The sequence below is a fragment of the Erythranthe guttata genome, chromosome 12 (genome assembly GCF_056151865.1).
Source record: "Erythranthe guttata isolate IM_541 chromosome 12, IM_541, whole genome shotgun sequence".
NCBI classification, from domain to species: domain Eukaryota; kingdom Viridiplantae; phylum Streptophyta; class Magnoliopsida; order Lamiales; family Phrymaceae; genus Erythranthe; species Erythranthe guttata.
The window spans coordinates 13,127,239-13,199,327 of NC_142544.1; the positions used below are offsets into that span (position 1 = coordinate 13,127,239).

Below are 72,089 nucleotides of genomic sequence, written 5' to 3' on the forward strand. Positions count from 1 at the left end.
GTTACGACTTCAAACGTGATTTTGACCATGCTTTAAGTTGAATTTTGCAAATCTCAAAACATGGAATTTGTAGTTCTTTGAGTCAGTTTTCTAATCCAACTTGAATCAGCAAGAGTCGATATTGGATAAGAAAGATATATATGAATCAATGAAGACAACCCAAGACTTTGATGTTTTGAGTTATCTAAAATTCAAAATGCGACTCATTCATGCATAACTTTATCACCTGACATCTCATCTAGTTGATTCAAGTTGAATTAAAAAGAGATATCTCAAAGGAATACACTTTCCGTTTTTCGAATTTTTCCAAAATCTGACTAGAAAAATGTCAAAATCACATTTGAAGTAAAAAAACAGTATTAGTAAAATTGAAACGACATTAAACATTTTTATTTTTGAGAACTGAATAAAGTATTATTGTGCTTTTGTGTTCAGCTTGTCAATGTCACAAGGGTATTGCACTAATTTTGTCAACTCCTACTAAATTTTACAACAAAAATAAAATTTATTTTGTTTTCGTTGTCATCAGAAACAGAGGTTTTATGAAAAAATTAAACATAAGACCATAATGAACAAGGCAAGAGAATCCGATAAACATGAATGAATTGGGTCCTTAAATAACGAATTAATTTCCTTAATATTTAGAAACAAAAAAAACGACGCTAATCAAGATTATTAGATATCGAAGTTTGTCTCACCATGTAAAGCAGAAGCTAAGCTTGAGAGGTGCTTGTAGTCATGTAGAAGAAGTCTCTCATTCATATGACAGCAATACGCTTTAAGAGGAAGCAAGTTGTCATGACCGGCCGCCATTTTCGCCAATTCTTTAACCTTTGCAGCGAAATCAATCTCGGGCAAACAAACACCTTTCAATCTTTTGACGGCAACGAAAGCTTTGCCGGGAAGCTGAGCCTTGAAAGTAGTTCCGAAAGTACCCCTGCCTAGAACGTGCGCATTCGAATACAACAACGTCTCTAATCCGCACTCTTCGTATTCGGATCCTTTGAGGAATATTAATTTACTACTGCTCATGTCTGTTGATTTGTTCCATGCCATTTTTTTTTTTTTTTTGATTTGTAACTGTTGAGATAGTAAGGTTTTTTCTTTGTATTTTTTCCTTCAACTTATAGAGACTTGGAAAAAACTCTTCAAACTCTTCAATAGCAAGGATGAAAGGGTCAATATGTGAATAAAGTAAAACAAATATTATAGTTCAAATGTTAGTGTAAATTAACAAACGAAAAAATAATCCTGATGTATTATTGAATTAGGATATTAATTAATTAATTAATTAATTATTTTAATAGGAGCTAGTGGCTATTTAATTAAAGAACAATTATTTCATTAATGTATGATAGTCTAATATATATATAATTACATTTCCTCTTACATTGTAAAGGTGAACGAAAGCATTTAGATTCTGAGGAAACTTTCTCTTGATTCTGCGGGTGTCATTGTAGGATTTTCTTCATTCATGAAGGACTTTATTGTAATATATTTGATTAATACAAGAATTTACAAGCTTTCAAAATATGAAATAATTATGATATCGAAAACAAATTTGAGTTTTAGTTCGTAGTGTAATATCACAAATTTAATTTAGGGGTCAATATAATTTTAGAAACATGATTGATTTAGGACGTTTGACTAAACTTATAAGATGTTAAAAAGAACTTTGAACATGTTTTAAGAGCTTATAAATACTTTCAGGGTGTTTTGTAAATTTTTTTAAAAAATCTAAAAAATTAAAAAAATAAGCTGATGACTCACAAATAAGTTTTGTTTAATAAATACCGCTATTCTACATTTTTTTATTTAAGATCTTATAATAAATAGAATAGCTTATAAGCTCATTATCCAAAAATTTTAAAAATTAATTTCAAAAATAAGACGTAACAACTTATTATATCTTAAAAAATAAAACAGCTTAGCAGACTTAAAAATATATCAGTGTTTAAAATAAGTTTATCCAAACAGAAACTCAAGGTTATTGCAACTAATTCAAAGGATATATATATATATATATATATATATATATATATATATATATATATATATATATATATTCTTGTCTTAGATATGTTATCATTTTCATTAGGCAATTGTGAATTATAATTTGAGGAGAATAAATATAATTTTGTAATTAACCATATGCTAATCACCTTAGTTTGACTTTGATCTAGTGTTGTATTACTTAATTTAGTCAAACCTATCCCTCAATCAAAAGGACGTGGCAAGGTGATTGCATACGTGCAGGTTATAATGGCAGCTCATCTTCTTTATTTTGCAAAATTGGCACCACATTATAATGATTAATGAGTTAATTGCTATTGTACCACTCGTCCACCCCCACCCCCCCTAACCCACCCCAACCCATAAAAGAAGAAAAAAAAAGAAAAAAAAAAGAAAAAAAGAAGAAAAGGAATATTATTACAAAAATTCCTGTACATGTGGGATCGAGGTTGTAAGAATCTTCCGAAACAAAAAATTTCCACAGCTTACCAAAAATATAAATATTCTTCCAGACAGATAATGCAATTGGCCATGATTCCCAAAGTCAAATTTTTTATTTATTTTTTTAATCAACACGTATCTAGAGAAAACTTAGGCCTGGGTTTGTTTATTCGAAAAAGGAATATACTAAATATAATCAATTACCAGTTTCATTATTTTACTATTTGATGATGTTGATGTTATGAATCTGTAGCCAGCCATTGTCACATCTGAAGGGGCCTCCGCTATAGAAGTTGAATATATATAGTGTGGAGTAATAATAGTTAGGGGTTACAAACATTAATAAAGGAACAAACATATATACCACTCCTCCATGTAAAGTTATGTAGTTGTAAAATCGTGAGTTTCAATCTTATAGTCGACCCATTACCCTATATTGGAACTTGGAAGAAATAATGAATTATTGAAGACAAGAGAAATGAAAATATCCAAGTACAAACAAATAAATATATATATATATATATATATATATATATATATATATATATATATATTGTAAAATGACATGTTTGTTTAGTTTGGTGATTGTGGAATAATGCAGTAGAATACAATGTAAATAACAAGAGAAAGAGAGAATGCAAAGAACAATAATCCGAAGAGAGAAAATTGTGGGATTTGTGGGGAGGGAGTGTTTCTCATTTATATAGGTGGTAACCTCTGAGAAGTTACAAGGGAGTTACATGTGAAAGTTACGTAAAAGTTACATCGTCACTAACACTATATAATAGATATGAGAAGTTAATAAACTAGTGGGAAGTTGAAAACCATCAAGTGGTTGTTATGTGGGTGTGTGTATTTCGAAATGAGAACGAACAAATTTTGGACAGAAGTTTGACAATAAAAATGTAGTCGAGGCAAGAACTCGGTTCTTTCTCCTTAAGACAAATTTGCCCCGTGCAGTGCTCTCGGTTTACGGCAATCGTCTCCCAAGATACAACGACTATTTCAGTTCCAACAAAGTAGCACACCAATTATTGGAACACGACGAACGAAACGACGTTTAGGACTTTATAAGACAAGAAGAAAAAGACTTGGTAATGCAACAATATACAATAAGATGCTATGATGAGAAGTGAATTCAATTAATGCATTGAATTTCATGTGAAAAATGAAAATAATCAAATGGTGGATTTTGGAATCTATTTATACATTTTCAAAGGTTATGACCACAAGTTACAACCCTTAGGAAAATAATTTCATGAAAAGGTATGATACCTTTTCTCATTAACTACACATCTATTCAATTTAATAGTTGCTTAAACACCTCCATCTTTTTCAATGGTGGCATTTCACTATAATATTTTCCACACTTAAATATTTTAAATGATCCATTAATTTATCATTCATCAAAAAATAATTTTGAGAATTTAAATTAAACCACTTAAATATTCAACAAAATTTGAGTCAAATACTCAAAATTTCCAACATTCCCTCACATGAATGAAATTAATGCATGCAGACACATTCAAAATCCAAGCGATTTGTTATTGCATCGGGAGAGGTAGCTTATGGCTTTGAACCTTCCTTAGTAAAGTGCTGTCGAATTTACTTGTTGCTTAGTGAACGCGCGGTGTCTTGAACTAATCAACTTTTATGTAAACCAAGACAACAACACTTACACAGTAACACCTCTAACGTCTTTTGTTCTCACGTTGTGTCCGTTTCGGCCTTGTACCCATTCTTGGATTCATAAGTGTTTCATTGAAGCGGCCGTATACTTCACACTTATATAGGTGATCTCCCATAAGGAATACCCTGCCGTATTCCACCTTAAAAGGTCATAGGAATCATTAAAAGTCACTAGACTTAACCTCACCACATTCGACAGGTAGCACTTGGATTTAAGGGAATGGTAGGAATTATTTCCAAGTGCTCGATTTGAATTTCCATAACTTAGTTGTCCCATTGAACGAAGATCTTGGGATCTCCAATCTACAAGGTTGGGTTACCATCATGGATTTTCGTTTGAGTTGTGGGTTTATAGACCCATTCCCATCACTAACTAGCACATTTGATCTATATTGATTCCTTCGTCAAGGATCAATCAAATTATCTCTTGACTTCGTAAAGTTAACGTTTGTAATTTCACTAGAGATCAATTGCTAAATGGTGTTACGTCTACGATCGAAACTTTACCATTTTACATATTATTTTGTGCTCTTTTGTATAGTCAATTGATTGCTATAATTATTTTCAAGCACCAACTAAGTCCATCACATAATGTCCTCTAGAAAATTATGTAGTTATCCAACATTTTTCTTTAACTTCCAAGTTATAACTCAAACTCCGTAGTGAATTGAGTTATACCACTTTATTTTGAAGAATACCAAGATTTATGGACTTAGTATCTTAGTAGCACATATCCAATTCATAAGAATTTACTTTTTAAGTACAATTGGATATCCTCTATAATGTAATTTACATTTACATATAGGATTACCTGTTTACTTGACTTTCTTAACGAGTCAATCAACATGTAGTTCATTAAACTACAATCTCTTCAAGAATATTCTAGTTGAACCATTGTTCACCATTATTCTTTATAGTCTTATATTGATGACTTCAATATGACAACATTGTCTCAACATAACGAGACTTCAATAATTCATCAAATTCTTAGTGATTTTAATCTCTATAAGATTGCATCAATAGGACCATATTTTCCACATTGAAATATTTTACTAATATTTCATTAGTTTTCATGATAATACGATGATTACACCGCATGATTAACATGTCATTTACTCATAATTAACATGTACTCTTGTGTGCATTTATCACACACGTACTTTTCAAACTCGCCAAGTTTAAAAATATTTGATAAGAAATTCTTATCAAATGTGATGCAATTGCTTTAGAACTTATTTAAGTTCATACGATACGAGTTTCACTAATTTTGTCTTTGTCTCAAATACAATTAACCCCCAAGTGGACAATACTTCATTAGTTGCCCGAGGTTCATTTTCTAACTCATAAATTAGAAAATTAAAATCAAACTGTTGATTTCTTAGCTCTCTTTTATTGAACGTTTGGTTATTTATCAATTTATAAATTACCACTTGATCTCATAGAGAGATATATATTTTTAGCTAACCGTTTACACTTAATAAAGTGCTTTAAATGTAGCTCATTGTCAATGTGGGATGGTGACTTTTCACTTCCATATACATTAATTTCTTATTCACCCCAAGCCGAGTTTGAGAAATTAAACACACTAGATTTATCTAGTCAGAGTGCAGATTTTTATTCCATAACTTATCAAATGGAATCCACTTAATTTTTTTGACAAACTTGGGTCAAAATCCAATTTTCCAAACATATTTAATTTATTTGCATCAAGAATGGCTATCCTGTGCACTATCGTACTTCGCATATTCAATAAATATGAATTTCATCATTCTTAGGCTCTTTGAACTTGTTCAACTTTGGTACATTTACCTTAGTCAAAACACCCCCACATTTTTATGGTCCAAAACATTTATGTGGTAAAGTAATGAGAAAGTGGTGAGCCATAATCCCCCCCACAAATTATAGCTTATTCTAGAATTATCAACATGGCTTTCTTACTCATTAACAGTTCGAGTATTTCATTTCTCAATACTTTCAACTGTGGTTGATAAGGACTAGCGATTTGATAAGTACAAAACTTGTCAAAAAAGACTCCATATCATCCACGTCAATCACTTTGAATAACAATTTTCATTCATATACCATGATCATTCTCATTTAAATGCTTCCAAGGTCTCGTCTTTGTTACTTAACAAAGATACATAATAAAATTTTGGTATAAATACCACAAAAGTAACAAATACTTTTCTCATAAATTGTACAATCTTATAAATCACTAATGTGATTTAACTTTATACACACTGTGTTTGTTTTGTCTTAATAGAACACACTATAAGAAACTTGCCAAGATACTCAAATCAAGATAGTTCTTATCAAATTGTGACAGTTTGTACACAATTCAAATTTAGAATTTAGAAACTCCTACCGTTCACAATACAAAAATATTGATCCAACAGTGCAACTGTCCAAAATAATCTCTCATATAGAGATCGTTTCATATTTTCCTTAAGAAAACAACCTTTTTTGTTTACAAATGAATCAGATGTTCAACATCATTCATTCATAATGTATACTTATGTCTTATGAATACAATATCCAAAAGTCAAGACGATCACATAGATCGATCAACTTCGATGTTCTTTTAGATAACAACTACTCAAATATTCCTTTAGAAATTGAGCTTCTTGAGGTTTCGATTGTATATCAATTTCAAATATTACATGCCTCTAATGGCACACACATACAAAATTATCATTTTAAAGAAAAAAGTGCATCCACTTGATTTTCAAGAATAACATCACAAATAGCATAAACTATTTATGATATAACATAACATTTGAAACTAATCATGAGCTTATAAACATACATATATGCGCGTAATCCGAATTACATAATTCCAAATATTCACATGCATCATATAATTTATGCATACAAAATACTTATATGTACATAAGCATTTCGAAATTAACATGGATTAAATAATCCATTCGTACATTCAATAAACTATTATCCGATTAAACATCATTATTCATGCTGAAAATCATTTATATCCATAGCATAAATATTCATATAATTTAATCACGTACTACAGCATAATTTCCAATAAATAAAAATTATGCTCCAATATACATATATTATATACTTCTAATTCTATGCACTCATTGACATAGACATCATATAAATAATATAACATATCATAAAAAAATATTATATGTTATTTCAAGTGTGCGACAATACTAACATCTCATAATATTATGCACTAAATTAATATAAATTATGCATACGAATTCAGCAAAATCTCATGCATATATCAAGATTAATACACTTATCTCTAGAAATCAAACATTTAATAGCACTCTTAGTAACTATACATGCTTCGAGCATTCAAAGTTTATCATGAATGCTCTCATAAATAAAGTTATCATGCCAATTATAACACATAGTGCAATATTATTACGCCATAACTCTATCATGCAAAATAACCATGTTTCTATCTCATACAATACGATATTATTTATCGTATAATATTATCACTTAATTGCATGTGATATAGTTTTTTAAATGAAAAGGCGTACACGAAATAATTATAAACGTGTCATTTCAAACTTGTGGGACAAATTTGAAATTTTCGCATAAGGAATGCATCGGTAGTTTTGGCAGCACGGAAAAACTCAATCATATATTTAGCATCCGATGTCCGATTTTATTGATTCAATATGATCCGAATAGACAACGAAATTTCCTACAACTTTTGTCTTTCACAATTTTCTAGATTCGGATTGGATCATGATCAAATTAAGCCTCCAAGTCAAATTATGTGTGATGTGTAAAATTGCACCTACAATGGAACCATGAAAATATTAAATAATATTCATGAATCAAGAATAATATAATACCTCATCATATTTAGGCTATGATTCCATCATTATTCTTAGATTCAATCTTCGTTCACACAAAAATTCGTGCATTGAGTTGCATCGCTCACGAACGGTTGCATTATTCATGAAAAGGTGAGTTGGCAGTTCTTGCACCCTTTCGTATTTTCATCATAACTCCTCCGTATGATCTCCAATTGGATTGATTAAACATGTTTTTGGAAAGCCAACTTGATTTTCCGCAACTTTTGTGAAATGGCACTTTTACAGATTCTGACTGTATCACCTCCGAAAATGGGCTGAAATGTAGACTTTATGTTATGTCCGAAGATACAACGACTATTTCAGTTCCAACAAAGTAGCACACCAATTATTGGAACACAACGAACAAAACGACGTTTATGACTTTATAAGACACGAAGAAAAAGACTTGATAATGCAACAATATGCAATGAGATGCTATGATGAGAAGTGAATTCAATTAATGTATTGAATTTCATGTGAAAAATGAAAATAATCAAATGGTGGATTTTGGAATCTATTTATAGATTTTCAAAGGTTATGACCACAAGTCACAATTCTTAGGAAAATAATTTCATGAAAAGGTATCACATCTTTTCTCATTAACTACACACCTATTCAACTTAATAGGTGCTTATACACCTCCATCTTTTTCAATGGTGGCATTTCACTATATTATTTTCCACACTTAAATATTTTAAATGATCCATTAATTTATCATTCATCAAAAAATAATTTTGAGAATGAAATTAAACCACTTAAATATTCAACAAAATTTGAGTCAAATACTCAAAATTTCCAACAGTGGTTGTGTTAGGAAACCACACACTCCATACTATTTACAACACTCCCCCTTGGGTTTCTATCAAACCACTATTGTGCTTTTTGTGTTACCTCGTTAAAACATTCCGAGTCATAAACTCATTGGGAAAAAACAACCTCGGTTAGGGAAAAAAAGTACAATGCACAATCTTTTCAATCAATATATGTTGCCTCATTAAAACCTTGTCGAGTCACGAAAATTATGTGGGAAAAATAAACCTCGCGTGAAGAAAAAAGAGTAAAACAGGGTACCCGGATATCTTCTGGATACGAAGTACCTACAGGGTACTCCCCCTCAAGTTAACTCCCGCTGATGTCTACAAGGGAGCGAGTTCGTATAATCTACGCAAGTCAATAGCATTAACATGGTTTTTCAAAGTAATTTTAGGCGAAGACTTAGTAAATCAGTTTGCGTAATTATCTTGAATCATGATCTGCTGGATCATTATTGTTTGAGCTCTTATTGTTGTTGATTGCAGAAACCCTCATAACTATGTTCTCGGATTTGTCACAATTAATGAAGTCCATCTTCATTTGCTCAATACATGTTGCATTATAGTCAAATACAATCTCGTAGGATCTTCTGTGTTAACTAATTCACAGGAATCTCGAACATGCTTAACCATGGCTTCAGGCCATGTGCATTCACGCACTACCTCGTGAAGTAAAAACTTCTGCATGATTCGACTTAGTGACCACTAATTTACATTTTACAGATCTCCAAGACATAATGATATTTTGAATTCAAAACAATAGATTTTGGGAACAAGCTTTGTGTGGGTATGACTTCTGGTCAATGCCAATATAAATCACAAGTTTTGCATCATTTAATGATGCATATATCCTATGTGAGGTGAGCTAAGTTTACCTAACAAACTTACCGGAAAGCGCAATCATATCGAGAACATGGAGTTAAGTACAATAATGCGCATATTGCATTTAGATATGGCACTTCTGATGCGAACACTTTCTCGTCCTCCTCCATGGGACTGAATGAATCACTGGTCCTATTCCACTGTGGAACTCCCGTAGGTATTACTCGATAATTTCTCTTTATCCATAACATCTTCTGGATGTAATTCGATTGATGGACAAAAATCTAATTGACATGATAAATTTTAAGTCGGTAGGGACAACAAATTAGTCTTCTTTAGATCTTTGATCTTGAACTCAAAATTTCAACAATTGAGTTTTTCTTACATGACTTCTTCAGTTGTCCAAATCAAGTTCATGTTGTTAATATAAATTTTAGTAATATGAACAATCAAAACCAATTATTGTTCACCTATTCTCTTCCGAGCAATTTTTCACTTAGGCGATTATCCTATATTCTTCCGGAATATTTCAATTCATAATTAAAATGAACTTCTCAGCCTAACTGAGTTTATGTTTCGTGGTCTGGAACTAATTTCTTCGGGAAATCGAAGTCTTTCTGGGACTTTCATATAAATACTTGTATCGAGATCCCCGTAAGATACTTGTGACCACATCTTTAATAACATTCATCATGAGAGAGTATACCTCTTTAAAATCAATCTCAGGTTGTTGAGGAAATCCTTCAACAATGAGATGAGTCTTCGAGCTCCCAATCTCATTTGCTTATAAATTATTGTACTATGAGATGAGTCTTCTGGCTCCCAATCTCGTTCAACCTATGAGATGAGTCTCCTGGATCCCAATCTCGTTTAAGCTATGAGATGAATCTTCTGGTTCCCAATCTTATTTAATTCCTTGAGCTATGAGATGAGTTTCACGGCTCCCAATCTCGTTTGATCTATGAGATGAATCTTCTGGTTCCCAATCTCATTTCATTCCTTGAGCTATGAGATGAGTCTCATGGCTCCCAATCTTGTTTGAGCTATGAGATGAATCTTTCGGGTCCCAATCTCATTTCATTCCTTGAGCTATGAGATGAGTCTCCTGACTCCCAATCTCGTTTGAGCTATGAGATGAATCTTCTGGTTCCCAATCTCATTTCATTCCTCAAGCTTATGAGATGAGTCTCTTGGCTCCCAATCTCGTTTGAGCTATGAGATGAATCTTCTGTTTCCCAATCTCATTTCATTCCTTGAGCTATGCGACGAGTCTTCCAGCTCCCAACCTCATTTTTCTCTTTGTGAGTACTCACTTATATCCATTTGTGAAATTCAAGGAGGTGTAGAAACTACTGGTCTTTATACTCTTCATTTTATCAAGGAATCAAATTCAGCTTGGATTGTTTTTTCTCATTTCGGCCATCATCCCTTTTTTTACACTTATCAATTGATCGAGGTTTTATATCATCCCTTGATAAAAAGTTCAGTAGCTACTGTGTAGGGAAGTTTATCATCGATGATCATGTAATCTCAATATCACATCTCATTCATGCATGAATACTTAACCGCAATTTTCCTATTCTCAGGAATGGATATTAATGTCCAGGCGTGCCCCGACTTCGTTTGCAGGACGAAACCATAGTCTGGAATTATTTGATAAGATGGAGCAGGTGGGATCCCATTTGTACTAGTGCTAACCGGATTCAATTGTTGGGCATTCATCCACTCTCGGGGGTGAGAATCCGTTGGTCCCATTGCGCTCCCCCTCTCTTAGGAAGGGAGGCAAGACTAGTTGGCATGGATTGATGGTCTATCCGTGATTGTCCTTCTACGACATCTATCCTCGCAGGCTTATTTGAGATCTCATCACTTTTTCAAATCAGAGAATGAGTTTGACATTATTCATCACATACAACGTCACGTTGTTCTTCGTGAACATTAGTGTTGACTTTCTTTGCATATTTATTAGGCATCCCACACGACTTCAAACGTTCTTCGGGAATGCCAGTATGGACGTTACTTGCAGATCTATGTAGTCATCCCACACGACCTCAAGTCATTCTACATGAACGTTTGTGTGTATGATCTAATAATCTACACATCAATTCTCTGATGTAGGGGGTCTTGATGAGACACGGTGGGGTCGTCCCACACGACTTCACGCCGTTCTCCTGGAACGTTAGTGTGGATGTTCTCTTCTCCCCCTAATGGCGGGAAGACAGTCTCATCAAAGTGATAGCTCGCAATTTGAGCGGTAAAGAGATCGCCTGTCTTAGGCTCTAAATTTTAAAGATGGTGTCCTTGGATTACCTCCAAGAAAGGGATTGAATCATTACATGTATGTGCATATGCTGACATATAATAAAATTACTTGATTTCAAGCAATCGACAACTTATGCTTCTGGCATTCAAATTGTGGTTCTATATAACCATGTTGAAAATTCCTCTAATTTTCTCAATGTACGCTTCTGGTCGTACACGTTAGAGATGATGCACATATATTCGATTTCTTTTCTTCAATGGTTTCAACATAATAACCATTAGCTCAAATATCTTTAAAGTTTAATAACGATTTACTGGAACGTGGAGAAAAAAAAATGAGCTACTTCAATGGGCAAAGTTGTGCCATAAGATAACATAATGTGGACATTACCATAACCATCTATCAAAACTACATGTGTCTCATTTAGTTATCAATGAGGTCTTGCTACAAATAGACATGAAATTAATAAAGTACGACTTATCTCTCAGGATAGTATGTGCTGTTGCACTATCTGCCATACATTTATCCCCATTTGTTATGTCTACAGAGTTATATAAATCTTATCACATATATTCAGTACTTCAGGTACTAAATAAATTCATCAAGCAAACACCACTGAATAACATAATAATTAACTTAGAACATATAGTCACATAAATATATGATCCAAAGCATAAACTAAACATAATCAAAATACGAATATGGTTCATAACATGAGCATATGAAATAAGATGATTGAAATTAAATAAACTAATAAACCAGAGTAATAAAATAAACATAATGCATGAAATCAACAGTTCAATCATATCTTAACATGGATTATTTGGTCAGATGTGCCTAAGTATGGAAGTTGGGCGACGAGCTACACATTGAAAACATTTGTCTCTACCAACTCAGTCTATGATGATTATTATTTGCATCTCCAGACCCAACGTTCCTCGCAGTACAGGTGCGCGACCAATGCTCAGATCCAACATATATAAAACATATATCTAGATTCTAATTTTGAGATCTATTCGGATTTTAAAGTTCATATACAAATCGTTTATGAATTCACTTGCTCCTTGCTTCAAGCAAGTGTATTGTTTTTTGGTAGTCAAAACGACTAGTCCGGGTATCCCATTCTTTACGAGGACCATCATTCGACGAATAGTCCAGACGAATTAAAGGACTTCATCTAATTATCTCGTAATCAGAAACATAGTCTCAGCCTTCTGGGCTTTACCTAATAAATTATCCTCGAAAACAATCATTCTCAATTGCTCACTAAGCGTATGGATCTTAACATCCATTCTCCAACTAATATAACTTTCACCAGATACATTAAGTTGGATCCTTAACATCTATTCTCCAACTAATATAACTTTCACGAGATACATTAAGTTAGGTGAACTTGAGTTTGCTCATGTGTTTTATCTCAAATCAAATACAATAAGGAGTATTATTGTTTTACGGGAATGTAACATTTATAAAACAGTTTCATTAACATTTTCACTTATTAGAACTTCTGGTCTAACAATTCATGTAATGCATGTTTGTACATATTTATGTATTCATTATTCACGACTTGCAATAGATAAAGAATATAATAAAACCAAATATTGCTTGCCATACTTATGTCATAAAATTACATATGACACATAAACAATGCGTCAATCGAGAATTCTCAATTAAAGATAGACCAAAGTCTTCATGCTATCAAGACAATGTAAATTTGCCAAACATCAAAGACATATAGCATGCTCAATAATATTGGTATAAAAGATAACCAAAACCGTATAACTTGCCATGATATAAATCATAATTAGCATGTATATATAACTCATACAAATTCCACAAACTAATTTGAAATTACTGAGATAGTTAGTTACAAATTACCTAAACCGATTCATAATCCGAAATTCATACAATCACATTAGGCATAAGTGGTAATACGTTAAGAGCATGAAACAAAACAATATATACCAGATTTCATCACTTTGAATCTCAAACATTGACATCATCATATATAGCAAAATACAGATGATCATATAGCATGATTGAGACGGCAAAATTCATGACAATATTTCATACTTGAACATGAAATACTTTTGCCTAATAATAATATATCATTTCACATGCTCAGAGCAAGTATTATATGAAATAAGAAGACATTTTGATCACACTATAGAATAAAGATTACCAATCAGATCATATGTTCAAATTATCCACGGTATAAATGAAGTAGTGACTTGAACATAAAGTTTATTCATATATTTCATGCCATTAAATAGTTCTATCATGCATCTCTTACGAAATCAAAATTTCAGGAAGATTAAAGTTTATTTGAAACGCTTAAATCCAAATATTACGAAGGATATTATACATTCTTCCGAGATTACCGTTTCACATACAAACCCGGATCACAAGTTCTCCAAGTAACCTTGTCCGACGAACAATTACCTTTCCACGAGCACCTTGAATTCTTCGAGTATCCTAACAATTGTTTTTCCACCATAACGGCGAGCATTTCGTGCTGGTAACGTGTTGTAAAATGACATGTTTGATCTAGTTGTTTAGTTTGGTGATTGTGAAATAATGCCGTAGAATACAATGTAAATAACAAGATAAAGAGAGAACGAAAGAATGCAAAGAACAACAATCCGTAGAGAGAAAATTGTGGGATTCATGGGGAGGGAGTATTTCTCGTTTAGGTTCCTTCGATCCTACACCCGGTGAAAAACACCGGGTAGGTCTTCTGCTGCCACGTGTTCTTTTTTTTTATTTTTCTGAAACCCCTAAAGGTAAACCCTAGCGGGGAATTTATTATAAAATACAAAAAAAGAGACACGTGGCAGCAGAAGACCCACCCGGTGTTTTTCACCGGGTGTAGGGTCGAACAAATCTTCTCGTTTATATAGGTGGTAATCACCGAGAAGTTACAAAGGAGTTACAGGTGGAAGTTACCTAGAAGTTACATCGCCACTAACAATATAAAGTAGATATGGGAAGTTAATAAACTAGTTGAAAGTTAAAAACCATCAAGTGGTTATGTTAGGAAACCACACATTCCATATTATTTACAACAATGTACACGAAATTAGTTAATATTGCAAAATGAATATAAGAAACCAAAAATGAAAAGGTCCTTGGATTTTTAACCGCGGTTTCGAAGTAAGAATAGTATCTTTTTTTATATTTTTTTAATTTCTGTTTTGTGGTATACAGGCTTAGGGGTGGCATTTTGATCCGACCCAATGGATCCTTGTATCGAGCCGTCAACAGTAAAATATGCATTAAATGGGAGGCAACCCATTATTTATTTCTCGTCATTTATTTTCTTAGTTTTTTGTCATTTTTGCATTTTTTGTTTCGACTTGAATTCCACATATTTCTTGACATTCTGCAGGTGGCCTAGGAGTATCTAGGGGTTTAAAGGTTTGTTGCAACGCTACATGATATCGTGATTCCCTACGTAAGTAACCTAGGTAAGTTTATTGTTTTTTGTCGTTTTTGTTTTTGGATTGTAGTTTTATTTTATTTAATCGGAACAAGTAAAGATCTAAGATTGAGGGTGTGATAATAAGTGTTCATTTTGCACACTTTTTCATTATCTAATCATCGAGTTTTGGTCTTCGTTCTTTCGAATTTTCGACTTTCTTCGTATATATTATGTTTTTCTTGCTTTATTTCAGTTTTAGGTAAAGAGAAACTATTTTTACCGATTCGAAAAGATTTTGAAAGCAAAGTCGAAAATCAAGCCAAACATGTGCAAAAGTGCATTATAGTGAAATGTGTCATTGTTTGGTATTTGTCTTGCTTCACAATATCTCAATATGATCAAGATCAAGCTCAGCAATCAACGAGAACATATGAACAACATCATCATCATCTTAATTTTCATTCCATTTAGCTCTAACATAACCAACCGACGTGTTGAACTGCAAATCACTAGATCAAATTTTCACGAACAAATCATTCACCAAACCTCATGACAATCTTTAACAGCCGACGACATGCTGAAACATATGAAACATAACCATAAACCAGCAATTGTTTAGTAAAACATAGTCACATGGCCAGCAATAATGTATGTTGGCTGCAGTGTACTATAATTTTATTTTTAAATTGACATTACTACACAATGCTATGTTCTAATACTTAACAATCAGCCTCACATACAACGTAACCAACATCCAATATAATGTCTAGATCTTTGTTTCAACGGTTTCTACAAACAATACTAAATAACTACTAATATGATCTAATTACACGCATTTAAATTCGTATAAACATATTGTCCCTTTTTCATGTGCATATATTCAGAATCCCATTTAAGCAATTACATCAAAACAAAGCATCCCAATTGAACAAACATAATAAATTTCACTCTAACTGTTAAGTGTATATTTATACACTTAATTGTACCTTTTGATTGGAACTTTTGGTGTGTTTTAACGATAATTGGTGCTTAAAATGGTTATTATTTGTATTTTAGGTGCAAATTGAAGAATTGGCAACTTATGGGGTGAAAACTGCAAATTCGGAGAAAAAGTGGGCCAAAAGTGAAAATATCGAAACTCTGAAGAATTGAAGACCGGACGGCCGTCCGGATTTTAAAGCTTATTCTCGCACGGCCGTCCGGAAGAACGTATTGGCGCAGTGAAGGAATTTTAATTACACAAGGAAACCCGCCCTATTATATTTTTGCACCCTATTTAAAGGCCAAAAGCACACAATTCTAGGATTTTGTTGAAACCCTGTGTGGTAATTCGAACCTCTTTTTCGACTTTTATGCAAGTTTAATTCTTCGATTATTTCTTCTATCTTGATCTTATTTAGCGCATGAACGTAGCTAATTTATGTTGCTATTGGTTATTGTTAGAATTGATTGACAGATTGTTTTAATAATTAGAACAGGGATAGAAGAGCCTTCGAGTAGTTTTTCACCGAATGCGTGTGTTGATTGCATGAATTATCGTAGACATACAGATAATACCTTAGGTAGCCGTTTTCGAGACTTGTTATTTAATGCTTTATTTATACTAGGTTTGCATAGACATATAGTGAATCTTTTATGAATAATAGGCTTATAATACAGCGACAGTTGGTTATGAGTAATTTCGTGTCTTGGGTTAATAATCGGGAATCGCAACTTGCATGATAGAAGATTAATTGGGTGAAGAATTATCGCATAGGGGGAAGATAAAATCCTAGATCCGTTTTATATTGATATTTTCTCGTGCTAAATTGTTTTCTTAATTAGTTTAATTTATTTAGTTAATTAATTTGACAACCCTGCATAGGCTGGATAAAAATCATAATTGTTAGGATTTGGTACCTAGGATTAAATAATTTGCGTATTCCCTATGGGATCGACATCCGACTCTCACGAGTCTAGTTTACTACTTGTTTGCGATACGTACACTTACGTGTTGGTATTTAGCACCCAACAAGTTTTTGGCGCCGTTGCCGCGGAATACGGCTAAATTATTTATTTATCCTAATATTAAATTTGAGCAATTTTTCTTACTTCAGCCATTTTATTTATTTTAATTATTTTAATTTTTTTTTAGGTACTTTTTATGCGAAGAGGACACGATACGAGCTTGTTACCTCTCGATCCCGAAATTGAGCGAACGTTTAGGCAAGCCAGGAGAAATCAAAGGTTAGCTCAAAATGCTCCCGCAACAATGGAAGAAGAGATTAACCGTGGGGAAGGTGACCAAAGGCACCCACCGAATGTAGCGAGAGAAATCGTCAACGAGCAAAACCAACGCCAGCTAATTAATCCACCACCTCGTCAACGAGCACTGCATGAGTATACCGTTCCAACGCTCAATGGGTTTCAATCAAGCATCCAGCAGCCCCCCATTGAAGCCAACAATTTCGAAATTCGAGCGGGACTCCTCACTATGCTCCAAAACAATGGGTTATTCAGCGGATTGGCTCATGAAGATCCACATCTCCACTTAGTCAACTTCCTCGAAACATGTGACTCGCACAAGATGAATGGAGTATCACCCGAAGCACTGCAACTCCGCCTGTTCAAGCATTCTTTACAAGGCGCAGCCCGAGAATGGTTACAAACTCGCGTACCGCACTCCATCTCGTCTTGGGCCCAGCTAGCACAACTTTTCATGAACACATACAACTCCCCAACAAAAACTGAGAGAATCCGGAGAGAAATTCAAAACTTCATACAAGAAGCCGGTGAAGCATTATTCGAGACGTGGGAGCGGTTCAAACAGTTAGTAAGGAGGTGCCCGAATCACGGACTTCAAGAGTGGCGCCAACTGCAAATATTTTACGATGGGCTACAAGACAACTCAAGAACCGTGCTCGACTCTGCAGCTGGAGGTATGTTCATGAGTTTAACTTACGACGAAGCATACGAACTCTTGGAGCGAATTGCTAGAAATAAATACATGCGGGCATCGGACCGGTCGAATAGCGGAGCAGTCAAGACGGGAGGAATTGTGGAGTTAGACGGGGTCACTACAATCACGGCCCAGTTAGAGAAGCTATCAAAGCAAGTAGCGGCTTTGCAGACTCAGCAAGTCCATGCAGTCCAAGTTCCCGACCAGCGCGCAGAAGAAACGGAGTCTCTGAATTATGTGCATGACACCAACCGACAACAGAGGAACCCGTACTCCAACACGTATAATCCGGGATGGAAAGATCACCCTAACTTCGGGTGGGGAGGAAATCAGCAAGGACAAAGGCAAGCACCACCTCAAGGTCAACCGCCTAATTATTCACGACCAGCTCCCGGATTCCAAAATCCGCCTCAAGCTCAACCTCAAGGTGGAGATCTCGAAAATATATTGGCAAAATTTATGACAACCACCCAAGCCTCTATCCGAAATTTGGAAACACAAATGGGTCAATTTGCAACCCAACTAACCGCGAGGCCATCGGGAGCACTGCCGTCAAGTACGGAAGATCCTCGGAAGAACAACGTCGAGCAGTGCAACGCTGTGAGTTTAAGGAATGGGAGACAATTGGAGGAAGCCCCACGAAAAGAGAAGCAAAACACGGTGATCGAGAAGCCGAACGTGATTGGGGAAAAAGAAGCAACTCACGAAGAACCACTATCATCCCCAGTGAAATCACGAGCCCCTCCAATTCCATATCCTCAGAAGCTTATAAAGAAGAAGCTCGATGCCGATTATCAAAGATTTTTGGACAAGCTGAAGAAAATCCACATAAATATCCCGTTTATTGAAGCCCTTCAAAAGATGCCAAAGTGGGTGAAGTTCCTCAAGGATCTCGTGACAAAGAGGAAGAAATTGCAAGGGAACGAGATGATCCAACTCACGGAACAATGTAGTGCAATTCTTACACGGCCCCTTCCACAAAAACTCGGCGATCCAGGTAAGTTCACTATCCCTTGTACTATAGGAGGTAAAAATTTTAGATCGCTTATTGATTTAGGTGCTAGCATTAATCTTATGCCTTATTACACTTTTAAAAATCTTGGGTTAGGTGAGATTGAACCTACGGCTATAACTCTTCAATTAGCCGATAGGTCTTTGGTTTACCCAAAAGGTATTTTAGAGAATGTGCTAGTAAAGGTGAACAAATTTATCTTCCCGGTTGATTTTGTTGTACTCGATATAGATGAAGATAGGGAGATACCTCTTATTTTAGGGAGACCGTTTTTAGCCACTTCAAAAACTCTAATTGATTGTGCTAGTGGTGATCTTACAATGACAGTGCATGATGAAACGATCAAATTTAATGTTTTTTGTGCTAATAAAAATTCATGTGATAATAATGAGTGTTTTACTATTGATCTTCTGGATTTTACAAATCATGAAAAATTTGATGTTTCTATTTTGGACCATGGGAAAGCATCGTTGAGTGCAGGAGATGACAACGGAAAAGGGAATTGGAAGGAGCACGTCTATTGTGCAAATTCAATTTCAACACCTCCGAGAGATAGTCAAAAGAGTTGGGGTGCTAACGGTGATGAACGTGCAAGGAGGATGTGGCCACCTAAAAAATCAAACGAGCATCATCGGGGAGAGGAATTCAATTGCCAAGTGACTTCGGTCACGTTAGCTTGAACAAGGAAGCAGACAAAGTCCGGCTAAAGACTGTAAACTTAGCGCTTCTCGGGAGGCAACCCGAGCTTTCGTTTTTCTTATTTTATGTTATTTTAATTTTTAGTTTTGTTTTTATTTTATTCCTTTAAAAAAAAAATAAAAAAAAAAGTTTCAGGGGCACTAATAAGAAATTTTTATTTTTCAGGGACCTAATTGAAATTATTCACACGGCCGTGAAAGAAAAAGGCAGGAATCTCACACGGCCGTGTGAGATTTCGGTGATGCTACTGCCCAAAATCGCAAAAGGGCACGGCCGTGCGGATTTTACACATAAATCTCGCACGGCCGTGCGAAATTTGAAGAGGCTACTGCCCAATTATGAGAAAGGGCACGGCCGTGCGGATTTTTCACCTAAATTTCGCACGGCCGTGCGAATCACAAAAAAAAAAAAAAAAAAAAAAAAAAAAAAAGCAATTTCCATAATTTCAAATCCTCTCTCCCCCCACTTCGAACCCTAGCCTTCTTTTTTTTTCGAAATTTTCCCTTTTCTTTGACAAATTTCACCGAAAATTTACCAACTACACACATATAATACGTAATCAATGTGGTTTGTTGTTGATTTGCGCAAGGAGGATTCAAGAACGGTGCAATTTTCTCTAAAAACCCATTCCACCAAGAACGCCCACAAGGTGTTCGACGATTTTCCCGCACCGGTTCTTGAGCCGGTACCCGAGCCATTGGAGGATGACGAGAAGGATGATGCTCATGCGCAAGGTGGAGTTGGTGAGCAACCCAACGATGGTCCCGACGCTTAAACAGGTGTTTTCTATCCTTAAACTCCGGGCGAATCACATTGAGGGCAATGTGAATTTTAAGTTTGGGGGTGGTTAATTACTTGTTTTCGTTTATGTGCGCTTTATTTGTGTTTTAATTTTTTGTAGTTTTCTTGTTTCTTTTGCGTTTTATTATTTCCGTTTTATTATTTGCTTAAAAAAAAAAAAAGAAAAAAAAAAAAAAGAAATTTTTTTTGGTTCGACACATCGGTGAATTAAGATGATGAGAGATGGTCAATGTTTGATGATGAGATTACTTGCTTTATGTGATAAGGATTAGATATACGTTTAGCTTTCGATTCAACGGAACGTAGAAGTGAATTATTGCTAGGAATCACACCTTGTGCATTGCTTTGGTTGAATGTTTTGTATTTTAAATTTGGAATTTATTTGTGCTAAATCATGCTTTGTTCGGTTTTAAATCTCACCTTAGGACATTTATGATACGAAGTATTGACTAGTGAGTGATTTGGGATATGATTTGGGCCTTCTTTGAACCGTTTGAGCCTTTCAAGCCTACCCGTTTTGTCGAATTTATCCTTAGAACCTTGATTTGAGCCTTGGAGAAAAGGTGTTCTTTCTTTTAGCCAATATGTAGAAGGTAGAAGAGTGGAGATTCTTGAATAATTACCCCGTGAAGTTCGGTCGAAAATTCTTATAAGGTCTTCTAATTCTTCGATTAAAAAAAAAAAAAAAAGAAAAAAAAAATATATAAAAAAAAAAATAGAGAAAAGAAGAAGAATAGATTAGAAGGGAGAAATAAGGACTAGTGGTTGAATTGTGTTGAAAACTCGATCCATTGCCTAAAAGGCAAAAGTATTGAGGTGTGAATTTTGGAGAATCGAGTTTATTAAAGACCCTAGAGGTGAATTCATTGTTTCAAACGCCTATCTTTCAAATTTTGGCGTAATCACCTCACTTCAAGAAAAATTAGCCACACATACCCATATTACCTACCTCGGACCAAAGAGCCTAACAATTGAAAGCCACACAGTCCCAATGATCCCAATAGCTTATTGTTCAATATTAGTTGAGTAAAATAATTTGGTGAGTATTTGGAGTCAAATATATGCATGTAAGTACAAATTATTTATATCTTTAACTTGCAAATATTTGATACTTGAAGCAAGTGTATGATTTGTGGTTTTTGGTAATAGTGAGTGACTAAGTGCCGTTGAATGTTAAGCTTTAGAATACCTAGGAATTATCATCATAATTGCAAGTTCTGAAAACACGAAGTTGACCAATCGATCTATGTAATGAGATGTATAGTCGTGTTTTGTGCTTTTAATTTGATTTTACTTGAGGACAAGCAAAAGTTCAAGTTTGGGGGTGTGTTAAGTGTATATTTATACACTTAATTGTACCTTTTGATTGGAACTTTTGGTGTGTTTTAACGATAATTGGTGCTTAAAATGGCTATTATTTGTATTTTAGGTGCAAATTGAAGAATTGGCAACTTATGGGGTGAAAACTGCAAATTCGGAGAAAAAGTGGGCCAAAGGTGAAAATATCGAAACTCTGAAGAATTGAAGACCGGACGCCCGTCCGGATTTTAAAGCTTATTCTCGCACGACCGTCCGGAAGAACGTATTGGCGCAGTGAAGGAATTTTAATTACACAAGGAAACCCGCCCTATTATATTTTTGCACCCTATTTAAAGGCCAAAAGCACACAATTAGATCTATCTTTTATCTTTATCTTTTATTTTAATCTTTTTACAAGCAATCGAGGAGCAAGAGAACGAAGACGAAGACTTGACGAATCTTCATCCTAGTTTTCCTTTTTACTTTTATTTTATGATTTTTATGAATTTTCGTATTTTTATTATGCTTTTCGTTACGAACATGAGTAGCTAAGTTTTTATTCTAGGATTTTGTTGGAACCCTGTGTGGTAATTCAAACCTCTTTTTCGACTTTTATGCAAGTTTAATTCTTCGATTATTTCTTCTATCTTGATCTTATTTAGCGCATGAACGTAGCTAATTTATGTTGCTATTGGTTATTGTTAGAATTGATTGACAGATCGTTTTAATAATTAGAACAGGGATAGAAGAGCCTTCGAGTAGTTTTTCACCGAATGCGTGTGTTGATTGCATGTATTATCGTAGACATACAGATAATACCTTAGGTAGCCGTTTTCGAGACTTGTTATTTAATGCTTTATTTATACTAGGTTTGCATAGACATATAGTGAATCTTTTATGAATAATAGGCTTATAATACAGCGACAATTGGTTATGAGTAATTTCGTGTCTTGGGTTAATAATCGGGAATCGCAACTTGCACGATAGAAGATTAATTGGGTGAAGAATTATCGCATAGGGGGAAGATAAAATCCTAGATCCGTTTTATATTGATATTTTCTCGTGCTTAATTGTTTTCTTAATTAGTTTAATTTATTTAGTTAATTAATTTGACAACCCTGCATAGGCTGGATAAAAATCATAATTGTTAGGATTTGGTACTTAGGATTAATTAATTTGCGTATTCCCTGTGGGATCGACATCCGACTCTCACGAGTCTACTTTACTACTTGTTTGCGATACGTACACTTGCGTGTTGGTATTTAGCACCCATCACTAACCAAAACAAAAACCTTCTACTGCTTCAAGAACGAGGATTTTCTTGAGGGGCAATTTTTTTTTTGGGGTTGTTTTAATATCGAGTTTTTAAAATGGGGCTGTTTTTGGAGTAGTAATTAAATTGGGGTTGGCCGCCACCGGGAACGGCGGCACCAGCCGGAGACGCCACTGCCAACGGCGGCACCGGCTGGAGACGCCGCCACCGATGGCGTCTTCTACCGGAAAATTAATATTTTATTAATTTAATAATTTAATATTTTAACATTATAATATTTTAATATTTTAATATATTTTAATATTTTAATATTTTATTATTTTATTATTTTATTAATTTAATATTTAATATATAGACGGTCCAGATTGCACTGGATAATTTCAATCCGACGGCCCAGATCAAGACTGCCATCTCGGGGACCGTGCTTGACCAGGAGACGCCGTTGACAACGGCGTCTTTAGGAGACGCCACCGACAACGGCGTCTCCAGTCTCTCTCCTCCTTTCTTTTCTTCCTCCAGCCCATCCTCCTCCATCTCCCCTCCTTTCCTCTTCCTGCAAAATTTCATAAACAAAATACCAAATTTAGTTTTCAAATTAAAAATAAAATATATAATATACCGGCTGCCACCGACGCCGCCAGGCCGCCGCCGCTGCCCGCCGCCGCTGCTGCCCGCCGCCGCTGCCTCCCTCGCCGTCGCCTTCCCCGCCGTCGTCTCCGCCGCCGCCGGTGCTCTGCCAGTGCTCGGTGGTGCTCTTCACCCAACGAAGGTAATTTTAATATTATTGTAAATAATTAAAAAAAAAATTTATTATTATGTTCATATTTTATAATTAATTATTGTAAAATACATGTGATTAGTATTTTTAGGATGCATGTGGGTAGTTAGTTAGTTAGTTAGTAATTTATTTATTTTATATTAGGTATTAGTACTATATGTATTTTATAAGCATGGGCAAATTTTTTTTTTGGTGTTGTTTTGTAAAACAGTAGCTAAAATGGTGTTGTTTTGTAAAACATCGGGCTATTAAATTAATGTGACTAATTAATTTTTTGGTGTGCTCAGTTAAATTATTATTTTTTAACTAATATGCCTCATTATTAATTAATGTGGATTGATGAGTTAATTATCTCCTTAATCTTTTTAAGATTGATGGCGGCTAAAACTAATGTCAAAGTGTACGTGTACTTTGGAGGTCACATAATTCCCGATGATTGGGTAGTGCAATATAGTATTACCCACAAAACAGCATTTCGAATTAAACGTGACTTGTCCTTTGCACAATTTATGTCAAAGTTGTATCAACGTCTAGATGTCGATGTTAATCAGTTTGGGCTAACCCCAATTTAATTACTCCTCCAAAAGCAGCCCCATTTTAAAAACTCGATATTAAAACAACCCCAAAAAAAAAATTGCCCCTTTTCTTGACAAGTGAAATCTTCCTGTCCTTTTCCGTTATACGATTGTATATAAAATCGGTATTGCTTATCTTGATTTACATTGTTATAAATTGCGCGGTTTATTTTGGGATAAGATATATATAAATTGCTAACAGATTGATACGTGATCGCTAATTATACGTGACGTGATATTTCTAAATTGGCGTAACTTTTAAAAGGTAAACTCACGTTATGTTAGTTTTAAGGGCACGATTGGGATTAGGGAAAAAAAATACTATATCTAAATATATAACAAAACGAGGGATTTAGTTCAGAAAAAAAAAAAAAGTAAATGGTGTACCCTACATCTAACTCAGTTCAGGGAGGGACATCTAGCATATAAGTAAAACTTATGATTTTGAACATAGTACTTAACTGAATAGAAAAATGTATAGTTTTAGCAAGGGTTTTTTGCAAAAACTACCCCGTGAAATCTCTAATTGCCGAAAACTCCCCTATGTTAAAAAATTAGCAAGGTCCCCCCCTACGAAAGTTAGTCAAAGCCAAAAAGGCCCCTGACAGGTTATCGTGCGCTACACTCGCCGTATGTGCGTATGGGGGTGTGTTTTTCAACCTGAAATGACCTAAATATCCTTCATATTAGAAGTCTTAAAAATTACAGACTTACCATAGAATTTTAAGCACCAAATTGAATTTTTCAAAATTTTCAATTCAGTCCTTATTTTCAAGAAGGCCATCTTTCTAGACCCAGTGTCTGAATTTTTTCCAGTAAAAAACATCAATCGAATCCAGATTCTCAAGCTCAGTTTTGTTGCAAATCCAGAAAAATTAAAAGGTAAGAAGACAAGGGGAAGAGGATAGAGCTTAAGCCCCCTTCTCCATGTAAAAAAATGGAAGAAAAAATTTTGATTTTGACCTTCAACTTCACCATTCTTGGTAACCCAAAACTTGAAATTCACCATTCTCGATAACCCAAAGTTCAATGGAGAAGAATGTGTTTCAAGTGGTGGTGGTGCGGCGGCGGATGAGGTGGCGCGGTAGCGGATGTGGTTTGAAAAGTTGGGTGGGTTGGATTGAGGGCTTGGGTGATGGGAAGAAGATATAGTCCATTTTCTTTTTCCTTTTTTATTTTATTTTATTTTTTTTATATTAATTTTATATTTTCTTTTATTGTTTTATTAAAATTAAAATATTATTATAAACTAACTAGGGATATTAGAGTCATTTCACGTAAGTCAACAACTAATTTTAAAATAGGGTAAATTCCACTTTACCCCTTGTACTTTGGCTGGATATCACTTTACCCCCTTGTACTCTCAATTGCATCGATTTGCCCCCTTTTACTTTGGTTCGATATCACTTTACTCCTTCTACTCTCAATTCATCGATTTGTCCCTTTGTACCTTGGCTCGATATCAGTTTACTCCATTCTACTCTCAATTGCATCGATTTGCCCCCCTGCACTTGAAAATTTATCTCAATGTGGCCCTCGCCGTTAGTTTTCAGACTTTTGACCTTAACACCGTTTGATCAAAGTTTGAAAATTACAAAAAAGAAAACCACCCTCCCAGTTTAAATAATTATTAATAAAATAAAATAAAAAAATGTGGCTGACGTCGTGGACTATTCTTTCTCGCTGTCTTGAATTTTTTTTTTTTTTTGTTTAATTTTTCTAATAATTATTTAAACTGGAGGGGTGACATTTTAGTAATTTTCATACTTAAATCAAACGGTGTTAAGGTCAAAAGTCTGAAAACTAACGGTGATGGCCACATTGAGACAATTTTTCAAGTAAGGGGGCAAATCGATGCAATTGAGAGTAAAAGGGGGTAAAGTGATATCGAGCCAAAGTACAAGGGGGCAAATCGATGAATTGAGAGTAGAAAGGGGCAAAGTGATATAGAACCAAACAGTGTTCTAAAAATCGGCCGAGGCGGTCGATTAATCGGTCGCCGAGGCGGAGGCGGTCCAAAACCTTTACGATTTTAGTGTAAAGGTTTGAAAAATCGGTTTTTTGCCTGTGAGGCGGTTTGAGGCGGTCCGAGGCGGTCAAACCTTTAAGGCGGGTCAAACTTCGGTGGCAAAAATCGGCAAAAAATCGGTCAAAAATCGGTTTTTTTTTTTTTTTTTTTTTTTTTTTTTTTTTTAATAAATCAAAATAAAAGTTGGGATTTTAATAAAAAAAAATGAGTTTATGCTTTATTTTGTTTATGTTAATTATTATTGTTAAAGAAATAATGATGTATGCCAAGAATGTATGTAAATTCAAAAAAAATTACCTTTTTATTTATATTTTATAAGGATATTTATGTATTATGATCTTATTATTATTAAACTTTTATTATGTTATTAGAATATATACATGATCGAGATATAACTATGTTTAAATATTTTTTATCTATGTTTTGAGTATTTATAAATAATATCTACAAATATATTATATTAAATTTTAAAAACCGATTTATTTCCGATTTATCACCGATTAATCACCGCCGCACCGATTAATCGTGAGTCGGTGCCTCACCGACTCGGACCCGATTACCGATTTTTACAACCTTGGAACCAAAGTACAAGGGGTAAATCGATGCAATTGAGAGTACAAAGGGATAAAGTGATATCCAGCCAAAGTACAAGGGGTAAAGTGGAATTTACCCTTTAAAATAAGGGGCTCTATGTTTTTTAAAATAAAATATAGGGGGGGTTTTATTAATTTTTTTAACACAAAAACTTTTTCAACAATTAGAAATAATACGGGGGTCTTTGCTATTAGCTCCATTTTATCGACATGGCTATATAAGTGATCAAACGCAAATTTTGAAAAGAAAAACTATGATACAATTTGAATTTATCTCTCTATTTGAAAATCAAATTATGTATTGGATAATTGTGTTTCATCTTATATTGAAAAATCATAAGAACTGTTGTAGAATAACATAATATACCAACTAGCAATCAACTCTCAAATATAAATATAAATATAATAAATAGGCATAGGAAAGCTTCTGTCAAAGACGTTTTTTCTGTATGAAAATTGAATTGAATTCTCATTACATAATGACCCTATTTATACACAAAATAGTACAAGTCTTGTCATCAAAGACAAAGGATATCTACAAGCAAAATGAAGACACGTAGCAAACTTAGTGCACAAGTAATAGTAATGGATAAATATTACAATACTCCCCCTTGGACTAAGTATTATTGGTAGCGGTTGCAAAGTGGACGAGTGAAAATATATGCCTCGTTAAAAACCTCAAGTCGGAAAACCCAGTGGGACAAAACCGAACATAAGGGAAAAAAAGTGCATAACTCAAATCCAAGCCGCGTGCATAAGCTGCCTCGTTAAAAACCTTTACTGGAAAACCCAACGGGACAAAACCAGTCAAAAGGGAAAAAGAGTGCAGCGCACTATTGCTCCCCCTGAAATGAGCAATATAGGTTCCGGAATTGGGCGTCAATCTTGCTTCATATTGGCTCTTCTCATTCCAATGCCGTACACCAATTTCTCAAATGTAGAAGTCGGTAAGGACTTTGTAAACAAATCAGCAAGATTGTCGCATGAGCGAACTTGTCGAACATCGATCTCTCCATTCTTCTGAAGCTCATGTGTATGGAAGAACTTTGGTGATATGTTTTGGTCCTATCACCCTTAATATATCCGCCTCTTGTTTGTGCTATACATGCAGCATTATCTTCATAAATGATAGTGGGCGAGGTTGTAACTGGATGTAATTGGCAGGAGTTTTGTATATGCGAAATAACCGATCATAGCCAAACACATTCTCTCCCTGCCTCATAAAGGGCTATTATTTCTGAATGATTTGAGGAGGTGGCCACCAATGTCTGTTTGGTAGATCGCCAAGATATACCTGCACCATTATAACAAAACAAATATCCAGTTTGTGAGCGAGCTTTGTGGGGATCAGATTTATATCCCGCGTCGGCATAACCAACTAACCCTTGGTTAGTTGCATTCTTTGAATAAAATAATCCCAAATCTGCAGTACCACAGAGATATCTAAAAATATGTTTAACACCATTCCAGTGTCTCCGGGTAGGCTCAGAACTGTATCGCGCAAGCACATTTACCGCAAAAGCGATATCAGGTCGAGTGCATTGTGCTAGATACATTAACGCTCCGATAGCATTTAGATACGGCACTTCTGGGCCAAGTATCTCTTCATTAAATTCTTTAGGTCGGAACGGATCCATTTGAGGATCTAAATTGCGCACAACCATAGGGGTGCTCAATGAATTATAATTTTCCATATTAAACTTTCTGAGCACTCGTTTAGTATATGCAGATTGGTGTATAAGTATGCCGTTAATATTATGCTCAAGCTCAATACCAAGACAGAGTTTGGTTTTTCTAAGGTCCTTGACCTCAAACTCTTTCTTTAAATATTCAGCAGCATTGGCTAACTCTTCAGGAGTGCCAATGAGGTTCATGTCATCTACATAAACCGCAATAATAGCAAATCCGGTTTCTGATCTTTTAATAAAAACGCATGGGCAAATAGGATCATTTTTATAACCTTCCCTTATAAGGTATTCACTCAATCTATGATATCACATGCGACCCAATTGCTTTAGACCATACAATGATCTCTGTAATTTGATTGAGTGCAGCTCACGAGGAGCGCCATAGTTTGTCCTTTTAAATCCATCGGGAATTTTCATATAAATATCAGAATCTAGTGAACCATATAGATAGGCCGTTACAACGTCCATTAGACGCTAGTCCAGTCCCTCTTGGACGACCGTATTGATAAGAAAAACGAAAAGTGATCGTATCCATCACTGGTGAATACGTCTCATCGTAATCAATCCCAGGCCGCTGGGAGAAACCTTGAGCTACAAGGCGGGCTTTATATCTTATAATTTCATTGTTCTCGTTCCTCTTACGGACAAATACCCATTTATACCCAACAGGCTTTACATTATCCGGAGTTTGAACGATTTGCCCGAATACTTTTCGTTTTTCTAGGGAAGCCAATTCAGATTTTATTGCTTCCTCCCATTTAGGCCAATCATTTCTTTGGCGGCATTCCATTATGGAACGCGGTTCACTATCATAATCATCGTACATAATTTCTTGTGCAACCGAGAATGCAAAAATAATATCAATGATTATCTCATTTCTATCCCATATTTCATTGCAATAACTTATGGGATTCTCGGTATTCCCGGGATTTGATATCGCTTTTTCGATATCAGGCTCAACAGATTCATCTGGAGCATTCTCACTAGGAATCTCCTCATTTGAGGGTTCATTGATTTTCCCCTTTCTTTTTCTAGGAACAACGTCCTTTGATCCAATAGGTCTACCCCGTTTTTGTCGTGGGGATCATCATTCATCCTAGCTGGAACATTCACAGCTGGAATATAAGACTTCGTAACTTTACTGGCATCATTAAATGCATCAGGAAGTCTATTGGCAATATTTTGTAAATGAATGATTCTATGGATCTCATTTTCATATTCAGAGGTACGTGGGTCGAGATGAGATAAGCGTTGCTCACACCATGTGAGATTCTCGATTGGTTTTTGTTTATCATTATCACGGATATTCTGAATATCCTTACCAATCGGTATAAATAATGTGTCATCAAATTGACAATCCGCAAATCTAGCGGTAAATAAATCACCCGTCATTGGTTCCAAGAACCTAATAATCGACGGTGAATCAAACCCAACGTATATGCCAAGTCGGCGTTGGGGACCCATTTTAGTCCTCTGAGGAGGAGGAATTGGCACTTGCACAGCGCAACCAAATGTGCGAAGGTGCGAAATATCGGGCTCAAAGCCTAATGCCAATTGCATTGGAGAATGCATATGATAAACAGTGGGGCGTAATTTAATCAGTGCTGACGCATGCAATACTGCATGGCCCCATGCTGCACTAGTGAGTTTAGATCTCATCAGCAGTGTACGAGCAATTATTTGGACGCGTTTAATCAGAGATTCTGCCAGTCCATTTTGAGTGTGAACGTATGCTACTGGGTGCTCGACATTTATTCCCAATGCTGCACAATACTCATCAAAAGTTTTTGATGTAAATTCTCCGGCACTATCCATCCTTATATTTTTGATGGGATAATCAGAAAAATGTGCTCGGAGTTTAATAAATTGTGCTAGCAAACGCGCAAATGCAACATTTCGCGTAGATAATAAGCATACGTGGGACCATCTACAAGATGCGTCCACCAAAACCATAAAATATCTAAATGGCCCACTTGCAGGGTGTATTGGTCCACAAATATCACCATGAATACGTTGTAAAAACGATGGTGATTCATAACCGACCTTTTCAATGGAAGGTTTTATAATGAGCTTTCCTTGTGAACATGATTCAAAGAAATATTCATTGGACATCAGTATTTTTGTATCTTTTAATGGATGTCCTTTAGTATGTTGTACAATCCTACGCATCATAGTCATTCCTGGGTGACCCAGTCGATCATGCCATAACCCATGTATATCGGGATTAACAAGTTTCCATGGCATACTGGCGTAGGATTCGAAAGCTCTAATTTGGACACAATACAGTCCAGAAGCTGTCGCTTCGAACTTCTCATGAACAATTCTTTTGTCCATGACATATGATGTGACGTATAGACACTCCACGGTATTTTCAACCAGTGTCTCTAAATGATACCCATTGCGTCTCACATCTTTAAAACTCAGTAGATTCTTGTTTGATCTACCGGATATCAATGCATTTTCAATATGCAAAGTGGTACCATTAGGCAACACAATTGTTGCGTTCCCGGAGCCATCTATTATTTCCGCGGAACCTGCAATGGTTTTAACTTGTGCCTTGCACAAAGTCACACTCGAGAAATATATTTTATTATTGAATATTGATTGTGTAGTTGCACTATCGAGTAGGCAATAGTCATATTTGTCCATATTTTTCATGTACGTGTATCAAAATCAGCTCGACCTCGGGTATTTATCCTTCAAGGGAGATATGTACATGTGGGTTTATTCAAAACAACTCAATCTTGGGAATCACACCTTCCAAGAGAGATTTATATACAGTGTGGGTACAAAATAACCCAAAACCCTTTAAATTTGGACTTGTGATCAATAGCCTCTAAGTTGGCTCTTGACGGGTTTTACCTCGTCTAATGACTCTACGAACTTCAGGCTCGGAGTTGTTTTCAGATATTTGGCCTTTAAATCGGCTTTGACGGATATTATCACGTCTTAACTCAACGAGCTTCAGGCTCGGAGATATATTCAGATATTTGGCCTTTAAATCGGCTTTTGACGGATATTATCACGTCTTAACTCAACGAGCTTCAGACTCGGAGATATATTCAGATATTTGGCCTTTAAATTGGCTTTTGACGGATATTATCACGTCTTTACTCAACGAGCTTCAGGCTCGGAGATATATTCAGATATTTGGCCTTTAAATCGGCTTTTGACGGATATTATCACGTCTTGACTCAACGAGCTTTTCGGCTCGGAGTTATAGTATGACCTCTATACGGTCTCTGTTAAGCTCTACGGGTACTATGCCCGGAGTTAAAACGATAGCCTCTAAATCGGCTTTAAACGGAGATTATTATTTCTCCAACTCCACGAGCATCAGGCTCGGAGTTTATATTTTGACCTCTAAGTCGGCCCACAGATCTGTTGATATATAGCACGTGCTTATAACACTGCTTGGGATCCACAAGCTTTCAAATATAAATGTTAGCAGCAATTCAACAAATATATAAGCATATATGTATATACACGAATCCATCATATCCTTTGAGAAATGATAGCGTATAAAATACCGAAGTATTCGCTAATCATTATCGTTTGTCTTTTCGACAATAGATCGAGAATCTGGATTTTCGTAAAATAAAATAGAAAAAAGAATACGAAAATAGCAAATCCTTATCGAGCAAAATCTCGTGCTGATAACGTGTTGTAGAATAACATAATATACCAACTAGCAATCAACTCTCAAATATAAATACGCATATAATAAATAGGCATATGAAAGCTTCTGTCAAAGACGTTTTTTCTGTATGAAAATTGAATTGAATTCTCATTAAGAACACACTATTGTTTGTCTTTTACTAAGATGATATTTAAAAATATATGTTTGAAGAGGCCTAAATGGCTCGAACACTATTGAGGTGGCGGTGGTGTTCGGGCGACTTTACAATACGAGGAGGGCGCGTGAGGTACGATCCCGAAGTAGGTCAAGTGGGTAAGTGTGAACGAGTTTGGAAAGGGCAGAAATGCATCTGTAGCTCGTGATGTGTCACAATCGTACGCCAACTATATAGGTGCATTGGGTAAACCTACACTCTTGTATAATAACTTGCAAACCATACGATTGAACCTAAGTCAATTAATAAAGACTCACTTGCTCCAACCGCTAGACCATCCCTTGCGGGACACTATTCGTTGCTTATTTGATTGAATTGGAAGTGGTTGCAAATGTTTTAAAAAATCAATTTTAAAACAAACTTTATTTTCTATTATTTTTATAAGATATTTCATATGCCATTACACAATGAATTTTAATGAAAATAATGATACAAGTATTCCAATGCAACTTTTAAAGCCCAAAAAGATTGTTACATATTAGAAATAAAAGCCAAAACTTGTCTTTGCAAATATTCAACAAATTGATTCTAATATATATATATATATATATATATATATATATATATATATATATATATATATATATATATATATATATATATATATATATATATATATATATATATATTGGTTTGAGGGAGCTATAGCTAATAGCCCTTAAATAAAAAGAGATGTAATTAATCTCGTCCCTCAAGTGTGAAAAAGGCTTCTCAAATTGTGCCTCTTGGATTCTCTTTTGCATTCTTCTTCTTGTCGTATTTGCTGTTGTTTAGTGTGTGTGTGTGTGTGTGTGTGTGAACGTGTTTGCAGTAAGTTTGAATTTTGACAAACATAAGTCGACATATACATGCTACACATTAAATTTTCAACTGCCAAAAATCGAGCTGCAGCTTCTCATATGATATATGCCTTTGGCTTTACTCTTACGTACATCTAAAACACCCTATTATGATTTATGACCACATATCTGGAAAAATAAGTCAAATGCACCCAACTACCCAAGAATGTATTACAGATTTAGTCCAAGTCAACTATTAAAAAGTAGATCCCAAATCGCATCCTTTGAACACTTTTGGGCCAATTTTCATTTTTCACCATTCATTAAAGGGTAAATTACAACCACCCCTGAAGTATGGTCAAATTACGAAAAAAAACCCCTTCTTTTTGGGTAATTACAACCACACCCTTTAACTATAAACTTTCTTACCCATCCACCCATGCGGTGTCAAATTTAGTGGAATCTTCTAGATTATATGGAATATTCTCAATTTTGTACCCATTTTATGCCATTCTTCGAGCTCCACATTTTTTAAGCAAGATGACCGTAAGATGTGTTTTTTAGCTTGTATATATCAGATTGTGGTGCATCAGAAACTGTATTTTGCATCAAACAAGTACAAACTAGAGAATATTCCACGAAATCTAGAAGATTACGTTGAATTTGACACCACAAGTAATGACATGTAAGAAGATTCATAGTTGAGGGGTAGTTGTAATTATCCAAACATGAAGGATTTTTTCGTAATTTTGCAATAACCCAGGGGCCATTGTAATTTACCCTTCATTAAATCAGACAAAAAAATCTGCCGGTTAAAATTGACTTTTTCTTGGCCTACGTTGTAAGATCAAACATTTGTGTTTAACACAATGTTAAATATAAATTTATTGCCTTCCCCCCTCTCTCTCTCTCTCTATATTTTATATATATATATATATATATATATATATATATATATATATATATATATATATATATATATATCAGATAATCACTTGTTCAATATCAAGAAAAGAAGCAAACCAACCAATCAATGGCGATTCGAGCTTTCCTTTTCGTGCTTTCGTGCTTGGCGGCCGCCACCTGTCGCGGTGCTACCTTCTCTTCTCTTCAGCAAACTCTTATTGTCACTGCTTCACCTCAACCAGCTCAAGGTACATATCCTAATCATGGGGAAATTTATAGCTTTCATTCCTCAAGTTTACAACGATTTGACATTTGGTCCCCATATTTATAAAAAATATATTTGGTCCCTCATGTTTGAATAATTTGACATTTTTGGTCATTTCCGTCAATTTATCGTTAGTTTGTCAGCTACAGTAGTGATGGGAACACGTTTGATTAAGTTAGTTTTAACGGAAAATTGACGGAAAAGACTAAAAGTGTTGAATTTTTGAAACACGAGGGACCAAATGTGTTTTTTTGTGAACATACATGACCAAATTAAATGTGGAATTAGAGAAAACTTGAGGGACGAAAACTGTTTCCCCCTAATCATGCTTTATGTAATACTAATATGTTTGCCGGTCATCTAAAAATTTTGTCGCTAAATCGAAACTTATTACAGTCCTAAAAGCCGGCGAAGACGAAATCACCGTGACATGGTCACTCAACTCCACTTTCCCAGCCGGCGTCGATTCTTCCTACAAAACGGTGACAATCAAACTCTGCTATGCACCAATAAGTCAGAAAGATCGAGGATGGAGAAAAACGGTTGATAATTTAGTCAAGGACAAAACATGCCAGCACAAGATTGTTGCTAATAAGCCGTACATCTTTCCGTCTAACAACACTTTTACGTCGACAGTGCTGAGAGATGTGCCGACGGCTACTTATTTTATAAGGGCCTATGCGCAAAACTCGGAAGGTGATGAGGTGGCGTATGGCCAGACAACGGATTCTCACAAGGCCGTTAACTTGTTCGAGATTCAAGCGATCACGGGGCGACATGTGTCGCTTGATATTGCGTCGATTTGCTTCTCTGCTTTCTCGATTGTGTCTTTGTTCGGATTCTTCTTCCTGGAAAAGAGGAAGTCCAAGGCATCCGAATCAAAGTGATATATAGGTTTTTTTTTTTGTTTTTTTTTATTTTTATTTTAAATAAAGGAACACGCTGTCAATCATATAAGGTATATGCGCTAAGTAATTATCAAAGTTAATTTAGGAAAAATATTTGGCTATGTGACTCGGTCATCGATGTCAAAAAGTACCCCGTTAGTATTAGGTCCCCTGTGTGATGCAAACAGTTGGACTAATAGTTTGTATTTATGTTATGAAGTTAAGAGAACTTCTCTTATTTATTAGGGCTAATTATAGTCATCCCAGAGGTAAGGTTAAATTACAAAATAACCCATCTTATTTGTATAATTACAACAACCCGAACTATGTATTATCTTACACGTCCACTCTTACGATGTTAAATTTACCTAGGGTTGTTCATTCGGTCGGTTAACCGATCGAATCGAACCGGGCGAAAATTCAGTACATGCCGATTACCGAACCGTTAATTCGGTGTGATATTCAGTTTTTATTGTTATTTTAAATATGTATATTAGTATTTAAACTAAAACTAATTATAAAAAAGATAAAAATAAAATCATTGTTCTAAAATATTTTAAATAAAATTTTTGTAATTCGGTTATTTATCGAACCGAACGCTAAACGGTATAAAATTTTGGCGTACCGAAATTTCGGTTCAATTTTACCGCATCAACGCCCCTAAATTTACTAACTAGAGGGATTGTTTCGTAAGATATTACATAGCTGAGGGGGTGCTTGTAATTATGCAAACAGTAGAGTGTTTTTCGTAATTTGACTTTACCTTGGTGGGGTGGCCGTAATTTAGAATTACTACACTCTTATTTATGAGGGAAGATTAGCAATAATCCCCTCATCTAGAAAATGTAGTTAAGGAAAACCCCCCTCCTAAAAATAATTAGAGAAAACCCCTTTTGTTGTTAGTTTGGATAATTAATAAAGGTAATCTCCCAATTATATCCTTACTCTTAACCCTAAATTTTGACATATCATATTCCGCCGTTGTTATTTCTTTTCTTTTCCTTTTCTCTCTTCTCTTCTCTCTCTTCTCTCTGCTTTATGCTCTCTTCTCTCGTTCTTTCTTCTCTTTTTTTTTTCTTCTCGATCTGCTTCTTCTCTTCTCGATCAGAATTCGACCGACGCCGTTAAATACTGCTCCAACGAACATTGGCCGACAGATTGGGTGAAGAACTGCTGCAACCATCATAATTGGACATTATTGGGGGTGGAGCTCTGGCCGCGAAGGCTGGCGACGACGAGGTTTCGGCTCGACGATATGAAGACCCCGTCAAACAAGCTGTTGCCGATGCGGTTTGTTTTCTTAAACCGATTGATTTGTTTTTGTTTTAAATTCATCATTTACATTAAAATTTGATGGAGTAATTAATTACTGTTTGTTTTATTATAATTTTATCTGTCGAAGAAATCACGTTTCCCAAACAACACGCATACTATTTGAGGATTTTCTACAACAACATGAATAATGTGGTGTGACGGCGATGGAGAGACATATTTTGGGTTTTTTGGTGGATCGGGCGGATAACAACGCATATAGAGAAATTCGCGCATGCTGGAATCTTAATCGACTATGTACATGTTCAATAGTCGATTAACCTAATCGGCTATGCTCTGGTAGTCGATTAAGGTTGATCAACACCAGTTTTTTTTTTTTTTTTTTTTTTTTTTTTTTTTTTTTTCCAATTGTATAAATCAATTATAATGTTGGTATATTTTTTGTTTTTGTTAAATGTAGTTGATTTTGCATTTTTTTGCAGTTGTGATTTGTGATTTTTATTAGCAGATTCTTAATCGACTATGCTCTGGTAGTAGATTATGATCGACTCCCATTTTTTTTTTTTTTTGTTTATTGATTCCAATTGTATAAATCAATTATAATGTTCTTATATTTTTTGTTTTTGTAAAATATAGTTGACTTTGCAGTTTTGATTTGTTATTTTTAGTAGCAAACTCTTAGTTGACTATGCTTCATCATAGTCATTTAATATACTGATATACAAAAAAAAATTAAAAAAAAAAAAAAAAATTAAAGATTTTCCTTAATCGACTATGAAGCATAGTCGATTAAGGCTAATCGACTATACTTCATAGTCGATTAAGAAAACTGATACAAGAAACAAGGAAAAAAAAATCAAAAAAAAAAAAAAATTGCTGAGCGCGTGACCCAACGATGATGTGGCAGGCAGGGACAAAACTGGAAAACATAATGGATCAAAATGAGTGTGGACTTTTCTCACATGGAGAGAAATATTCTGGACCTCTCTCCATTAAAACAAGTAATGAGGGGGTTTACTCAAAGAGCCCCTATTTATGATCATGTGACAATGTGCATGTGCAGGTACTACTGGAAATAGGAGTAAACTGCAAAAAGTAACCCTGTGTAATCTCCAAATAGCAAAAACCCCCCTGTGATAAATAAACTAGCAAAAACCCCCCTGTATGTGAAATTTAGTCAAAGGCAAAAACCCCCCGGTTGACTTAAGTGTGGCTCACTCGCGGGTTGCGCGACTGGTAGTTGGTTTTTGGACGTAAAATGACGAAATTGACCCTAAAAATGTATTTATATGTATATATATTATCTGTATATATATTTTCCTTTTACTTTGATTGTTTAGAAATTAAAATATTGTTAAAAAATAGTAAATAATTAAATTAAAAAAATATTAAAAACTTGTTAATCAAATGAATTATAGATTTTTTTAAATACATAATAATGAAATTAGTTTTCTTTTGATGTAGCGATAATTTAAAATATATACAAAAATTATGTGATAGTAAAAATGAAAATAAATTAAAGACCCCATTGTACATTTATAATTAAGATATAACAAAAATAAAATAATTAAAATATTTAAAAAAATATAAGTATTTATTAATTGCAAAACCCCGGGGGTATTTGTGTCTTTTTATATGAAGTCAACACTCAAATGAGAAATGGGCCGAGTGTGCTATTTAAATAATTTCACCGGGGGGCTTTTGCTAGTTTATTTATCATAGGGGGGTTTTCGCTATTTAGAGATTACACAGGGGTACATTTTGCAGTTTACTCCTAGAAATAGATAACGGTAAATTCGATAACTGAAATGATTTGTGCAGGCATAAATTAAACATTCAGGCACATTTTTTACCATTTCTCAAAAACCAAAAGGTAAAAATCTCAAAAAACTCTCTCAACCCTCTCGATTTTCTTTCGCAAAGCCCGTGCAAATCGTCAACAGATCGGAGGTAATTTTTACGTTTTTACGATCCTCTTGTTATGTAGATTACGAATCCAAAAAAAAAAACGAAAAACGTCGAGCTTAGCAACACTCGTGTGAATTTACACGAGCGGAACCACTTCGCTCGTGTAAATTCACACGAGTGTGAATTATTACTTTTTTTTTTTTTTTTTTTTTTTTTTTTTTTTAATTTAATTCGTAAAAAATCGGAGTTTGATTTTTACTCGTGTGAATTTACACGAGCGAAGTGCTTCCGCTCGTGTAAATTCACACGAGTGTTTAAAATTTTTTTTTTTTTTTTTTTTTTTATATTTTTTTTTTTTTAATAAATTAATTAGTTTAATTATTTGGTGTGCTCGTGCAAAAACATGCGAGCACTTTTGAAGTGCTCGCATGTTTTTGCACGAGCACAACAATTTTTTTTTTTTTTTTTTTTTTTTTTTTTTTTTTTTTTTTTAATAAATTAATTAATTTAATTAGAAGGTGTGCTCGTGCAAAAACATGCGAGCACTTCAAAAGTGCTCGCATGTTTTTGCACGAGCACAACAATTTTTTTTTTTTTTTTTTTTTCATTATTTAATTTTTTTTTTTTTATTATATGAAATATTAATAAAGTGCTTATTTAAAATGTAGATGGCAGGAGGTCGGGGGAAAAGTCTTATGAGTCAAGTTGCCGGTAAAGGCAAGAGCTTAATGAAAGCCTTGAGTGGGAAGGGGGACAATCCGGAAGATCCGGATCGCATTGGAGACCGAGATGTCCTTGCTTCCGCGCGTAGAAGAAAACAGTTAGCTCGAGAAGCAGCGCTACAGCGGGAAGAAGAGAGACTGAGACGAGAAGCTGTTGCAGCTGGAGCCGGACCCTGTACATTGCCACATGCCGACGACGATAATATGGATACTGACGAGGAGATGGAGGAAGATGATGGGCCAGCAGATGCATTTCAGGATCGTAGAGGTGGTCGTGCCTTACCCTTTCCGCAGCTGCCTGGTCCTGCGTACTTGGAGGGTCCGTGCGAGGGAGGGCCGCAAAATTTAGAGTTTATGCGATGGTTCAAGTCGCATATAGCGATGTACATTTGGGAAGGATATGTAAGTTTTTCTGTCAACACGTGCTTTACATAATTCTTATATTATTCATTTTTTTTAGCTAACAATACATGCAATATTTTTCAGAGCGCCGTGAAACTACACGGTGCGAGTCGAGGACCAAAGCACTCGAGGACTACCGCGGCCCGCAGGATAACACGATGATTGCGAGGTTGGAGGCAACAGGTCTTTACCACTTACGAGACTGTTTTCTGAAGAAGATGAACAAGAACCTCATGCTAGCTTTCGTGGAGAGGTGGCAACCGGAGACGAACAGTTTCCACATGCCATGGGGCGAGATGACGATCACGCTCCACGATGTCGCTTTCATCCTGACGTTGCGGCTGGACGGACCAGCAGTGTCTGAAATTCGCCCGGTAGAAGAGTGCTCACAGAGTCTTGCATCTGTATTGGGTGTCGGTCTTATGGACACCAATGAGATGTTTCGAAATAAGGGAGTTGGTTGGGTTAAGGTGAGAGATCAGTTGACCCTTCCCTGCGCCACAGACGACAAGAAGATGAAGGGCTACTTGATGTTTCTGCTTGGGTCTGTTTTGTTTGTAGACAAAACAGCGTCTAACATAAAGCCGTGGTGGATCCATTTTACCAACGATCTCGATAATGTCGGCAAGTATTCGTGGGCTTCGGCATGCTTAGCAAACATGTACCGCCAATTGGGTATTGCCACCCGCGCTGGGATGAACAGTCTCTGTGGATGTGTTATTCTCCTTCTGGTACGTGTACCTTTATTAGTAATTATTTATTTATTTAAACTTCTATTTTATTTATTTATTCATTGGTGTTTGTTTGCAGTGCTGGATCTTTGAGTATTTCCCCTGCTTTCGACCACCTCTTTCCCGTTCATATGCCGAGTTTGAGCCTCGATGCAGAAGGTGGGCCCATGGTGGAGGCAATAAAACCACGTTGCAGGAATACCGAAAAATACTCGACGCCATGACCGAAAGAGATGTGAGTAATAATTTTTCTAATTATGTCTATAGTAGAGTTACGGATTTTTCTAATTAGTTTAAAATATGCATAGGTTTGTTGGACCCCGTATGGTACCGGTGCACATTACTTACATCCTCGGAGCATGTATTACGGCACGATACAGTTCATGGATATAGTGGAGCCGTACATGCCCGACCGAGGGTTGCGGCAGTTTGGAAGAGTCCAGACTATTCCTTTCCCGATAATTGAATCGAACTTGCCACATAACCGCGGCTTGTTTGGCGCGGGATACAAAGTCACTTTCCACGGTCCTGGCGGCATGTGGCAGAACGAGTACGCCAACTTCATTGACCTGTCGCAATACCCTGAAGCCTGGCCGCCGGAAACAGTTGCCGAGGAGTACATGAAGTGGTACATCGAGCGGACGCACCGGTTCATTAGCAACCCTGATAGAGTTCCGCCTGCAGAACGGGTTGTTGCTGCGGTGCCGCCAGACCAGCCGTTCGCCAACGACATAGCTCGGCTCCTAGTTCCGATCGTGTTCGGTTTGACTGGTGACGACGCAGCTGAGGCATTCCTGAGCATTCAGCCGCAGTTGAGGGACTTGTTGACGCCACATGCCCACTATTTGCGCCTCTTACCTAGGAGGGGTCGCGGGGGAGGTCCGAGGACTCGGGGTCGGGGGTCGAGGGGTGGACAGTAGGACATGTTACCTATTTATGTATTAGTTTCGGATTTTTTATGTATTGGTATTCGTGTGTTGTGATTTGTTGTTTTCGGATTTAGTTTTTTGTACGGATGTTTCATTTTGGATTTGCGGATTTTTCTTATTTGCCCGTATTTTAATTACGTTGTTATCGGACTTACTTATTTAGTTATTTGTACGGATTATAATTATGTTGTATCGAACGAAATTATATTTTAATTTGTGTTATTAACGAAATAAAAAAAAAAAAAGTGAAAAAAAAAAAAAAAAAATATTATAATGGTGCTCGTGTGTTTTCACACGAACAGAGGTGTTCTGCTCGTGTGAAAACACACGTGCAAAACGCCTCTGTGCGTGTGAAAACGCACGAGCACCATTTTAATATTTTTATTTTATTAATTTTTTTTTTTTCGGTTTTTTTTTTAAACAAAAAATAAAAAAAAAAAAAAAAAAAAAAAAAAATTACGTGGAAATGGTGCTCTCTTGACTTGTGGCCATCTCTCTTGTGGCCATCTCTCTTGACTGCCGTAAACAACTTCGGCTATGCATCGGTAGCCACAATTTCCATCGGCCCTCACATTAACATATGAGGCTATGGACTGTGCGAGAAACGGAGGAAGGAAGGAAAAGAAATTGACCCGGTCGCCGGCAGTAACAACTGATTCTTCCGTCGATTTAGTACATCCGCGAGGACGACCTTTAACCTTTGACTCTGGCGTATCAGCTTTAAATTTTGAGTCTGGCGTCCTTTCAGTCGGGGTTTTGCGACCCTTAGAGCCGGAAGAAGATTTAACTTCGGATTTCCGATTCATCGTGTGCTCATATCCGGACAAGTACCTCTTCATCGAGTTATTCTTAGGTCGTCCCTTGGCCTTCACAAATGACGGCTCTTGTAAATGCGTTGAAGAAGGATTATTTAGGTCCCGTAAATAGTCGGCCGCATTTTTTTGGGACATGTAATCTTTGTTTGATAACTTCTCGAACTCATCGAGAAGAACTTTCTTAATTGCAACTGTGCGATCAAACGGTTCCTCCTCGTCCTCCCATGGATTCGACTTTGGCTCGACAACCAACGTTCTCCAGAATGGATGTAACTGTTGCGGATAAAAAGTATCTCCCTCAGCAATTTTAACTGCAATCATACACGCACACGGGAGTCCGTGGGTTCGGCTTAGGTAACAGTTGCAACTATCCGGATTATTTTCCAATTTTTCGTACTCTTTATCCAACAGGTCCAGTGCTTTGTGTGATACGTTACATACCAAAGCACCGAAACACGACAGTGAAGTACTGTACAGCCTGACTGTTCTACTGCTTTCATTTTCCACCTTCAATTCATTAATTTGAAGGTGAACTTGCGCATCTAGTGCATTTTGAACTGTATCCATAGCTCCAGTCGATGTTTGGATCCAACGCTTCGATGCACGATGTGCACTCTCTACTCTGTTTCGAGAAAACACTCAAATAATGAATAAATGTAACATGTGTATAAAAGATTGTACGTAACGAGTTTATAGTAAAATCAATTTATATACCTGTTAGTCGTCGTGTTACCGAAATGAACGATGTTGTTGGTCCAACACTTAACAAATCTCTCCTTATAAATCAACCACGTTTCATTGATGTAAGTTAGCAGCTTCGGATATTGCCCGTACAAACTAACTATCTCTCTATAGTTGCATTCGTATTCTTCCTCAGTCTCAGATTCGACTAACTTTGCCCACACCGTCCTCCGGAACAGTACACCCAACTTGGTGTTACCCAAGAATTTTGACGCGTTTGCCTCAACGTTTCTGTTTATGTGATATAAACATAACATGTGATGCGAATGTGGAAACACGTTTGGCAATGCTTTCAGTAGGCCCAGCTCACGATCTGTCAGTATCACTTCTGGTTCTATCCCGATTGGTAATATGTCTCGCAAACATCGCAATGTCCATGCATAAGTGTCCCCATCTTCACGTGACATAAAAGCAACGGCAATAGTGAAGTTCCTTCCCACGGGAGTAACCCCAATGATCTCCAAAAGAGGCATTTCATATCTACATGAAGGTAATTATAATTTAGTCAACTCTTATATATATAATAAATGTAATACACATTTAAATAATTATTACCTGTTAGTCTTGTACGTGCAATCCATCAGGATGACGTATGGAAATAACTGCAAAAGCTTTATTGAATCAGGGTGCGCAAACATAACGTCTTGCACTGTATCACCAGCTGGATTTGTTCGATGCCATTTGCTGTATCCACTCTCACTTAGTTCGTGCCACAGATGTTGTATAACTGTTTTTCCTTTCATTTCCTCTCGTCTAATTTTCTGTGATTCATTGTACACTTCTCTCAAGGACGCAGCCGTATCCGGATTCATCTGCCTCAGATGATGCAAAATTTCCTTCGGCTTCACATGACTCTTTTTCAGTATCTTTGTCACTTCTCGTTGCTCTTCAGTCAGGCGACTTAGCGAACGTAGTCCTTGTGGATATTTATGAGGATTATGATTGTGCTTGACATTTTTGATGGTAAGGCGCCATAATCCATCACGACCCTCTTTACCCCATAGCGCAAAAGGGCATTTACACTTTATTGAACCGGACTTCCGGCTTGTTTCGACCTCTGCATTTTTTCCTCGACTCTTATAGGCTCTTTTGCAAGTTAAATACTGTCGGCCTTCGTGGTAAGACTGTCGCCTAATCTCATGTCCATGACTGATGGCCATATTCATCGCCCACTCGACTAGTGCATCTTTACTATCAAATGCAGTCGAAATTGTGAAAAATTCACTGAAATCATGTAGCTCGAATGTTTCAATATCTTCATCCACATCTATGTATACTTCCTGTTTTTATATTAATGTAATTAGCAAATTATAAAACTAAAGGATAAAACTAAAAAAAAAAAAAAAAAAAAAAAAAAAAAAAAAAAATTGTGGTGCTCGTGTGATTTCACACGAACAGAGAGGTTCTGCTCGTGTGATTTCACACGAGCAAACCTCCTCTGCTCGTGTGAAATCACACGAGCTAATTAAAAAAAAAAAAAAAATTTGTTCTTGAGCTCGTGTGAATTTACGCGAGCACTTGCCAAGTGCTCGCGTAAATTCACACGAGCTCAAGAATAAAAAAATTGTTCTTGAGCTCGTGTGAATTTACGCGAGCACTTGGCAAGTGCTCACGTAAATTCACACGAGTAGATGAATTTTCGGGAAAAAAACGAAAAACTTACATTCGGGTCTAAGTTGTTTGGATCCATCGCAAAAATTATTGAATATCTGAAATTTTTCACTTTGAATGTTGAGTTTTCTTTTTTTATAGGATTTGGTAGGAATAGTACAAAAGGTAAATAGTTATGGTAAAAAGGTAAAAAACCATGGTAAAAAAGTGCCTGAATGTTTAATTTGGCCTGCGTATATCACCACCCATTCGATAATTTGCGAGTTTTGCGTGACGAATATGAAAGTTATAGTACACGAACCGATGCATTCACGAAAGACAGCAAAAAAGTGGTGGATCAAACATATATATATATATATATATATATATATATATATATATATATATATATATATATATATATATATATATATATATATATATATATATATATATATATATATATATATGTATATATAACCGTACAATATATTGTTTGCATGCTAATACTCATACAAAGAAAGACACTAATTGGTGTTCCCATCATTCATCCAATGAAGAATGGATATTAAGATTTGCACCCGAAAGACAAAATTTATCTTTTTCCCGGTCCTCCTTTAACTTGGTCAAAGCCAGAGGGTTGCAGTCAACTAGTTCAATCTTCAATAGACGTTCATCAAATTTCATAGGGATTCTTTCTAATTTGTAGCAATGTTTTACGCTAAGAATCTCCAGACTTTCGAAGCAACGATGATCTTCAAACGTCCACTGCACCAGATCAGTGTCCTCGATCAAAAGAAATCGAAGCTTTTGGAATTCATGCTGACGAACTTTCCATTTCGGTCCTCGAAAAGCGTAGCATCTCAATTTTAGCTCCGTAAGGTTCTGCAAAAAAGAAATCTTGCTCATCTCTTCCCAAGGGTATCCAAATCCGCCGGTCAAAGTCAACTTTTTAAGGCTTGATGGAAAGATCGAAAGAGGAGCGACAACCTTGGATATGATTCTAGGATTCACAATGACACATTTAAGTGTCTCTAGATTACGGAGATGTGAAATATGATCGAAGCAGCTAAACGGTTCGTCCACATCATCAGCGGGCCCCACTTCGATTCGGATACCTAGCTTCATTAAACTAGGTATTCTTTCAAAGACATCTCTGGTACAACTCTGAGAGCCCACGTCTAAAACTGTGTAGAGGTTTCCCAAGAAAGATTCTTGACGAGGGTGCGGTAGATTGCTCCCTGTGACTTGAAGATGAATCAATTCTTTCATATCCCATATCTCCGTAGGCATATACAAAGAATTCCCTTTAGATTTAACGATGCTCAAATGTCGACGAACAATTAAGTAACGAAGGTTCCAAAGTCTGGATATGGAAGAAGGGATCTTTCCTTCAAATGTAAGGGCAAGGTACAAAAGCTGAATTAGATTAACTACTTCCAATGGGAACTCATAGAACCGAGCGGTTAGAGCATCGAGTATCCTAAGAAACCTGAAACCAAAACATACCGGTACTGGATATTCATGATATGGACCGGTACATAGGAGAGAACGTACCGTTGAAACAGAAGACATCTTATCATAAACATCTTTAATGGCAAATAAACTGTTATTGCGAATTCACAATCGACGGTGGCTTTCTAGACGTTCTTCTGCTAAACCATCGGCGAGACTATTCAAGGCATGGAAAAACTTGCTTTTCGTAGCTTCTTTGTTGCACAAATGCCAAAAGGGTGAATAAAGGCTGCAAGTCTTTATTCTTTTACGGAAGCCAATCTCGTGGAGCATGATAAGACTACTCGAATTGAGCTCATCCAATTTCGCCGGAGATTGATGTCCAACACAAAATCCTTCCACATCCCAAATTTTGGCGAGCTTGGAGCGGGGAATCTCGTAGTTTTGAGGGAAAACTCCCATGTAGAGAAAGATTGGTTTCAATTCTTGAGATAAGTAGTCGTAGCTTGGATATAGGACCTTGTACATTCGATCATACGCATCCACGTAAACCGAATGTCTTTTGTCGGCACCTACCTCGTTCCAGTACTCTGCGGTCTTGTCAGATTCGGATAGGATTTGGGCAACCTTAACGATCGTAAGAGGAAGACCTTCACAATTCTCAGCGATCTTCTTTCCGGCTTTCTCCAGCTCATTAGGGCAAGGCATTTCATCGAACACCTTGTGACGAAGTAGTTCCCAACTTTCTTTCTTATTCAGGAATCGTATCAAGCATTTGTCATTCGAAATTTGATACCTAAAATCACCATCTGCCATGTCTTTTAGCCTAGTTGTCACCACTAATTTACTTTCCGTGTATTCCTTTGTTAACAAAGTTTTGAAATATGACAAAAAATTGTAGTCCCATACATCATCCACCACGATGAAATATCGTTGACCCTTTAAACTTTGGTAAACCATTCTTCTCAAGCCATCCAATGACTCTGTAATTAGCACTTCTTTATCATCATCATCATCATCATCATCATCAAAATCCTCGTGATGAGTCACTTGTTTTAGAATATCTAGCAAGACTCTTTCGAAGCGATATTTCGGGCCTACGGTCACGAAAGCCCGTTTGGTGCAAGTGCTCAAAGTTAGTGGATCTTGAAAGAATTTCCTGGCAATAGTAGTCTTACCAATGCCCGCCATTCCATAGAGCGTGGTTTGATTCCGATAAGGCAACGCAAGCAGACGTTTGATTTCGATTAATTGATCAGATAATCCAACCATCTGACCGGATGACTCATCATCATTATCTAAAGCTTTATCATCTTCTTCTTCTTCTTCTTCTTCTTCTTCTTCTTCTTCTTCTTCTTCTTCTTCTTCTTCTTTGTATGGTGGAGAATTGTTTAGCTCGTAAATGTAAAGAGCCTTCATCTTCTTCACCTTTTCGATAAAGGAATCAGCATCTTGTTTCAGTTCATCATCCAGGTGGAGAGAGAACAACAATGGACATAGTTGTTGAGAATATTGAGACAGAAACTGAGGTGAAATATGGGATTCTATTACATCCTCAAATTCCTGTAATAATATTCTGATTTGTTCATCCAAAAGATTGATTCTTTTTGTGTTGAAGTTGCACCTGGTGTTGAAGCTGAAGTTGTCCAATTCTCTGAGTACATCTCCCATGGAAAAAAGCTGACTGTGGAGATCTAGTATGATACTCCTTGAACAAACATCATCTTCAAGTGAAATACGATTGGAGAATAAGAGGTGATGCAATGTATTCTTGAGTGAAATCGCAGCAGCATAAGCCATTTCTGAAATGGAAAGTTGTTTCTTTGCTGTTAGAAATTGTTGATGAAACTGTTGATGAAATAACTCAAGGGTAGTTAGTTGGTCTCATAATAAGTGGCTGAGGAGAGGAGATGAGGATAGCTTGCCCTTATTAATCTATCTATATCTATATCTATACTATCTATAAAAGTGGGAATAATAAGGTAGGTTTCTTCCCTTTTATGTGAGGACCAAAATGCCCTTTTCAATGGAATATATTATATGGATTATTTTGTAGACCCCCTCATTTCCAAATTATATATAACTAACTATCAAGTGGATTACACTTTAGGGGAAGCCCCCCTCATTTCGAAAATATTTTGACATACCCCCTGGGCTACCCTGAAGTTCCTATAATACCCTTCTAAAATCAGTTTTAAACCCTAGTCACTCACGGTCTCTCTCTTCTTCTCTCCCAAATTCAAAATCCCGCCTCCACAAACCTCCCACCGGCGAAATTGCTTCCCGGAGCCATAACTCTCTCTCCGGTGGTCGGAATTCGATGGTTTAACTACCGTTGGATTCCTCTCGTCGAGCTCTTTCTTTTGGTGGTGATTTCATTCGGTTTCGAATGCTGATCTGTTTCTGCAATTTTTTTTCATTCGAGAACGGTGGTCTTGCCGGAGTTTTATTTTGTGTTCCACCCGTCGAAATTTGACGGGTCACCTACCGTTGGATTCCTCTCGTCGGGATCTATATTTGGTTGGTAATTTCGTTTATTTTTATGTTTTCAGATTTATTTTTATATTTTTTGCATTTGTGGCCGCGCGGAACCATTGGTGGTTATTAGCGGCGTCTAGGGTTTTGGTAGGAGGCGAGGGGTGTGATGAGTCACTGTCTATTTGATTTAAAATCTGTAGCATTTCCCAACAATAATCTCTCTCTCTATCTCTCGATCTCTTAATGTTTGGTGATTTTTGAGTGTTTTGATGTTTTTCTTCAAATTTGTTGATTTGCACTAAAGTAATTTTTTTTTGTTTTGATTTTGCAATTGCAGCTTAATGAAGGCCATTAATCATTTCCTTGAAGGTGTCAATTTTTTGTTTTTTTAAGTTACATCAGATCTGTTCAACAGACTGTATACATTACTATACATTACTATAGTAACATATAGTTACATATGCGTATATTTATGTATTTTCGATTTGTATTATATTGGTTCTGATGTGATTTATAATAAAAATATTTAAATTTGTAAATTTTTGTTGGGGTTTTATGAATTTATTTTGTATAAGTCAGTATTCGTGTGTGTATACAATTGATCGACTAAAAATATGGGAAAAAAACGAACATAACTATGAATTACTATAGGTACTATAGTTACATGTAGTTATTTTCAGTACTGTAAACATATTGTTTTGAAAATTAAAAATAAAATAAAAAATAAAAATAAATAAATAAAAAATAATTTTTTTTTAATTTAAAAAAAAAATTAAAAAAACAAAATATATATATATATATAACAAACAGATTTATATATAAAAAAAAAGGAAAATAATAATAAATAAATCAGCGAAAATGATAAATGCAGGACCATAGATGTTGAATGCAGTTTGGCCGAAAATTGCACATAAGGGTAGTATAGTACTTTCGCTTCCCCATGGGGTTATGTCAAAGGATGATTTGGGCTTGGGTTTATCCCTAGTTTATTTGGTGGCTAGGGGTATGTAAAATAACCCCTATATTATATACATAGGATAAATGAGTAATAATTAATAATAATACAAAGCTACAGGTCATTTAATATATAACAACAGAATTTATAATTGAAGTTTACAAATTAAGAAATTTTACAGTTGTAATACCTTTTGATATCTATATGTAACCTAAAGAATCCAATAATTATTTAAATCTCTTCTTAAGTTTTATATTTTTCATGCTCTAAATTTCATTGAAAGAATAGTTGTAGAACAATAATATAATATCAAAAAGAAATTGTTTCAAATTCATGCAAAAACGAAGATTACTAATAAAATATTCTTGGGAATTTTAACTTAGCACAAATTGAAATTACAATAAAACTATTAATTTTTCATTAATCTAATCTACCCAAAATAACATGCCTTTATTACTTAATTTGTCCATGGATTAAAATAATTGCTATACGCTAGGTTTCGTTATATTTAACTTATCTCTAATCATCTAAAAAAAATCCAATTTATAAGGCCATCAATTTAGTTCATGAGTTACTCCTGTAACAAACCACGCTAAAGTAAGATTTTCAAGGGCAAATATGCAATTTGACAAAGATAATATAAATAAACAACAATGGGTCTTTAAGTGTGGCATAATTTTTTTTTTTTTTTTTTTTTTTTTGGTAATGCAGGAACCCGCAGCCAACCATAATTTATTGTATTTAGAAACAAAAACTGATGCAAAGTTTTCATGCACATTCAATCCCATTATCTTTAATGTGGGAAAAACGGCGGAAACTAATGCGTATCTCGCTGTAAGGTGTGAATGTTGGAGAAGATGGTGAGATTTAGCATCCAAATTAATAGTAAGCAAGAAAACGGTTTAGAGGTTTTTTTTTTTCTACATGTACAATTAATATGTCATAATGTGTGTGTATTGATAAAATGATGCAACACAATATCAACCACACATAAAAAGAAAAAATCAATATTTAACAAATAACAAATAGATTATAATCATGAGTCTTTGGGATTGTAAGCACGTAATTAATTTTTCGTTTGTTTGATTTTCTAATTTTTCAGCAACATTTTTGCTCGTCTTCTTTATCGAATTTTTCCATGAGGGTCATTGCTTATTTTCACCTACATTTTTTTGTTGTTTTATACATGGAATGAACTTATAGTTGGTTTTTATCTTTCTTTTTAAATGGAAATTTATTAGGCATATATCGGCCAAGCAGGGGGGAAGAGAAGGACCCTTTTCGCAACCGAGTTCAATAGAGCTAGCAAGAGAATGAGCTAGACAATTACAAGTACGTTTCACAAATTTGCAACTATGTCCTCCAAAAAACCACCATATGATGTGAGAGAATGCTCATCTTCTTGATTGGGTCTTAAATATTTTTTTGTTGTTTCTTAGTTTTGGAACTTACAAATATCCGTTTCTCTTGATTTGTCATATGTGATGAGATGATTTTAGGTGAATTTTATTTCTTTTATCGAATTATTAGAATTGAATTTGCTTTTGATAGTTCTTTTAATATTTTATTTAATACAAAAATAATACTTTTGATAGCCAATTTTTTTTGTTTCTTTTGAAGTTATTTTGTGTAGTAAACGAACCGAGAAGAGAGGGCAATGGTTCATGTTGATGTGGAAATGACAAGATATAGTTAGTGATAAGCAGAGAACATCAGAATGAAAAAGAAAGAGAAGTAAGTTATACATAACATTATGGTGTTTAAGAATTTTAGTATATTTAAGTACTGAAGCCGAATATTGTTTGAAGTATGGTAAAATCACTAATTAATCATTAATTAGTAACAAGATCATGAGAGGGTTTAATTCCTACTAAAATGCACTCTTTTATGTTTCATTTTATATATATTTTATTAATCATTCATCCGGTAGACTTGCTTTGACAATTGCCAATATTGATCACCATTCTAATCAATATTTCTTATTTGAAAAAACCTTTTATACAGTTGGCTCAAGAAAGATATTGACACGGTGACGGGAATAAATTTAATAATTATTAGACAAATTATCAAAAAAACACTTCTGAGGTAAAGTCTAATTACGAAAATCCCCATCATATTGTCGTCTTACACAGTGTCCCCACTGTGTTACGTACTTTTAATGAAATCTTTTTTATTCCATGAAATATTCGTCTTAAAAGGTCATTTTGGCCCTTGTTGGGTAATTGTAAGCATATTAATTACTTAGGGGTCAAAATGTAATATATTTAAAAGAAAATTGTAGTTACTTTTAATTTTAAAACTATAATTTTCTTGAATTACAATTTCAATTTTCTGGGTTATGAATATGATCACACGTGGTGGTAATAGATGTTTCCTTCTGTTACATTATATTACAAAAAAAAATGAAGAAAGTTTGTATTAAAATTAATCACGTCAATGAAAAGCATTACTATAATGATATTGATGACCCACAAAAAAATGTTACTTCACTCACTTGAATTTAGAAAGAAAAAAAAATGAATAGGAAAAAAAGGTTCAGGGAAATGGATCAATGAAATTCATGTTCTTACAAACTTGAAAAATTGCATCAATGAAATGTTACTTCACTCACTCTCGATTGCATCAATTTTCTCCCATCTGCACTTGAAAAATTGTTTCAATGTAACCCTCGTCGTTAGTTCTCAGGCCTTTGACATAACACCGTTTGGTATAATGTCTGAAAATTACAAAAACGACACCCTTTGAATTAAAATAATTATTAAAAAACAAAAACAAAAACAAAAGAACAATTCAAGACAAGGGGCAAGAATCACATGGCGGCTCTGCCACCAAAAACTCAATTTCGCAGCATAGTCTACGGTGGCAGTCACCAAAAACCCGTTTTTTTGTTTTGTTTTATTATTATATTATAATTATTTAAACTGAGAGGAATGGTTTTTTTTTTTTTTTCTACCTTAGACGAATCGGTGTTAAGGTCGAATGTCTGACAACTAACGGTGAGGGCCATTTTGAGATAATTTTTCAAGTGCACGGGCTAAATTGATGCAATCGAGAATGGGAGTTAAAAGTGAAATTTGCCCTTAAAAAAAGTACAAGTATAAATGGATTAAAAAAATGGAAGAAAAGAAGAAAATTAAGTTCCCTTATGTTCCAAAAAAAATTGAAAATAGAAATTTCGATAACTGGAATGAAAAGAATATTTTTCCAAATCAGAATTTTTCAGATTGGAACTTTTGGAATTCAGAAAATTAAAATTGGATCGAAAATCGAAATCGCGTATAAATTCCAATTTCAATTTCAAAAAAATCTGAATTTAAGGATATCAAAATGAAAATTATTTTTCCTATTTTTTTCAAACCCATAAACGTTTGGATCGAAAATGGCGAAATACAAAAATTTTGTTAAAATTTTGTATGCTAATAACAAGGGTAAATTACAGCCGTCCCCCTGAGGTATGATTAAATTATGAAAAATACCCTCTTGTTTCGTTAATTATAACTACCATCAACTGTGAACCTTCTTACACATTCATCTTTATGGTGTCAAATTCAACAGAATCTTCTCAATTTTCGTGAAATGTTCTCTATTTTGTATCGTTTTGTGCAAAAATACAGTTTATGATGCACCACAATCTGATTTTTACAAGCCAAAAAAGACATCATTATTTTGTTTCAAAATATATATGGAGCTAAAATGGGGACATGTAAAAAGATTCATAATTGATGAGGTGATTGTAATTATCCAAACAAGAGAGAGTCTTTCATAATTTAACCACCCCTTAGGGGTGGTTGTAATTTAAACTAATAACAAATGTCATTTTATATTTTGAATTCACATGTGTTTAATTTTTTATAATCAGGTCAATCAAGCCTATCAAACACAGTAAGAACAAAAAAAAATCCTTTAAAACACTGACCATATATAAGAAGCATGCAACTTAAAGCATTTATATGTAACGATACGAGTTGTATTAATTCGTTTACATTCACACGAATTATAGTATCTAATTTAAACTTTGTCCATCTTCCATAACACACTCAATGATCTGCATTACATCAACTAAAACACCATTTCATGAGTCTTCAATCAATCTTCACCACATAGCAACAACCGATCGTGAAAAACATCGATACGCCCGAAAGCGTCCGTCCCCGGTGGGCACTCTAATGCCGCTTCAAGAATCCGATGGTGGACCCCATGAGAATCGACCGAGTATCTGCCTTTGTGATCGTGGCCCGCCAAACAAGCCTTTACGCAACTATACCGATGGACCACATCCATCACTTCGTTATAGTTCCACAACAATGCTTCATTGGACGACGCGTCCGAATCCAACGGTACATGGCACCCTTATCCCCACTTTTTGATCCAACTTCGTTGCATCTCCAAGAACTCGATCAAGCCACTTGATTCGCTCTTTCCCAACGGCCCCGTTGAACATAAGGAACCTTCTATCCCGTATGATAAGCCCGTTCGGAGAATTCTTGTTCGAATTAGGGTTTCGCGAGAAAATTTACGGCCTTTTTAGTGTTCGGGTGGTCTTTAGGCCAACCGATTGCGCTCACGTCATATCCATCGAGGACTACGAATTGAAACTCGGCAATTGGGGAAAACTCATAATACGCGATAGAATTAGGGTTACGGATGTTTAGCAGTGGGAGTAGCTTGTCGCGGGGGAGGTTGTAGAGACAGTGGTTGACGATCATGTGATACGTGGGCCCGTTGAATAGACGAAATTTGTTGACGGAAGTTAGAGATTGGTGTTTATGGAAAAACCCGTCAACGATGTCACCGAAGTTGATTGAGAATTTGAGATTTTGATGGTTCCAATTTTTTACTGCTCTTTGTAGCATGTGGAGACTGTGGCGGTAATAGCGTGGGACCCCCTGAGAAACGAGTGGCCGTCGGGAATATCGGCGTATTGGACATCAGATATTACTCCAAAGGAAAGTAGAGGCTTGTTTTGATGTGAAGGTATTAGCATATTAGATTTTTCCTCTTTTTATATATATTTTAATTTATTTTATTTTTATTGTTTTACAGAAGACGTGTTTATGTAAAACACGCTTTTCCCTTTTAAGTTTTAAGTTAGTTGTTAGTCTTTATAGCTATATATATTACACATCACATATGACGTGTATTCAATTCACTTGTAAAACTTTTCTCCACAATCAGAATAAAATATCTGTTCTTCTTCATCCTCTCTAAGCCATTAATGGCGGTTCCCAAAATTCCACGATTGTAAATCTTAACATGGTATCAGTTTAGTTGATTTCTTTCGTTCTTCCGCACCTCTGAATCAATTTTTCGTTTCAATTTCGCGTCAATTCAAGTTTTTCGCATCTGGATCTCTGTTTATCCATGGCGACTCGCCGAGTGGATGATGTTTCGAGCCCTTACTATCTTCATCCCTCTGATGGTCCCGGTCTTATTTTAGTCTCGCAATTACTCACAGAAGATAACTTCGCCTCCTGGAGTCGTGCGATGAAGATTTCGCTTATAGTGAAGAATAAATTGGGGTTTGTTGATGGCACAATTCCTCTTCCAATCACGGAAGATGCTGCTCTCCGAAATGCTTGGGTACGCAACAATAGTATAGTAATTTCCTGGATTTTAAACATTGTTTCACCAGCTATTCAACCGAGTATCATGTTCTATGAATCTGCCCAATAAATATGGAATGATCTCAATACTGGTTTTCTCAGACTAATGGACCTAGAATTTTTCAATCAAGGAGAGATTTATCAAATCTCACTCAGGAGCAACAGTCGATTAATGTCTACTTTACAAGATTGAATTCCATCTGGGATGAACTTTCACATTTTAGTCCTTCTTGCACTTGTGGTTCTTGCACCTGTGGTGGTGTGGCAAAATTGACTGCTCACTATGACCAGGAGTATGTAATGGCTTTCTTGATGGGATTAAATGAATCCTTGACTTCTACTCGGGGGCAAATACTTTTGATGGATCCTCTGCCACCTATCAACAAGGTGTTCTCTCTAGTTTCCCAAGAAGAAAGACAGAGATCAATTCAAGCATCTACTTCTGATGCATCTAGTTCCATGGCATTTTCGGCCAAGGGTGATACATACTCAAGGCGATCTACAAATAATCAATTCTACAATTCAGGCCCTACAAGAAAATCAAGAGGTTTTTGTACTCACTGTAGTATCTATGGTCACACCATAGAAAAGTGTTATAAACTTCATGGATATCCACCTGGATACAAGGTTAAGCCACGACTTCCTCCAGCCACTGCTCATGGTTATAACTCAGCTCAACACAAAAATTTCTCAGTCAATCAAGTTTCTGAATTTGAATCTCCTCTGGACTGTTCTTCTAATTCAGGAAGTGTTCTTCAAACTCAGAATATTTCTCCTACTTTGTTTCCCAATATGTCTGCTAACCAATGTCAGCAGTTACTTGCTTACTTCTCAAATCAACTGGCAAGTCAACAGCCCAATGCTACACAGAACAACATGAACAATTCTGCAGCTGAGACTTCACATTTCATGTGTGTCAAGTATCTGTTATGCAGCTCTTTTAAATTCCTCGTTTTTGCCCAGTCATTGGATAATTGACTCTGGGGCTTCTAGGCACATTTACAATAATAAATCTTTATTTACTGATTTGATTCATATATCCAATGCTCGAGTTATTTTGCCAGATTCTTCTATGGTTCAAGTTATGTTCATTGGTACTGTCAAATTATCTCAAGATTTGATATTGACCAATGTCTTCTATGTTCCATCGTATAAGTTCAATTTAATTTCTGTTAGTGCTCTTTTATACAAAACTCAGTTTCATGTTCTTTTTGGTGATGCTTCCTTTCTCATTTATCAGGCCAAGTCTTTGACGAAGATTGGCAAGGGTAACAAAATTGATGGATTGTATGTTCTGGATTCTGCAGTTTTTGATTCAGTGTTTTGTAATAAAACTCATATCTCTTTTTATAATAAAGTTTCTGCCACTGTTTGGCATAGTAGATTGGGCCACATTCCTAAGCCTAAACTTGATTTGTTAGTTCATAAGTTTTCCTTGCCTATGAGCAAAGCTGTTGATAACTCTTGTTGCTATATTTGCCCTTTTGGCTAAACATAAAAGATTAAAATTTTCTGCCAGTATCTCTTCTTCTTAAAAAATATTTGATCTTATTCACTGCGATATTTGGGGTCCTTACAAAATCTCATCTCATGCTTGTTTCAGATATTTTGTAACTTTGGTTGATGATTTCTCTAGATTTACTTGGATTCATCTTCTAAGAGCTAAATCTGATGTTTTGTCTATTATACCTGCATTTTTTAAAATGGTTGAAACTCAGTTTGGAACCAAAGTTAAAGTTTTCAGGTCTAATTATAATACTCAAGAGTTGCAATTTAAACAGTTATTTGCTAATCTAGGTGTTTTACATCAATTTAGTTGTGTGTATACTCCACAACAAAATGTTGTTGTGGAGAGAAAACATCAACACATTTTAAATTTGGCTAGATCTTTGTTTTTTCAATATGCCTATTGAATTTTGGAGTGATTGTGTCTCTATAACAGTGTTTTTGATTAATAGAACTCCAGCCTATAATCTTAAGAATTTATGTCCTTTTGAATTACTTTATGCAGGAAAGTCCTTTATTTATACTTTTCTAAAGGTTTTTGGTTGCTTAGCTTTTGTCTCTTCTTCTCCAGTTCATAAATCCAAATTTGAGCCAAGAGCCACTCCTTGTGTTTTCATTAGCTACCCTATTGGTGTTAAAGGTTATAAAGTTTATGATTTACAAACTCATCAAGTTATTGTCTCTCAGGATGTTGTTTTTCATGAAACTATTTTTCCTTTTGCCTATAAAAATCATAGTTTTCTTTTTGCAAATCAGTTTGATACATCTCCTGTTATTCCTTCTTTTAATACCTATTGATGAGTTATATCTTGATGCTGATCCATATCAGCTTCCTGGTAATATTCCTAGTACTTCTCAGCGTCAAGTCACTATTCATGGTACTGTTCCTCATGGGAATGCTCAACCGCAGCCAAGAAAATCCTCCAAAACTGTAAAACCTCCTGCTTATTTACAAGATTTCAAGTGCAATACAGTTTATGGTTCCTTATATCCTATTGCAAATTATCTGAACTACAGTAAACTCTCATCCAATTTTCTAGGCTATACTTTAAATACTTCTTCAGATATTGAGCCAGCTACATACAAACAGGCCATTAAAAATCCTGCTTGGATTACAGCTATGAATGAAGAGCTCACAACGCTTGAGAACAATCACACTTGGACAGTGGTGCCATTACCTCAAGATAAGCACACCATCAGTTGTAAGTGCGTGTACAAAATCAAAAGAAAACATGATGGTACTGTTGACAGGTTTAAGGCCCGGTTGGTGGCCCGAGGTTTCACTCAGCCATAATGAGTGGACTTTATTGATACATTCTCCCCTGTGATCAAAGTCTTGTTAGCTTTAGCTGCTATCCATAAATGGGAACTTCACCAGTTAGATGTAAATAATGCCTTCTTAAATGGAGACCTCAAAGAAGAAGTTTTTATGGATTTACCACAAGGTTATCAACCAAAATTGTCCACCTCTGAAACTCAGCCTCGATCAGTATGCCGGCTCAACAAGTCACTTTATGGCTTGAGACAAGCCTCCAGGCAGTGGAACAAGAAATTTACTGAAGCTTTAATTTAGCTTGGTTTCCTACAATCAACATCTGATTATTCTCTTTTTACTAGAGGGTATGGTACGTCTTTTCTTGCACTAATTGTTTATATTGATGATATGGTTATTGCAGGACCTTCTCCATCTGCTATTGCTCGGTTGAAAACTCAGTTCAATCTCATTTCAAGCTCAAAGATTTAGGTAAAATGAAGTTTTTCCTTGGAATTGAAGTGGCACAGACTACTGCTGGTATCACCATTTCCAAGAGACAATATGTGATCAATCTCCTTACTGATTCTGGCTACTTAGACTGCAAACCAGCTAAGCTTCCCATGGATCCTAAGCAACAGTTGAATAATGAAGATGGAGAGTTGGTTCCATATTTCTCGGTTTACCGACGACTTGTCGGTAGACTCCTCTATCTCACTTTGACCAGGCCTGATATAACCTATGCAGTCCACAAGTTGAGTCAATTTGTTTCTCAGCCAAGAGTTCCTCATTTACAAGCCGCACATCATCTTTTGAGATATCTTAAATCAGCCCCAGGCAAAGGAGTGTTCTTTTCTGCTCAGTCTTCCCTCACCATTAAGGCTTTCTCAGATGCAGATTGGGGTTCTTGTTCAGACACTCGGAAGAGCACTTCGGGTTTTTGTGTGCTCATTGGTGATTCCTTGATTTCTTGGAAGTCCAAGAAACAACCTACCGTAGCCAGATCCTCAGCTGAGGCAGAATATAGAGCTTTGGCGGTGGTGTCTAGTGAGTTGGTATGGATCAAGCAGTTACTTCAAGATTTTCAGTTCCAGTCGCCTTCTATTCTTTTATTTTGTGACAATTTAGTTGTTGACAAGTCAACGTAATTATATTACTGTCGTTGACAGTCAAATGACTGTAAACACAATAATATTATTGTCAACCACATCAATATTATTATTTTTTTGATTTTTTTTTGTTTTATTTGAGTTATTCACGGAGTAACATAATAATATTACTGTATATTATTGTAATATTACTGTAAGCACAATAATATTACTGTGGTTGACGGTAATATTATTGTTGTTATAGTAATGTTACTGTCAACCACATCAGTATAATTAATTTTTTTGGGTTTTTTGTTTTGTTTGAGTTATTCACGGAGTAATACGTAATATTGTCTATTATTGTAATATTACTATTGTTGACGGTAATATTACTATTGTTATAGTAATATTGTTGTCATTCATAGTAATATTAATTCTTTTGGCTTTTTATTATGTTTACATTTGTTGAACGGTCAACATAGTAATATTAGTTATTACACAATAATAATGGGTTTTGTTGTGTTAATATTACTGTGCTAGAGATTAATATAACAATATTAATGTGTTAAACTGTAGTATAGTAAATTTTACTGTGTTTAACAGTAATATAGTTAATATTATTGTCAATCACAACAATATTGTTGTTTAAACGAAAAAAAAAATATTACAGAAAGGAAAAAAAATATTCAAAAAAGTCAATGCCGGAAACCGGCGAAAAAATCCGGAAGAGAAAAAAAAAGTCAACGCCGGAAACCGGCGAAAAAATCCGGAAGAAAAAAAAAATCAAGGCCAGAGACCGGCGGTTGACTGGCGGTCAACGACGGTGACGGACGAATTTGTCCATAAAAATGTGTTTTGGGTCAAAATTGAATAATTTATGAAATTTGGGGTCAAATTGAGGTTAAATTAAATTAATGATGAATTTGAAGCATATTAAAGTATGAGGGACTATTTTAGTCTTTTATAAATAGCATACACATAAAATAATAAAATAATAAAAATATGTAAAAACTTCAAATATAAAAAGATTATTACAAATTTTGGAATAATTTAGGAAATATTTAGAAATAAAATTGGTGAAAATGTTCGAAAAATTGTAAATTAATTAAAGTTGCAAGTAGCAAAATCTTTAGTCAATCTTAAATTATCACCGCAAATTATATGTTATATATATATATATATATATATATATATATATATATATATATATATATATATATATATATATATATATATATATATATATATATATATATATATAAAAGATTTTAAATGTATATTTAAAAAGTAGTACCACAAATATATAATTTTTTGTAAGAATTTAAAGATACATCTATTTTTTTGGGTTTTTTGTTTTGTTTGATTTATTCACGGAGTAACACGTAATAATATTACTGTCTATTATTATAATATTACTATGGTTGACGGTAATATTACTATTGTTATAGTAATATTGTTGTCATTCATAGTAATATTAATTTTTTTGGCTTTTTATTATGTTTACATTTGTTGAACGTTCAACGTATTAATATTACTCTATTACACAATAATAATGAGTTTTGTTGTGTTAATAACACTGTACTAGACATTAGTATAACCATATTACTGTGTTAAACTGTAGTATAGTTAATTTTACTGTGTTTAACAGTAATATAGTTATTAAACGGGGGGGGGGGGGGGGGGATGTTTAAGAAAAAAAAATCGAAAAAGTCAAAGCCGAAGATCGGCGTTGACCGTCGGTCAACGGCGGAAACTGGCGGCGGAAAAATCAGGAAGAAAAAAAAAAGTCAACACCGGAAACCGGCAGAAAAATCAGAAAGAAAAAAAAAAAGTCAACGCCAAAGACCGGCGGTCACCAGCGGTGACGGACGAAATTGTACATAAAACAATATTTTGGGTCAAAATTGAATAATTTGTAAAGTTTTGGGTCAAATTGGGGTTAGATTAAATTAAAGGATGAAATTGGAGCATATTATAACATGTGGGGCTATTTTAGTCTTTTACAAACCTTTGGAACATGTGTGGACTTTTTTGTAAAATAATTTATTGTTTGGATCTATTTATGAATAAGTATCCATTGATGGACTTATTTGTAAAGTGCCCTTAGAATACAGTATCCTAAATATTTAAAAAAGTCAAAAATATTAAAACAAAATACGAACATGTATTGGTTGGGGTTTGAGCTTTGTACTTCTCAGGAGTGTACTTGACACTTTACCATTAAAAAAAGAACAACATTCCACCACAGTTCCTTATTCCAACAATATACAATGGGACGCGCATCTCTCAACTTCGTCGTGAATTAACCAATCTTGCATAGGATAAATTATATGTGAATGTCTAAGTTACAAAACTCAAGACATATTGTTGGAAATCTGCTGCAAAAATTGAAAACTAATTCGTCGAATAGGCAAGGTGAGGCGCGGATTAGGTCGCTCTCTTAAGACGAATTTCACAATCCCTTCTCGAAGAGGTGCAGAAAGGTCTGAATCGTGTCGCCTATGGGATACAACAGCTCAGCCTATTTCGTTGTTGTAGCTTCACAAGAAACTGCACTTTTGAGCGAAGCAGAAGCTTGCACCCGCCACTTAAAGAAGGCAATACGTGGAAATGCTACTGGATGAGAATATTTTGTAGGCATGGAGAACAATTAAAGAAGAAAAGTAAAACCGGAGTAGTTTTTTCTTTCTAGAGAAGAAGGTAGTGGATGGAAAAATAATGTGCAAAATGAAGAATAGAGTTAGTCAATGTTTTTAACTTACTAAGAAATTAGTAAATGTCAAATATGCCCTTTTTCATGTCTCACATAACCAGTTGCTCCTCATTTTCTTAAGCCAAAAGGAGAAGAGGGTGCAAAGTACCAACGAATTTGTAATTTGGAGGGCGTAAGGTGCTATTGTTTCAATTGAATTGTGCAGAGTGTCAAATTCATGTAATTCAACGGTACGAAGTGCCACTTATCCTCTTTATTCCCCTCTTTTTTTTTTTTTTTACATATTTGTTGTTTAAGGGGTAATTTCTACGGATGATAATGGGATGGATATGGGGGCGGGTTATGCAATCCCCATCCCTGTCCATCCTCATCCCCGTCAAAATCCCTGAATTTTATAAAAAGAATCCCCATATCCGCCCCATAAAATCTCCATGGGTACTGGGGTGGGTAAAAATCCCCGTCTATTTTTTTTAATAAATAAATGTGCAATCTACTTATAATTTAAGGGGTTTTTGTGCACAAGTTCCTAACCAACCATCTTTATTATTATACGTTTAGGGGATATATACTCTTTCACCAATAAGCCCATCTCTTTAATATTTATTATAAATAAAAGAAACATTCATGTATATGACAAAATTACATCCAACCCTTTACACACAATTCTGAATTGTAACCCCAATTAATCAATTTTGACCACAAAAATCCAATTTTGACTTTTTTTTTTCAAAAACTTTTTTTTTTCAAATATTATTATTTTTTTACTGCCGGTGGCGTTGATTATTCAATTATTTTTATGGTCTGTTTTTTCTGCCACCGGATTCTGGCGTTGACCGCCAATCTCTGGTGTTGATTTTTTTTAGTGTTTTTTACGCCCGCCGTTAATCGTTGATCGTAATTGTGCTGTCATTAACGGTAATTATACTGTCACTGACAGTAAATTAACGTAATTATACTTTCACTAACAGTACATTAACGTAATTGTACCGCCGTTGACAATACATTTATGTAATTGTACTGCCGTTGACAATACATTTATGTAATTGTACTGCCGTTGACAGTACAATTAGAGTCAAAGACAATATTATTATTTTTTTTTTGTTACTTTTTTAAATTTTGTTTGATTTGGTGACAAGTCAATGTAAATATATTACTGTTATTGACAGTAAAATAATTATAAACACAATAATATTACTGTCAACCACATCAATATTATTATTTTTTTGGGTTTTTTTGTTTTATTTGAGTAATTCACGGAGTAACGTAATAATATTACTGTCTATTATTGTAATATTACTGTAAACAAAATAATATTATTATGGTTACTGTTGTTATAGTAATATTACTGTCACTCACCACTACTACAAAAAAGTTGTATTATGACGCCCTTAACTTTCACTTCAGCCACCTATTGTGACGCTTCATCTATTGCGACGCGTCCAAAAAACGTCACATAGGTGGCCGTCATAATATCTTGTTGTGATGCCCCACCGTCACAATAACATTTTTCTAACCACCGTAACTACCTCTTTATATGACGGCAATAGGCGTCTTTAAATCGTGGTATTGTGATGTTTATGAGTGTCTCAACAAGTTAATTATATGACACTTGGTGCGTCTCGATAAGTATTTGTTGTGACGGCTTTATGGTCTCAAAATGTGTTATTGTGACGCTCCTCAGCGTCATGTTATTGAAAATTAGCTACCATAACTACATTTTTATGTGACGGTATTAGGCGCCTTAATATGTTAGATTATATGACATCGTATATGTCCAGATAAGTAGTCTTATGACACCCAATTCCCGTGCCTATAGTGACGTTTCGATTTTGTGTAATTTTTATACACCCATACTATACAATAATGTTTTATATGTAAAACTAACACAACAAAATTATTGTATACACAAGCTCAACCCACAACCGAGAAAAAATAAAACTCCTATGCATGAATATGAAGAAAATGTTCTTCAAATTGAATTCATTCATTTCAAAATGTCAAAAATTATAATAATGTTTGAATACCAAGAAATCCAACATCCAAAATATACCGTCTTCCACCATCGAATTAAAATTTCCACAGTTCTCAAATATGTTTGCATAAAATAAAATAAAAATTCTAATAATAATGTAAATGGATGAGAATGTACATAACTTAAAAACTAACTTCAAAAGTGATCCAAAAGTATGACCTGGCCGTCAATCATAATCAAGTCTTTTAAATTCTTTATGTATCCAGATAAACCTATGAATATGATGAAACAGTAATTTAGTCAAATGAATCTAATATAAACTACGAAGTTGTTAATGACATATATCATATATCATTACCAAATATTGTGACCGAGCAACCGTCAATCCTATAGCCTCGCCAATAGTTTTGAAATGTGAAATTGGTCGAATTAACTCCTCTTCCGGATCAACTCCAATATTAATGTGAACCTCACACCAATTATTTTCCAAACGCACTTGTCCAACGTGTTTTGATGGATCCAAACTTTGAACATAGCCAATAGCCACAACTTTAGATGACTCAGGCATACTTCTCAAAGATATTTTTGCTCCAACCTACAATCAACATTAATCTTCATTTACTTAGATCTCAGTTCTATACAACGTTATAAAATAAAATAAAAAGTCAAATGACAGCTCAATTTATTATTCACATTTAGATTACCAAAAAAAACCCCGAATAACTCACAAATAGGGCTCATAGTCAAGTTACCTATAAAGACGTCTTGCTAGAAGATGATGTTGAAAGACGAAGAGAGATTGAATGACTATGAGATGATGATGAGAGGGCTCTAGTGGTTTATGGTGGAGAATAATGTCCTAAATTTTGTTTATTCATTTTTAGGAGCTTTTACATTTGTTTATTTTGCCCCATTATAAGCATCTCTTGCTGATCAATTCTTTGTTTTAATGCTTCAACTTCATTCTGATTACCCATGGATGTATCTGAAAATTTACCACGCCTCGAAATATCTCCATATTACTACAACTGCAGTGGCACCTTTTCCATACATCTTTACTCTTCCCCTTTTATCTGGTTCAATAACTTGAGAATAAATATCATTCCGACCAATATCTTTTTCACCATGAGAAAGTCCACTAACTAATTCTTTCATCTTCCATTGCATATAAAGTATAACGAACTGGTCACAGTAATATTAATTCTTTTGGCTTTTTATTATGTTTACCTTTGTTGAACAGTCAACATATTACTATTACTCTATTACACAATAATAATGAGTTTTGTTGTGTTAATATTATTGTGCTAGAAATTAATATAACAATACTATTGTGTTAAACTGTAGTATAGTTAATTTTATTGTGTTTAACAGTAATATAGTTAATATTACTCTCAATCACAACAATATTGTTGTTTGAACGAGGGGCAAAAAGATGTTAAAGAATAATTTTTTTTCGAAAAAGTCAACGCTGGAAACCGGTGGCGGAAAAATCGGGAAGAGAAAAAAAAAAAAAAAAGTCAACGCGGACGATGGTGAAAAATGTGTTTTGGGTCAAAATTGAATAATTTATAAAATTTGGGGTCAAATTGAGGTTAGAATAAATTAAAGGATGAAATTGGAACATATTAATGTATGAGGGACTATTTTAGTCTTTTACAAACCTCTGGACCATGTGTGGATTTTTTTGTGAAAGAGTTTATTGTCTGGACTTCTTTATGACTAAATACCCATTGATGGACTTATTTGTAAAGTGCCCATAATTTAAAAGTTTATTTTAACAAACAAGCCAATATTTAATTATAATATTAATATTCAATTATATAATTGAAACCTAAAAATCCTCAGCTTATATATAATATATTACTACTATTCAATTATTTATATCTAATATAATAAATAATAAACATATATCATAAATATAAATAATGGGGGAGGGTACGGGGCATGTCTACAGGGCGGGTATAGGCAAACCCGTCCCCGTTCCCGTGCCCGTACCCGTACCCGATAAAAAAAAATTCAATCCCCATACCCGCCCCATTTTAGGACGGGATAGGATTCATCGGTGCGGATCAAATTGGCATCCCTATTAATTTGGGCTCTTTTCAAATAAGTCCATCAATGGGTACTTATTCATAAACAGATCCAAACAATAAATTATTTTACAAAAAAATCTACACATGGTCCAGATTTTTGTAAAAGACTAAGATAGCCTATCATACTTTATTATGTTCAAATTTCATCCTTTAATTTAACTTAACCTCAAATTGACCACAAATTTCACAAATTATTCAACTTTGACCCAAAACACATTTTTATGGACAATTTCGTCCGTCACCTCCGTCGCCGGTCAACCGCCCTTGACCGCCGGTCTCCAGCGTTGACTTTTTTTTCCTTCCTGATTTTTCCGCCACCGGTTTCCAGCATTGATCGGCGGTCAAAGCCGGTCTCCGGCGTTGACTTTTTCGAAAAAAAAAACTTTCTTTGTGTAACATCTTTTTTTTTCCCCGTTTAAACAACAATATTGTTGTGATTGACAGTAATATTAACTATATTACTGTTAAACACAGTAAAATCAACTATACTACAGTTTAACACAGTAAAATTACTTTCTTAATCTCTAGCACATTAATATTTACAAAACAAAACTCATTATTATTGTGTAATAGAGTAATATTACTATGTTGACCATTCAACAAATATAAACATAATAAAAAACGAAATGAATTAATATTACTGTGATTGACAGTAAAATTACTATAACAACAGTAATATTACCGTCAACTACAGTAATATACAATAATAGATAGTAATAGTATTACGTTAGTCCATGAATAACTGAACAAATAAAAAAATCCCAAACAAAATACTAATATTGATGTGGTTGACAGTAATATTACTATAACAACAGTAATATTACCGTCAACCACAATAATATTATTGTGTTTACAGTAATATTAGAATAATAGACAGTAATATTATTACGTTACTCCGTGAATAACTCAAACAAAACAAAAAAACCCAAAAGAAAATAATAATATTGATGTGGTTGACAGTAATATTATTGTGTTTATAATTATTTTACTGTCAACGACAGTACTATAATTCTGTTGACTTGTCAACAAATCAAACAAAATTAAGAAAAATAACAAAAATAATAATAATAATAATAATAATAATAATAATAATAATAATAATAATAATAATAATAATAATAATAATAATAATAATAATAATAATAATAATAATAATAATAATAATAATAATAATAATAATAATAATAATAATAATAATAATAATAATAATAATAATAATAATAATAATAATAATAATAATAATAATACTAATAATAACAATAATAATAATAAGAATAATAACAATAATAATAATAAGAATAATAATAATAATAATAATAATAATAATAATAATAATAATAATAATAATAACAATAATAACAATAACAATAATAACAATAATAACAATAATAACAATAGTAATAATAATAATAATAATAATAATAATAATAATAATAATAATAATAATAATAATAATAATAATAATAATAATAATAATAATAATAATAATAATAATAATAATAATAATAATAATAATACTAATAATAATACTAATAATAATAATAATAATAATAATAATAATAATAATAATAATAATAATGATAATAATAATAATAATAATAATAATAATAATAATAATAATAATAAAAATAATAATAATAAAATGTTAACTTACTGTCAACGGCAGTACAATTACACAAATGTATTGTCAATGACAGTACAATTATGTTAATGTACTGTCATTGACAGTATAATTACCATTAATGATAGCACAATACAGTCAACGTTTAGCGGCGGACGAAAAAAAAACGCTAAAAAAGTGAACGCCGGAATCCGGTGGCGAAAAAAACATACTTGAAAAAAAAAATCGAAAGTCAAGACCGGAATTCGGCGGCAAAAAATATATTTTTGAAAAAAAAGTCAAAATTGGATTTTTTTGGTAAAAAATGATTAAATTAGAGTTACAATTAAGAATTGTGTGTAAAGGGTTGGGGAAATTTGTCATATACATATATGTTTCATTTATTTACATATTAAAGGGATGAGCTTATTAGTGAAAGAGATATAACCCCTAGACCTATAAATATAATTGGGACTTATGCACAAAAACCCCAATTAATTTCAAGAGATTAAATTCTGAACGGATGAGCCGATATTTAATATAAATCGGATTCCACTAATTTTTTGACATGTGGCGCTTTTAACTCTAACTCTTAATAACTCACGCTATTATAATTAGGGTTAGAGGGGTTACGGGTTCCGCTGGGGTTTTCTTTTTTCTTTTTTCTTTTTTTTTTTTCCAATTATAAAAATACTAATTATATTTTAATTTAAATTATCCACGTGTCAATCATCCTATGGCATCCGATTTTCTTATTAAAACAGACCATCCGGTCTAAATTTGCAGCCTAATTTCAACCCCCTCAACTCAACATCAGTATCTACTTCCGTGTACTGACTCAATTGCGTTGATCAAGTCAATCAATTTAACTTTACTTTCTCCTTTTCTTCTACCTATTAAGCATATATTAGAATATATATATATATATATATATATATATATATATATTCATAATAGTATTACTGTTAATTTTATACTAGGCATTAGTGAGATGGTGGGACTCAATATCTTTAGTCATCTTAACGCACAAGTCCATGAGAGTGTGTGGTTCAGTAACATCCTCATTCAGTTTCTCGTAATGAAAAGTCCAAGTGACGAGGTTGTCTTCCCCGACGGTGTCAACATGAACAGTTGCTTTGAATGTCTTGTATAGCTCCATAAGATCTCCTTCAACCATATTGAAAGTCACCAACCTCTTCTCCTCATCTATCGCTTCAATTATGTCTTTCGCCACACACTCTTTACCATCTGATAATACATATACAAAATCATTTCAAACTTGTGTATTTAATTTTTTAATCGAAAACACGACAATTATGAGACTATAGAAAGTGAATTAATTAAAGTAAGGGAATGCGTTATTAATTAATTAATTACCATGGGTGTAGTTCCAGAAGATGACAGATCCGACGGTTCCCCACTGACCTTCATGTAAGTCACAGTTTTGAACGAGATCGGGGCTCATGTCCGGTACATGGTGCGGCCTCTCTCTGAAGATCTCGTGGAACACATCTCCGTCCGATTTTATGTTTGTTCCAGAAACCAGTTTCCCTATCAGCCCCATAAATCTTTTAGAATTCCCGATTAATTGAATCAACTCGTATTTTAATTAAGAAATGGTTTTGTAAGAAAAATGCTGATACCTTCTATCCTTTATATAGTCGATCGCTACTCTGGAGTTCCTAGGTTCCACCAACATGCACATATAATATACGTAAAATAAAATAATAAAAAAAAAATTAAAAAATCATTGTGTACTTAATTTATAACCATATTGGCCTTAAAAAGGATATATAAATTTTAAAAAGTCTACTTGTTGATTATATTATTCCAACTCGTACAAGATAGTTGCGATATGATTTATTACTCATCAAATATTTGTTTAGAAGCATGCGCCATATCACATGGTACTTATAAAGAAATAAATATCACATGGCTCTAATCTTACCACTTGATAGCCTTTTATTTTTTATGTTTTTTAGATAGCAATAGCCTATAGTTCTGCAGATTGATGAAAACCATTAGAAGCATAAAATCCACTTTTGCAAGGCTCTGTTTGGATGGTGAATTTCGAAATAAAGAAATTGAAATCGTAAAAGGAGATGAAAGCGCGAATTTTTGAAATTGCAAAATATATTTGGTTTTGAGAATTTCGGACTTTTTGGAAATTTAATTAAAATTGTAATTGAGTCGGGCCTAACCGAAGCTCGATGGTTCGACCTAATTTTATTTGAGCCGAGCCTATTTTTTAGTGAATCATACTGACTTGTAGTCATTTTACTAGATCCAATTTATTTATGAGTCGAATTTGAGTCTACTACGGCTCAACCCGAATAAGGTCCGACATTATAAAATATATAATAATATTTATTATTTTAATGATATGGCTCAACAAACAAATTACAACTGTATAAGATTGTTCTTGATCATGCTAGTGTTAGATCACCTTAGAGAGTTGAAGTAGGATGAGCTGGAAGAGTAAAGTGGATCCCTACCTCACGAGTTTGATGACCTTGAGATACATGCGATCATAGAACACGTAAGCTAAGCCCGGGGTTGGTCCGGCGGAAACTCCTTCGACGCTCAAGTCAGACGTGCACACAGTAGAAATAGTCCAAAGTATACATGTTTTGTTCAGATAATAGGACGTACCTTAAGGAATGAGTTAAAACATTTATTTATACCTTAATTGAGATAGTCGGGCCATAACCTGAAGGTGATTGGGCATCGATGGTAGTGGTCTTCAATATTGAGCTCGTGGCCCAGTAGATAAAGAAATTATAGACCCTTCAATATCATTAATTCTATTTTGAAAAAACAAAATCAAAACTAAAAAAAAAAAATAAGTGGTGGTGGTGACAATATGCAAAACAGGAATCAAATGAAAGATACTCACCCAAACTCAATTGCTGAAATTTATCACCCTAATTTGAAAATATAAAACGTTTCCAATAATAAGAGATACTAATTTTTTTTTCCTTTTACTTCTTTCAGTCTTGTTAATTTCCAAATTTTCCCAATAACTTGCAAAATTATATAGGGTTTCTTTGGATTGGCTTTAAATGGGTGTAAATCTTGTTTATCACTTGTTTTTTCATAAAAAAAAAAAAATAAAAATTACTCAGTACAGTTTTATAGTAATAAGGCCCCATATAAATTTGAAATCTAAAAAAATACATGAGTCGAGTTTGAGCCTATACTAATAAGGTTCGATGGTATATGAGCTTGAGCCTATAGTAACGAGACCCGATAGTATGCGAGCTTGAGCAACCCGAACTCGATTCACATGGCTCGATTACTAACCCTACTAAGTGAATTTTGAATGGAGAATGAGATTTTATAGCAAGGGTCATGGATTTATTTAGTCAATAATTTAGGTGGATTTCACCAAGGGTTTATTGCATTCGGCACTCATTTGTCTTCACTAACTGTTAAGAAACTTCATATTTTAACTCATTAGAAAAAAAATCCTCTATTATTCAATTTATTAAACTACACCCTAAAAACTTAATTGTCAGGGGTTTATAGGCCAAAAAAATACATTATAAAGAGGATAATATTTATATTTATAAGGGGTATTAGGATATATGTCTCTAGTGACAATACTTATTTGAATTAAGTGACAAGTTTAACTAAACTTTTGCTTCACATTCTTCATAAAATTCATTGCGAAAATGCCTCTCCACTCACAAATTAGAAATATGCACTAAGTAAATTACAAATTGCATTTAGCACTTTATTTATTATGCATTTAATATTTTCATATTTCCATCTAATACTTTTTAATTTTTTTTTATCTTCAGAATATCCGTCTGTCTTCTTTTTTTTTTTGTTCATTTTAACATTTTATACACAATTATAAAAACTTCTTTTTTTCCCTTTTTTTTTACATAATATTGAAAATTACACCAAAAAAAACAAAAAAAACATGCTATTTTTTTTTTTCGATTTACATATTTTTCAATTTGTCTGTAGTAGATTATAGTATACTACGATGTACTATAATATACTACGGTGTAGTGGTGTACAATAGTATACTATCGTGTAATATGCTTTACTATCAAACCCTAGCCCCCAAAATCTCCCAGCCTTCGCCAACCGTAGCAGCCAACGCAGCCGCCACCAACCCTAGCAACCAACGATGGCAGCGTTCGCGACCATAATCACCTACCAACATTGGAAAAACCTAATCTGCCATTTGAACCAAAACCAAGCAAAAATCTCTTAAAACGTAAGAATATCAAATCCAATTAATTAGTCAAAACATATTTTCCATAACATCATGACTATAATCACAGCCCCCCGCCCGTACAGCCCCCTGCCTTCACCGCCTCCACTACGATAGCGCCAGCCATCGCCGCCTCCACCACAACACCCTCGATCCACCGCCCCTGCTCCTGCACCCTCTGTTGCCGCTGGCGGCGGCCTTCGTGCTATTACTGAAGAAAAAAAGAGATATATATATAGATGAGAAAGAAAAAAAAAACGAGTGAGAAATGGAGATAGAGAGAAAACATGAGAGATAATAGAGAGAACGTGTGAGAGAAAGATGGAAAGAAAGATAGAATGTGTGAGACAAAGAGAAAAC

At 34.6% G+C, this 72,089-nt stretch overlaps 7 protein-coding genes, 1 long non-coding RNA gene and 1 pseudogene across 8 annotated transcripts in view; 3 read left to right on the forward strand and 6 right to left on the reverse strand.

The window, feature by feature from the left end:
- The window catches only part of LOC105967745 (putative inactive receptor kinase RLK902), a 1,729-nt gene extending 649 nt beyond the window's left edge, over positions 1 to 1,080 (reverse strand). Inside the window, exon 1 of the mRNA XM_012992361.2 lies at positions 699 to 1,080. Coding sequence (XP_012847815.2) covers positions 699 to 1,056 — 358 coding nt within the window. The 5' untranslated portion in view covers positions 1,057 to 1,080. The remainder of the gene's footprint in view (positions 1 to 698) is intronic.
- Positions 1,081 to 15,746: 14,666 nt separating this feature from the next.
- LOC148766511 (uncharacterized) lies at positions 15,747 to 25,824 on the reverse strand. Its single transcript, XR_016034801.1, has 2 exons — positions 25,639 to 25,824; positions 15,747 to 15,877 (listed from the first exon to the last, which is right to left on the reverse strand). It is a non-coding gene; the product is annotated as an uncharacterized LOC148766511 (long non-coding RNA).
- An 8,756-nt stretch (positions 25,825 to 34,580) lies between these two features.
- On the forward strand, positions 34,581 to 35,928 carry LOC105967750 (high-affinity nitrate transporter 3.1). Its single transcript, XM_012992365.2, has 2 exons — positions 34,581 to 34,772; positions 35,186 to 35,928. The coding sequence occupies exons 1-2, from the start codon at positions 34,652 to 34,654 to the stop codon at positions 35,674 to 35,676; spliced, it is 612 nt and encodes a 203-aa protein (XP_012847819.1). The 5' UTR covers positions 34,581 to 34,651; the 3' UTR covers positions 35,677 to 35,928.
- A 2,907-nt stretch (positions 35,929 to 38,835) lies between these two features.
- LOC148766512 (uncharacterized) lies at positions 38,836 to 40,040 on the forward strand. Its single transcript, XM_088826913.1, has 2 exons — positions 38,836 to 38,898; positions 39,525 to 40,040. The coding sequence occupies exon 2, from the start codon at positions 39,525 to 39,527 to the stop codon at positions 40,011 to 40,013; it is 489 nt and encodes a 162-aa protein (XP_088683039.1). The 5' UTR covers positions 38,836 to 38,898; the 3' UTR covers positions 40,014 to 40,040.
- Positions 40,041 to 41,908: 1,868 nt separating this feature from the next.
- LOC105974586 (PKS-NRPS hybrid synthetase cheA-like) lies at positions 41,909 to 44,128 on the reverse strand. The gene is made up of 4 exons (XM_088827326.1): positions 43,752 to 44,128; positions 43,170 to 43,676; positions 42,101 to 43,077; positions 41,909 to 41,982 (listed from the first exon to the last, which is right to left on the reverse strand). Exons 1-4 carry the CDS (start codon positions 44,006 to 44,008, stop codon positions 41,909 to 41,911), a joined length of 1,815 nt encoding a protein of 604 aa, XP_088683452.1. The 5' UTR covers positions 44,009 to 44,128.
- A 1,201-nt stretch (positions 44,129 to 45,329) lies between these two features.
- On the reverse strand, positions 45,330 to 48,041 carry LOC105961170 (putative late blight resistance protein homolog R1A-10). The gene is made up of 3 exons (XM_088827328.1): positions 47,670 to 48,041; positions 46,411 to 47,513; positions 45,330 to 46,278 (listed from the first exon to the last, which is right to left on the reverse strand). Exons 1-3 carry the CDS (start codon positions 48,039 to 48,041, stop codon positions 45,330 to 45,332), a joined length of 2,424 nt encoding a protein of 807 aa, XP_088683454.1.
- A 5,556-nt stretch (positions 48,042 to 53,597) lies between these two features.
- LOC105961171 (manganese-dependent ADP-ribose/CDP-alcohol diphosphatase-like) lies at positions 53,598 to 54,658 on the reverse strand (annotated as a pseudogene).
- A 959-nt stretch (positions 54,659 to 55,617) lies between these two features.
- LOC148766513 (uncharacterized) lies at positions 55,618 to 59,183 on the forward strand. The gene is made up of 5 exons (XM_088827329.1): positions 55,618 to 56,197; positions 56,241 to 56,564; positions 57,540 to 57,985; positions 58,127 to 58,319; positions 58,460 to 59,183. Exons 1-5 carry the CDS (start codon positions 55,638 to 55,640, stop codon positions 59,181 to 59,183), a joined length of 2,247 nt encoding a protein of 748 aa, XP_088683455.1. The 5' UTR covers positions 55,618 to 55,637.
- A 9,285-nt stretch (positions 59,184 to 68,468) lies between these two features.
- LOC105961182 (kirola) lies at positions 68,469 to 69,160 on the reverse strand. Its single transcript, XM_012985425.2, has 2 exons — positions 68,879 to 69,160; positions 68,469 to 68,749 (listed from the first exon to the last, which is right to left on the reverse strand). The coding sequence occupies exons 1-2, from the start codon at positions 69,063 to 69,065 to the stop codon at positions 68,478 to 68,480; spliced, it is 459 nt and encodes a 152-aa protein (XP_012840879.2). The 5' UTR covers positions 69,066 to 69,160; the 3' UTR covers positions 68,469 to 68,477.
- Positions 69,161 to 72,089: the final 2,929 nt, after the last annotated feature.

Coding starts and splice junctions, on each gene's coding strand:
- LOC105967750 (XM_012992365.2), top strand. CDS start 34,652: ATGGCGATTCGAGCTTTCCTTTTCGTGCTTTCGTGCTTGGCGGCCGCC. Junction 34,773..35,185: donor TTCACCTCAACCAGCTCAAG/GTACATATCCTA, acceptor AACTTATTACAG/TCCTAAAAGCCGGCGAAGAC.
- LOC105961182 (XM_012985425.2), bottom strand. CDS start 69,065: ATGGGGCTGATAGGGAAACTGGTTTCTGGAACAAACATAAAATCGGAC. Junction 68,750..68,878: donor CTTCTGGAACTACACCCATG/GTAATTAATTAA, acceptor ATGTATTATCAG/ATGGTAAAGAGTGTGTGGCG.
- LOC148766513 (XM_088827329.1), top strand. CDS start 55,638: ATGGATCCTCTGCCACCTATCAACAAGGTGTTCTCTCTAGTTTCCCAA. Junction 56,565..57,539: donor GGTAACAAAATTGATGGATT/GTATGTTCTGGA, acceptor TTTGCAAATCAG/TTTGATACATCTCCTGTTAT. Junction 58,320..58,459: donor GGCTTGAGACAAGCCTCCAG/GCAGTGGAACAA, acceptor TGGTTATTGCAG/GACCTTCTCCATCTGCTATT.
- LOC148766512 (XM_088826913.1), top strand. CDS start 39,525: ATGGCAGGAGGTCGGGGGAAAAGTCTTATGAGTCAAGTTGCCGGTAAA.
- LOC105974586 (XM_088827326.1), bottom strand. CDS start 44,008: ATGAATCCGGATACGGCTGCGTCCTTGAGAGAAGTGTACAATGAATCA. Junction 43,677..43,751: donor TGCACGTACAAGACTAACAG/GTAATAATTATT, acceptor ACCTTCATGTAG/ATATGAAATGCCTCTTTTGG. Junction 41,983..42,100: donor CAAGAGAGCACCATTTCCAC/GTAATTTTTTTT, acceptor TCACACGCACAG/AGGCGTTTTGCACGTGTGTT.
- LOC105961170 (XM_088827328.1), bottom strand. CDS start 48,041: ATGGCTTATGCTGCTGCGATTTCACTCAAGAATACATTGCATCACCTC. Junction 47,514..47,669: donor CTGATTCCTTTATCGAAAAG/GTGAAGAAGATG, acceptor TCATCCGGTCAG/ATGGTTGGATTATCTGATCA. Junction 46,279..46,410: donor CTAGAAAGCCACCGTCGATT/GTGAATTCGCAA, acceptor TTTTGGTTTCAG/GTTTCTTAGGATACTCGATG.